The 72,089-nt window shown below is 41.2% G+C and overlaps 2 protein-coding genes across 2 annotated transcripts; one reads left to right on the top strand and one right to left on the bottom strand.

Moving 5' to 3' along the window:
* Positions 1-46,129: 46,129 nt before the first annotated feature.
* On the bottom strand, positions 46,130-71,668 carry dctd (dCMP deaminase). The gene is made up of 6 exons (XM_080760630.1): positions 71,609-71,668; positions 67,128-67,224; positions 58,615-58,750; positions 51,954-52,070; positions 48,994-49,090; positions 46,130-46,865 (listed from the first exon to the last, which is right to left on the bottom strand). Exons 1-6 carry the CDS (start codon positions 71,647-71,649, stop codon positions 46,724-46,726), a joined length of 630 nt encoding a protein of 209 aa, XP_080616756.1. The 5' UTR covers positions 71,650-71,668; the 3' UTR covers positions 46,130-46,723.
* LOC308313364 (thimet oligopeptidase-like) lies at positions 63,125-65,047 on the top strand (the record flags this gene model as incomplete). Its single annotated transcript, XM_080760464.1, has 1 exon — positions 63,125-65,047. The coding sequence occupies one exon, from the start codon at positions 63,125-63,127 to the stop codon at positions 65,045-65,047; it is 1,923 nt and encodes a 640-aa protein (XP_080616590.1).
* Positions 71,669-72,089: the final 421 nt, after the last annotated feature.

Raw genomic sequence — 72,089 nt, 5'->3', positions numbered from 1 at the left:
CTCATCATTTTGGACCATGGGCTATAGCCCATATCGTATGGCATACTATAGCACGCCGTTTTTCATCATTTTGGAGGATTTAAAAAAAATGAAAAAATAAAAAAACGATGGGTTATAGCCCATGTTTTTTGAAATTTTGAAAAAAAAAGTTAGCCTCGTTTCTCATCATTTTGGACCATGGGCTATAGCCCATATCGTACGGCATACTATAGCACGCCGTTTTTCATCATTTTGGAGGATTTGAAAAAAATGAAAAAATAAAAAAACGATGGGTTATAGCCCATGTTTTTTGAAATTTTGAAAAAAAAAGTTAGCCTCGTTTCTCATCATTTTGGACCATGGGCTATAGCCCATATCGTACGGCATACTATAGCACGCCGTTTTTCATCATTTTGGAGGATTTGAAAAAAATGAAAAAATAAAAAAACGATGGGTTATAGCCCATGTTTTTTGAAATTTTGAAAAAAAAAGTTAGCCTCGTTTCTCATTATTTTGGACCATGGGCTATAGCCCATATCGTACGGCATACTATAGCACGCCGTTTTTCATCATTTTGGAGGATTTGAAAAAAATGAAAAAAATAAAAAACGATGGGTTATAGCCCATGTTTTTTGAAAAAAAAAGTTAGCCTCGTTTCTCATCATTTTGGACCATGGGCTATAGCCCATATCGTATGGCATACTATAGCACGCCGTTTTTCATCATTTTGGAGGATTTGAAAAAAATAAAAAAATAAAAAAAACGATGGGTTATAGCCCATGTTTTTTGAAATTTTGAAAAAAAAAGTTAGCCTCGTTTCTCATCATTTTGGACCATGGGCTATAGCCCATATCGTATGGCATACTATAGCACGCCGTTTTTCATCATTTTGGAGGATTTGAAAAAAATGAAAAAATAAAAAAACGATGGGTTATAGCCCATGTTTTTTGAAATTTTGAAAAAAAAAGTTAGCCTCGTTTCTCATCATTTTGGACCATGGGCTATAGCCCATATCGTACGGCATACTATAGCACGCCGTTTTTCATCATTTTGGAGGATTTGAAAAAAATGAAAAAATAAAAAAACGATGGGTTATAGCCCATGTTTTTTGAAATTTTGAAAAAAAAAGTTAGCCTCGTTTCTCATCATTTTGGACCATGGGCTATAGCCCATATCGTACGGCATACTATAGCACGCCGTTTTTCATCATTTTGGAGGATTTGAAAAAAATGAAAAAATAAAAAAACGATGGGTTATAGCCCATGTTTTTTGAAATTTTGAAAAAAAAAGTTAGCCTCGTTTCTCATCATTTTGGACCATGGGCTATAGCCCATATCGTATGGCATACTATAGCACGCCGTTTTTCATCATTTTGGAGGATTTGAAAAAAATAAAAAAATAAAAAAACGATGGGTTATAGCCGATGTTTTTTGAAATTTTGAAAAAAAAAGTTAGCCTCGTTTCTCATCATTTTGGACCATGGGCTATAGCCCATATCGTATGGCATACTATAGCACGCCGTTTTTCATCATTTTGGAGGATTTGAAAAAAATGAAAAAATAAAAAAACGATGGGTTATAGCCCATGTTTTTTGAAATTTTGAAAAAAAAAGTTAGCCTCGTTTCTCATCATTTTGGACCATGGGCTATAGCCCATATCGTACGGCATACTATAGCACGCCGTTTTCATCATTTTGGAGGATTTGAAAAAAATGAAAAAATAAAAAAACGATGGGTTATAGCCCATGTTTTTTGAAATTTTGAAAAAAAAAGTTAGCCTCGTTTCTCATCATTTTGGACCATGGGCTATAGCCCATATCGTACGGCATACTATAGCACGCCGTTTATCATCATTTTGGAGGATTTGAAAAAAATGAAAAAATAAAAAAACGATGGGTTATAGCCCATGTTTTTTGAAATTTTGAAAAAAAAAGTTAGCCTCGTTTCTCATCATTTTGGACCATGGGCTATAGCCCATATCGTACGGCATACTATAGCACGCCGTTTTTCATCATTTTGGAGGATTTGAAAAAAATGAAAAAATAAAAAAACGATGGGTTATAGCCCATGTTTTTTGAAATTTTGAAAAAAAAAGTTAGCCTCGTTTCTCAACATTTTGGACCATGGGCTATAGCCCATATCGTACGGCATACTATAGCACGCCGTTTTTCATCATTTTGGAGGATTTGAAAAAAATGAAAAAAATAAAAAACGATGGGTTTTAGCCCATGTTTTTTGAAAATTTGAAAAAAAAAGTTAGCCTCGTTTCTCATCATTTTGGACCATGGGCTATAGCCCATATCGTATGGCATACTATAGCACGCCGTTTTTCATCATTTTGGAGGATTTGAAAAAAATAAAAAAATAAAAAAACGATGGGTTATAGCCCATGTTTTTTGAAATTTTGAAAAAAAAAAGTTAGCCTCGTTTCTCATCATTTTGGACCATGGGCTATAGCCCATATCGTACGGCATACTATAGCACGCCGTTTTTCATCATTTTGGAGGATTTGAAAAAAATGAAAAAATAAAAAAACGATGGGTTATAGCCCATGTTTTTTGAAATTTTGAAAAAAAAAGTTAGCCTCGTTTCTCATCATTTTGGACCATGGGCTATAGCCCATATCGTACGGCATAATATAGCACGCCGTTTTTCATCATTTTGGAGGATTTGAAAAAAATGAAAAAATAAAAAAACGATGGGTTATAGCCCATGTTTTTTGAAATTTTGAAAAAAAATGTTAGCCTCGTTTCTCATCATTTTGGACCATGGGCTATAGCCCATATCGTATGGCATACTATAGCACGCCGTTTTTCATCATTTTGGAGGATTTAAAAAAAATGAAAAAATAAAAAAACGATGGGTTATAGCCCATGTTTTTTGAAATTTTGAAAAAAAAAGTTAGCCTCGTTTCTCATCATTTTGGACCATGGGCTATAGCCCATATCGTACGGCATACTATAGCACGCCGTTTTTCATAATTTTGGAGGATTTGAAAAAAATGAAAAAATAAAAAAACGATGGGTTATAGCCCATGTTTTTTGAAATTTTGAAAAAAAAAGTTAGCCTCGTTTCTCATCATTTTGGACCATGGCCTATAGCCCATATCGTACGGCATAATATAGCACGCCGTTTTTCATCATTTTGGAGGATTTGAAAAAAATGAAAAAATAAAAAAACGATGGGTTATAGCCCATGTTTTTTGAAATTTTGAAAAAAAAAGTTAGCCTCGTTTCTCATCATTTTGGACCATGGGCTATAGCCCATATCGTACGGCATACTATAGCACGCCGTTTTTCATAATTTTGGAGGATTTGAAAAAAATGAAAAAATAAAAAAACGATGGGTTATAGCCCATGTTTTTTGAAATTTTGGAAAAAAAAGTTAGCCTCGTTTCTCATCATTTTGGACCATGGGCTATAGCCCATATCGTACGGCATACTATAGCACGCCGTTTTTCATCATTTTGGAGGATTTGAAAAAAATGAAAAAATAAAAAAACGATGGGTTATAGCCCATGTTTTTTGAAATTTTGAAAAAAAAAGTTAGCCTCGTTTCTCATCATTTTGGACCATGGGCTATAGCCCATATCGTACGGCATACTATAGCACGCCGTTTTTCATCATTTTGGAGGATTTGAAAAAAATGAAAAAATAAAAAAACGATGGGTTATAGCCCATGTTTTTTGAAATTTTGAAAAAAAAAGTTAGCCTCGTTTCTCATCATTTTGGACCATGGGCTATAGCCCATATCGTATGGCATACTATAGCACGCCGTTTTTCATCATTTTGGAGGATTTGAAAAAAATGAAAAAAATATAAAAACGATGGGTTATAGCCCATGTTTTTTGAAATTTTGAAAAAAAAAGTTAGCCTCGTTTCTCATCATTATGGACCATGGGCTATAGCCCATATCGTACGGCATACTATAGCACGCCATTTTTCATAATTTTGGAGGATTTGAAAAAAATAAAAAAATAAAAAAACGATGGGTTATAGCCCATGTTTTTTGAAATTTTGAAAAAAAAAGTTAGCCTCGTTTCTCATCATTTTGGACCATGGGCTATAGCCCATATCGTATGGCAAACTATAGCACGCCGTTTTTCATCATTTTGGAGGATTTGAAAAAAATGAAAAAAATATAAAAACGATGGGTTATAGCCCATGTTTTTTGAAATTTTGAAAAAAAAAGTTAGCCTCGTTTCTCATCATTTTGGACCATGGGCTATAGCCCATATCGTATGGCATACTATAGCACGCCGTTTTTCATCATTTTGGAGGATTTGAAAAAAATGGAAAAAATAAAAAACGATGGGTTATAGCCCATGTTTTTTGAAATTTTGAAAAAAAAAGTTAGCCTCGTTTCTCATCATTTTGGACCATGGGCTATAGCCCATATCGTACGGCATACTATAGCACGCCGTTTTTCATCATTTTGGAGGATTTGAAAAAAATGAAAAAATAAAAAAACGATGGGTTATAGCCCATGTTTTTTGAAATTTTGAAAAAAAAAGTTAGCCTCGTTTCTCATCATTTTGGACCATGGGCTATAGCCCATATCGTACGGCATACTATAGCACGCCGTTTTTCATAATTTTGGAGGATTTGAAAAAAATGAAAAAATAAAAAAACGATGGGTTATAGCCCATGTTTTTTGAAATTTTGAAAAAAAAAGTTAGCCTCGTTTCTCATCATTTTGGACCATGGGCTATAGCCCATATCGTACGGCATACTATAGCACGCCGTTTTTCATCATTTTGGAGGATTTGAAAAAAATGAAAAAATAAAAAAACGATGGGTTATAGCCCATGTTTTTTGAAATTTTGAAAAAAAAAGTTAGCCTCGTTTCTCATAATTTTGGACCATGGGCTATAGCCCATATCGTACGGCATACTATAGCACGCCGTTTTTCATCATTTTGGAGGATTTGAAAAAAATGAAAAAATAAAAAAACGATGGGTTATAGCCCATGTTTTTTGAAATTTTGAAAAAAAAAGTTAGCCTCGTTTCTCATCATTTTGGACCATGGGCTATAGCCCATATCGTATGGCATACTATAGCACGCCGTTTTTCATCATTTTGGAGGATTTGAAAAAAATGAAAAAAATATAAAAACGATGGGTTATAGCCCATGTTTTTTGAAATTTTGAAAAAAAAAGTTAGCCTCGTTTCTCATCATTATGGACCATGGGCTATAGCCCATATCGTATGGCATACTATAGCACGCCGTTTTTCATCATTTTGGAGGATTTGAAAAAAATGGAAAAAATAAAAAACGATGGGTTATAGCCCATGTTTTTTGAAATTTTGAAAAAAAGAAGTTAGCCTCGTTTCTCATCATTTTGGACCATGGGCTATAGCCCATATCGTACGGCATACTATAGCACGCCGTTTTTCATCATTTTGGAGGATTTGAAAAAAATGAAAAAATAAAAAAACGATGGGTTATAGCCCATGTTTTTTGAAATTTTGGAAAAAAAAGTTAGCCTCGTTTCTCATCATTTTGGACCATGGGCTATAGCCCATATCGTACGGCATACTATAGCACGCCATTTTTCATAATTTTGGAGGATTTGAAAAAAATAAAAAAATAAAAAAACGATGGGTTATAGCCCATGTTTTTTGAAATTTTGAAAAAAAAAGTTAGCCTCGTTTCTCATCATTTTGGACCATGGGCTATAGCCCATATCGTATGGCATACTATAGCACGCCGTTTTTCATCATTTTGGAGGATTTGAAAAAAATGAAAAAAATATAAAAACGATGGGTTATAGCCCATGTTTTTTGAAATTTTGAAAAAAAAAGTTAGCCTCGTTTCTCATCATTTTGGACCATGGGCTATAGCCCATATCGTATGGCATACTATAGCACGCCGTTTTTCATCATTTTGGAGGATTTGAAAAAAATGGAAAAAATAAAAAACGATGGGTTATAGCCCATGTTTTTTGAAATTTTGGAAAAAAAAGTTAGCCTCGTTTCTCATCATTTTGGACCATGGGCTATAGCCCATATCGTACGGCATACTATAGCACGCCGTTTTTCATCATTTTGGAGGATTTGAAAAAAATGAAAAAATAAAAAAACGATGGGTTATAGCCCATGTTTTTTGAAATTTTGAAAAAAAAAGTTAGCCTCGTTTCTCATCATTTTGGACCATGGGCTATAGCCCATATCGTACGGCATACTATAGCACGCCGTTTTTCATAATTTTGGAGGATTTGAAAAAAATGAAAAAATAAAAAAACGATGGGTTATAGCCCATGTTTTTTGAAATTTTGAAAAAAAAAGTTAGCCTCGTTTCTCATCATTTTGGACCATGGGCTATAGCCCATATCGTACGGCATACTATAGCACGCCGTTTTTCATCATTTTGGAGGATTTGAAAAAAATGAAAAAATAAAAAAACGATGGGTTATAGCCCATGTTTTTTGAAATTTTGAAAAAAAAAGTTAGCCTCGTTTCTCATCATTTTGGACCATGGGCTATAGCCCATATCGTATGGCATACTATAGCACGCCGTTTTTCATCATTTTGGAGGATTTGAAAAAAATGAAAAAATAAAAAAACGATGGGTTATAGCCCATGTTTTTTGAAATTTTGAAAAAAAAAGTTAGCCTCGTTTCTCATCATTTTGGACCATGGGCTATAGCCCATATCGTACGGCATACTATAGCACGCCGTTTTTCATCATTTTGGAGGATTTGAAAAAAATGAAAAAAATAAAAAACGATGGGTTATAGCCCATTTTTTTGAAATTTTGAAAAAAAAAGTTAGCCTCGTTTCTCATCATTTTGGACCATGGGCTATAGCCCATATCGTACGGCATACTATAGCACGCCGTTTTTCATCATTTTGGAGGATTTGAAAAAAATGAAAAAAATTAAAAACGATGGGTTATAGCCCATGTTTTTTGAAATTTTGAAAAAAAAAGTTAGCCTCGTTTCTCATCATTTTGGACCATGGGCTATAGCCCATATCGTACGGCATACTATAGCACGCCGTTTTTCATCATTTTGGAGGATTTGAAAAAAATGAAAAAATAAAAAAACGATGGGTTATAGCCCATGTTTTTTGAAATTTTGAAAAAAAAAGTTAGCCTCGTTTCTCATCATTTTGGACCATGGGCTATAGCCCATATCGTACGGCATACTATAGCACGCCGTTTTTCATAATTTTGGAGGATTTGAAAAAAATGAAAAAATAAAAAAACGATGGGTTATAGCCCATGTTTTTTGAAATTTTGAAAAAAAAAGTTAGCCTCGTTTCTCATCATTTTGGACCATGGGCTATAGCCCATATCGTACGGCATACTATAGCACGCCGTTTTTCATCATTTTGGAGGATTTGAAAAAAATGAAAAAATAAAAAAACGATGGGTTATAGCCCATGTTTTTTGAAATTTTGAAAAAAAAAGTTAGCCTCGTTTCTCATCATTTTGGACCATGGGCTATAGCCCATATCGTATGGCATACTATAGCACGCCGTTTTTCATCATTTTGGAGGATTTGAAAAAAATGAAAAAATAAAAAAACGATGGGTTATAGCCCATGTTTTTTGAAATTTTGAAAAAAAAAGTTAGCCTCGTTTCTCATCATTTTGGACCATGGGCTATAGCCCATATCGTACGGCATACTATAGCACGCCGTTTTTCATCATTTTGGAGGATTTGAAAAAAATGAAAAAAATAAAAAACGATGGGTTATAGCCCATTTTTTTGAAATTTTGAAAAAAAAAGTTAGCCTCGTTTCTCATCATTTTGGACCATGGGCTATAGCCCATATCGTACGGCATACTATAGCACGCCGTTTTTCATCATTTTGGAGGATTTGAAAAAAATGAAAAAAATTAAAAACGATGGGTTATAGCCCATGTTTTTTGAAATTTTGAAAAAAAAAGTTAGCCTCGTTTCTCATCATTTTGGACCATGGGCTATAGCCCATATCGTACGGCATACTATAGCACGCCGTTTTTCATCATTTTGGAGGATTTGAAAAAAATGAAAAAATAAAAAAACGATGGGTTATAGCCCATGTTTTTTGAAATTTTGAAAAAAAAAGTTAGCCTCGTTTCTCATCATTTTGGACCATGGGCTATAGCCCATATCGTACGGCATACTATAGCACGCCGTTTTTCATAATTTTGGAGGATTTGAAAAAAATGAAAAAATTAAAAAACGATGGGTTATAGCCCATGTTTTTTGAAATTTTGAAAAAAAAAGTTAGCCTCGTTTCTCATCATTTTGGACCATGGGCTATAGCCCATATCGTACGGCATACTATAGCACGCCGTTTTTCATCATTTTGGAGGATTTGAAAAAAATGAAAAAATAAAAAAACGATGGGTTATAGCCCATGTTTTTTGAAATTTTGAAAAAAAAAGTTAGCCTCGTTTCTCATCATTTTGGACCATGGGCTATAGCCCATATCGTATGGCATACTATAGCACGCCGTTTTTCATCATTTTGGAGGATTTGAAAAAAATGAAAAAATAAAAAAACGATGGGTTATAGCCCATGTTTTTTGAAATTTTGAAAAAAAAAGTTAGCCTCGTTTCTCATCATTTTGGACCATGGGCTATAGCCCATATCGTACGGCATACTATAGCACGCCGTTTTTCATCATTTTGGAGGATTTGAAAAAAATGAAAAAAATAAAAAACGATGGGTTATAGCCCATTTTTTTGAAATTTTGAAAAAAAAAGTTAGCCTCGTTTCTCATCATTTTGGACCATGGGCTATAGCCCATATCGTACGGCATACTATAGCACGCCGTTTTTCATCATTTTGGAGGATTTGAAAAAAATGAAAAAAATGAAAAACGATGGGTTATAGCCCATGTTTTTTGAAATTTTGAAAAAAAAAGTTAGCCTCGTTTCTCATCATTTTGGACCATGGGCTATAGCCCATATCGTACGGCATACTATAGCACGCCGTTTTTCATCATTTTGGAGGATTTGAAAAAAATGAAAAAAATAAAAAACGATGGGTTATAGCCCATGTTTTTTGAAATTTTGAAAAAAAAAGTTAGCCTCGTTTCTCATCATTTTGGACCATGGGCTATAGCCCATATCGTACGGCATACTATAGCACGCCGTTTTTCATCATTTTGGAGGATTTGAAAAAAATGAAAAAATAAAAAAAACGATGGGTTATAGCCCATGTTTTTTGAAATTTTGAAAAAAAAAGTTAGCCTCGTTTCTCATCATTTTGGACCATGGGCTATAGCCCATATCGTACGGCATACTATAGCACGCCGTTTTTCATCATTTTTGGAGGATTTGAAAAAAATGAAAAAATAAAAAAACGATGGGTTATAGCCCATGTTTTTTGAAATTTTGAAAAAAAAAGTTAGCCTCGTTTCTCATCATTTTGGACCATGGGCTATAGCGCATATCGTACGGCATACTATAGCACGCCGTTTTTCATCATTTTGGAGGATTTGAAAAAAATGAAAAAATAAAAAAACGATGGGTTATAGCCCATGTTTTTTTAAATTAAAAAAAAAAAGTTAGCCTCGTTTCTCATCATTTTGGACCATGGGCTATAGCCCATATCGTACGGCATACTATAGCACGCCGTTTTTCATCATTTTGGAGGATTTGAAAAAAATGAAAAAAATAAAAAACGATGGGTTATAGCCCATGTTTTTTGAAATTTTGAAAAAAAAAGTTAGCCTCGTTTCTCATCATTTTGGACCATGGGCTATAGCCCATATCGTACGGCATACTATAGCACGCCGTTTTTCATCATTTTGGAGGATTTGAAAAAAATGAAAAAATAAAAAAACGATGGGTTATAGCCATAGAGTTATTATACAATAGAGAAGACACCCAGAGGAAATCCTGAAGCGCAATGGACATAGTGGCCGAAGAAGGTATTGCAGTTTGGTAAGGTTTGGTCCTCAAACACATGAACGCGCACTAGGCTCCGTCCACTCTGCCGGTCGCTCGCGCGTTCATGTGTTTGAGGACAATCCATCCAGAATGCACACTGCTCCTAAACCGGAAGGAGGAGTGGATTCGCCTCATGCGCTTCTGAGCAACTCAATGCAAGTGGACGGGAGGAGAACTTGGGTGTCTTCTCTATTGTATATATACTCTAAGGTTATAGCCCATGTTTTTTGAAATTTTGAAAAAAAAAGTTAGCCTCGTTTCTCATCATTTTGGACCATGGGCTATAGCCCATATCGTACGGCATACTATAGCACGCCGTTTTTCATAATTTTGGAGGATTTGAAAAAAATGAAAAAATAAAAAAACGATGGGTTATAGCCCATGTTTTTTGAAATTTTGAAAAAAAAAGTTAGCCTCGTTTCTCATCATTTTGGACCATGGGCTATAGCCCATATCGTACGGCATACTATAGCACGCCGTTTTTCATCATTTTGGAGGATTTGAAAAAAATGAAAAAAATAAAAAACGATGGGTTATAGCCCATGTTTTTTGAAATTTTGAAAAAAAAAGTTAGCCTCGTTTCTCATCATTTTGGACCATGGGCTATAGCCCATATCGTACGGCATACTATAGCACGCCGTTTTTCATCATTTTGGAGGATTTGAAAAAAATGAAAAAAATAAAAAACGATGGGTTATAGCCCATGTTTTTTGAAATTTTGGAAAAAAAAGTTAGCCTCGTTTCTCATCATTTTGGACCATGGGCTATAGCCCATATCGTACGGCATACTATAGCACGCCGTTTTTCATCATTTTGGAGGATTTGAAAAAAATGAAAAAATAAAAAAACGATGAGTTATAGCCCATGTTTTTTGAAATTTTGAAAAAAAAAGTTAGCCTCGTTTCTCATCATTTTGGACCATGGGCTATAGCCCATATCGTACGGCATACTATAGCACGCCGTTTTTCATCATTTTGGAGGATTTGAAAAAAATGAAAAAATAAAAAAACGATGGGTTATAGCCCATGTTTTTTGAAATTTTGAAAAAAAAAGTTAGCCTCGTTTCTCATCATTTTGGACCATGGGCTATAGCCCATATCGTACGGCATACTATAGCACGCCGTTTTTCATCATTTTGGAGGATTTGAAAAAAATGAAAAAATAAAAAAACGATGGGTTATAGCCCATGTTTTTTGAAATTTTGAAAAAAAAAGTTAGCCTCGTTTCTCATCATTTTGGACCATGGGCTATAGCCCATATCGTACGGCATACTATAGCACGCCGTTTTTCATCATTTTGGAGGATTTGAAAAAAATGAAAAAATAAAAAAACGATGGGTTATAGCCCATGTTTTTTGAAATTTTGAAAAAAAAAGTTAGCCTCGTTTCTCATCATTTTGGACCATGGGCTATAGCCCATATCGTATGGCATACTATAGCACGCCGTTTTTCATCATTTTGGAGGATTTGAAAAAAATGAAAAAATAAAAAAACGATGGGTTATAGCCCATGTTTTTTGAAATTTTGAAAAAAAAAGTTAGCCTCGTTTCTCATCATTTTGGACCATGGGCTATAGCCCATATCGTACGGCATACTATAGCACGCCGTTTTTCATAATTTTGGAGGATTTGAAAAAAATGAAAAAATAAAAAACGATGGGTTATACCCCATGTTTTTTGAAATTTTGAAAAAAAAAGTTAGCCTCGTTTCTCATCATTTTGGACCATGGGCTATAGCCCATATCGTACGGCATACTATAGCACGCCGTTTTTCATCATTTTGGAGGATTTGAAAAAAATGAAAAAATAAAAAAACGATGGGTTATAGCCCATGTTTTTTGAAAATTTGAAAAAAAAAGTTAGCCTTGTTTCTCATCATTTTGGACCATGGGCTATAGCCCATATCGTACGGCATACTATAGCACGCCGTTTTTCATAATTTTGGAGGATTTGAAAAAAATGACGAAATGACAAAAACGATGGGTTATAGCCCATGTTTTTTGAAATTTTGAAAAAAAAAAGTTAGCCTCGTTTCCGCAATTTTCAATTTCCGCAATTTCCAATTTCTGCAATTTCCGCAATTTCCACAATTTCCACCCAGGTCTTTACATATGGTCCCAAAAAAACCCATATCCCCATAGAGGTCCATGTATTTGGGCCCAACTTCACCTAGACTGTATTAGACCTTAATAAACATGGTCATGGATACTTTCTGCTTCCAGTCACTAGTTTAAAGTCTCATTTCTCATGTCATAATATTCTTTTTGGAAAATTATGGTCCCATTTATTTAAAAAATGACCATAAAGTTGCGTATGTTCTGAGGGGCGTGGCTACCGTTACAGTCTATGAACGGGAGCCACCCCCGTTCGAATCAAAATAAAAACCAACTAAGAAGAAGGGGGGAAGTCCCGCCTCGTTGTCTGGGCCAGCCAATGGCCAGCTGGGCCAAAACGGATCTAGAAAGATGGCAATTTACAATACAAGGACTGACTGGCTTCATTTTACGTCCATATCAGACCCGGCGAACGCTTTGTCCATATTTCTTTTTACAGTCTATGGTGCCACTGCAATGCGTGAAAAATGCAAAAGAACAGATCACTTCCACCCGACCCGGACGTGATAGCCCTCCATATTTGAGCCAAATCCTAATTTTAGGCTATGTATGCGCGATGGAATAACTTTCTTAGCGTGATCAAGCTTTCAGGCTTTATAATGTACCAAAGATTGCAGTTTGTCTCATTTTGAGGAGAAAAAGGTCTATTAAGCGTGCGTGCGGCCGAGTGCACTTTGGATTGGGATTATAGGTGTTTCTACCATGTGAGTAAAAAAGAAAAGAAATGCTGGGTTAATGCTTATTAATCAAATCTCGTAATATTGTTAATGGCACAGTTGAATACAATAGCTATTCACAAGATTATCTCGTTCTGGCAAAGATTCGGTTAATTATGAAATATCTAGTTTGACCACTTCAAATTCTGTAATCTTAAAATAATAACCGGAAATATCTCCACACGAGCTGGTAGATCGGCTGTATTCGCTATGCAGCATGCTTTCATAGAAGACATGTTGGTTCTATGAAATGCAAATGACTGAAATCAGTCACGGCGACTGAGAACTGCATGCATGAATTTACTTCAGGTTTCCTGAAGTAAATTAAATAAACAATAAACACGTAGGAGTAGATAGGAGGTTTCTGCGCCGGCAGCAACAATATCTTTATCTCTGTGCAATTAAAATGTTGATTGTGGTGTAAACTCCAGCAGGTCGTGACATTCTCATCCCCTATGAATTTCATCAGCTACATTAATTCACATGAACGCTCAAAGCCTGGCATCAGTCAAAGCTGCTGCATGTGTTTGTTATTGTTCTCCACCATATACTGTAGCATGTTTACAGGATCCCTCATATTCCATGTATACTGTAGGCAGATAAATACATATAACACCGGTGACCTCACGAGATGAGGCTGGTGGAAGGTTCTTTGATTTATGTGCGTTTGTTGCTCATCGAGAACAAAAACAAACTAAATTTAGATCACCATGGAAGATGAGACATTAATCACTTTACTTAAAGCGGGACTGACACGCCCCTCGGGAAGCTATTAAGGCTATTAACGCTAGCATCTAGATTGTGACGTACTTACGGGACAGCTCAATTTGACCAATAAAATTGATCTTGTATCTGGGCTAAATGGCAGAGCGGCTCTGGGCTCTGCGAGTTAGCGTTCCTGGTGGCTATCAACTCATGCTAGTGGTTTTGAGGTCACTTTTAGCTTCACAGCTGGGTAAAAGTTTGGTGTAAAAATTATTATTTTGCTCGAAAATCTTCGTTAGAATGATATTGACTTGACGTGTAAGTTTTAGCGTAAACTGTTGCATAATCGCAATTTCGCGTGACGGGTTCCATCGTACCTATCTTGTCTATCTGTCTCCCCCGCTCCCCATGCGCTCAACCACGGCTAAGTGCTGAGCCCGGAGCCCTGGAGCTTCACAGCCAGTTTACCACTGGTCTGCCTGTCTAGCGGCACTGTGACTGCGCCAGGCTAACCTGAGCCCTCTCTCTCTCTCTCTCTCTCACACACACACACACACACACACACACACACACACACACACACACACACACACACACACACACACACACACACACACACACACACACACACACACACACACACACACACACACACACACACACACTCTCTCTCTCTCTCTCTCTCTCTCTCTCTCTCTCTCTCTCTCTCTCTCTCTCTCTCTCTCTCTCTCACACACCGATATGGGGGGCGGTCTCTCTCTCTCTCTCTCTCTCTCTCTCTCACACACACACACAGGTTCAGGGAGGATCGCATGGGTGACAATTTGACAAAGCTTTGTAAATAATAAACACAACTCTTCGCGTTCACAACAGCTATACACAGGCTAAAACATATCGATATAATCCATTTGGTATTAAAATGAACGTCACCCCACTTGATCTAGTAAGAGTATAATATCTGTTCCAACGTGGGCTTTGTGAAATACTGTACAAAGAAAATGTGTGCTGTAAGCCCTTACTTTTCTATGGAGATAAAGACTAATCATTGTGTATATTCCTGCACTATACCTGCATCGAGTGATCTTGGTACATAGAAGTTGATCTATTGAAGATTCTGACCTTCAAAGTACATAATTTTTAGGGATGCTCCGATCACGTTTTTGGGGGCCGATCCCGATCACCGATCTTTTTAAAAAAGATCGGCCGATTCCGATCCCGATCCCGATCTTTTTTAATATTTTTTTTAATTTAATTTTAATTTTTTAATTTTTTTAATTTTTTTTACTTATAAAAAAACCTGGCAACCCGCGCCCGCGGTCATTTTCCGCTAGCCTGAGCGGAGCTCCCTAGCCTGCTGGAGGGGCTCCCATCATCCCATGCACCCTCGAGAGAAAAAAAAAGGAAAATAAATGCAGCCGTGAGCCTACCAAATATGTTGTGGTCTTGTGGAGCTGCTTGATCACCTCCTCCCCCTCTTTTCCCCAAAAAGCCAATTCCAATAAATCCAAAAGTAGTGTGATTCTGTGTGCCTCAGCCTAATTACTAACGGATAAACTATCAGTCTTATCCGAAATCTGTCAATCTTTGTCAACTCAACACGTGTTGACAACGCATTGTAAACAGAAACAGAAGCTGTGTGTCACACCAAAAGTGGTGACTTATAGAATTATGTAGCCTACATTAGAATCATCACGCGATCCTCACCCCTACACAGCTGCAGTGAGGGGGCCTTCGATTGAACAAAGGGGGCTTCTGACTGTGTCGCTTACTCGCCTCCCCTCTGTCAGAGGAGGAAGCGACGCGCAGCCGTCGGGAACCCCCCCAAACCGACTGCCCCCCCGCCCTCCCGAAAACCGTGAAATGCAGTAACCCTTACTGGCTGGCTGCAACATGCACATTTCTAAGAAAGTTGTGTCAGGCCAGGGCACACTACTTGTCTAACAATTTGGATTATAGTTAGCACTTAGCTCCCTTTGCTAACTACTGGACTGGAGATGATGAGCTCCCTCCCTCGCTGGGGTGAAGACGTGCGTGCTCTTTCTCGCTCTCTCTCTCTCTTTTCTCTCTCTCTCCCCCCTCCCTCCCTGGGGTGTGTGTGTGGGGGGGGGTATTCGTTGCGCTGCCAGTGCTATACTTCTCCATTAAGCGGTGCAGAACCGAGAAAGTGACACATTATTTTTGGATGTAAACGGCGCTGATTTTTGCTTTGGAGATCGGTTTCGCGGATCGGTGGATTTTGCACGGCCGATCCGATCCGATCGATCGGTGATCGGCCACCGATCGATCGGCAACCGATTGATCGGCGCATCCCTAATAATTTTTGTTTTGATTGTATTGCTGTATTGTTCTTTCTGCTTTGGCAATGTAAACGTATGTTTTCTCATGCCAATAAAGCCCTTTGAATTGAATTGAAAGGCACAGATTCTGTGCGCGGGTAAAGTGCGCGGGGCATCTGAGCAATCATACCAAGTTGATTATATCGATATGTTTTAGCCTGTGTATAGCTGTTGTGAACGCGAAGAGTTGTTTATTTACCAAGAGCATCGCCTCTATCCGTCATCCATTGCAAGTTGCAACTGCAAGACGGCGAGACGCGGTGTGTGTGTGTGTGAGAGAGAGAGAGAGTTTATTTTTTCATGTCATTGATATTATGTTGTTATTTGTAATATCTGTGATTGTGCTTTGGCAACACTTGTAAAACGTCATGCCAATAAAGCCTGTTGAATTGAATTGAATTGAGAGAGAGAGAGAGAGAGAGGGCCCTCATAATACCCAATTACCCATACAATGTTTTTCACTCATGAATTCTGTAGACAGTCTTAGCCATAGCCGACGTCAATTCCAAGGAAGGGGCAGAGAGGGATCGGCTTGACTTGGAATAAATAAATGCATGTTGTCCGTCTTGTGTTCTTATCTTCTCGGGGCTATTGTTAATGCATGTTCAAAATCAATCAGCAATTTGACCTAAATATTCCCATTTCATATTTATATTATGGCGACGAGTATAGTCACTCATGACGGACAATCGGACATATAGGCAATGAAACGGTCAGTAAAGTGGAATGAATCACAGCATTATATCGCCCCTTGCTGCAGAATGGAAAATAATGCAGAATATTTTAAACCCGGGACACGCGATTCTCATGAATTCATTATGCATAAACAAACATTTCACATGAAGAAACAATGTTGTGTGTGTGTGTGTGTGTGTGTGTGTGTATGTACACACATGCCCAGTTCAATGCGGGGCAGAGAGGCACTGCGCAGCCTGCATGAACAGAATAGGCTCTGTGCCCCGGCGGTGAGAGGGGACAAACGGCCGTGAGAGGGGCTGCATCCCAGCTCTCTGTGCCCCGGCGGTGAGAGGGGACAAACGGCCGTGAGAGGGGCTGCATCCCAGCTCTCTGGAAGTCAGAGTGCGAAATTGCGATTATGCAACAGTTTACGCTAAAACTTCCACGTCAACTCAATGTCATTCTAATGAAGATTTTCGAGCTTTTTATTTTTATTTTTATGATACTTCCACCTAGTATGACGCAAAAAGTGACCTCAAAACTATTAGCCTTTAGTGCGCTAGCCACTCAGCTCGCCTAGATGCTAGGTCACGTCAGAGCCTGATATATATTCATGTGTCGTTTGAAACCGTTTTCATTCAGACCACGTGATGTACCTTATCAGCAATGTTAATCTCGGGCCGGGACACTCCCCCTTTAATGTGTTATTTTGTTTTGTTTTGTAAAGCGAATTTGAGTACTTAGAAAAGCGTGCGTGCATCTTCTTTAGTTTAAATCAACATAATGCCACCAAACAGCCTAGATAGCACCCTGTCAACAGCAGTGGACTTTCACCCCTCACCTCATGCCCCCACCCTGGCACCCAGCCAGCCAATCAGCTTGCAGAGACCCTACGACCCCAGTGTGAGTCGTCCATTTGGGACGCTCGCTCTGGTGTCCCACGGAATGGTGAGTTCCAGTCGCACTTTTCACCAGGGGTACAGAGGGAGGGAGGGAGAGGGAGAGAAGGGGGGAGGGGGGGGCGGGATTTCAAGTTCAGTCACTGATTCTCTATTGGATCATGTGTCCAGATGAGACATGACGTTTGACGTTTGACACAATCTAAATGTCTCAATAGAAGAGCAGGGAGCCCAACAAATGCAACCGCCCCAATTGTATAAGTTATATTGTAGTAACATAGTCTACCATACAGATTGGATAAGATTGGATAAGTTATATTGTAGTAACATACTGTACTCTACCATACAGATTGTATAAGTTATATTGTAGTAACATAGTGTACTCAACAAAATTACATTATATTCATTAAAACAAAGTTTTAATGAGTGTCCCATTTGGGACGCTCGCTCTGGTGTCCCACGGAATGGTGAGTTCCTGTCACACTGTTCACCAGGGGTACAGAGGGAGGGAGGGGGGCGATTTCAAGTTCAGTCAGTGATTCTCTATTGGATCATGTGTCCATATGAGACATGACTCAGAGACAAACAATGTCACTACAAAGGAGAGAAAGGATGGAGTGAAGAGAAAGACAAGAGGGAAAGAGAGACACAAATCACTCATTTGATATGACTTTGAGTTTCCATATTTGCATGTATTTAATGACTGTACTTCTCTCATTTTTGCTCCCTCCTTCCCTCCCTCCTTCCCTCTCTCTCTCTCTCTCTCACTTTTGCGCACACGCCACACACAGAGTGGGAAGAGAAAGGGTAGAGAGAGAGAGAGAGAGAGAGAGAGAGAGAGAGAGAAGAGAAGAGAAGAGAATTACAGTGATCCCTGAAGGAGAAGAGAGCACAGAGCCAGTCATCGGTGTGACATCCTGCACCATGGGACCACACAGTGACACTCTATAGCTCAAACACTATCTATCGCCATCCTGTGTTAAAAGTGGCTTAAGGGAGGCCAGTGGGCCTGCCGGCTAGCCCGCCAACTCATCTAAATATGGAGTGTGTTATCTAACCTCAACAAATACAATCACACCTGTGTGAAGTGAGGGGCACTCTTATCCTCGTAAAATGGACACCATGTCTATCTGCCCAGACACTATACGTAAAATTGTCCATTCATTCTCAATGGGAATTTGTGTAGGACAAAAATTTGTGTAGGACAAAAATAGACACTAAGCTGATTTGCTTGTCTATATGACGTAAAACCTCCATTTACTGTCAATGGGAATTAATGTTTGTGTAGGACAAAAATAGCCGATTTGCTTGTCCACATATGAAAAGGGGTAACATCTACAAATCCATAATGGGCACTAAGGGACAGGGGTTGAGAGAGAGAGAGAGAGAGAGAGAGAGGGGGGGGGGGAGAGAGGTGGTTAAGGACTGACAGATACTAAGATATCCATATGTGCATATCAGCAATCCCATATATAAACCATATAAACCATAAACAAACTACGGCGGTGTCACTATGACAACATAACCATAAACAAACTACATGCCACGTCACTATAAAAACATGCCTCCTTTGATGTGACGCTCACCATATATCACCATCAGACTCAGATCTCCAAGGACCGCCAGGTCCCACTTTGGGAACCATTGTAAAGAACACCTACAACATGCTAGAGATCTGATTTGATCCCAATAGTGCAAGAAGAACAAAACAAACAAACAAAAACAATACATATATAACAGTATGAAGAGGGTTTCCCCCTCGTCCTACAAAATCTCCTTTTCTGAAGCATCTCCACAACTGAGATGCAAGCGAAATAAAATTGAATGAGCCTTAGAGCAAAGCATGAGGAAATTGTGACATTGTGACAATTCATAAAACACATGTTCTAAATCAAGCATATAAAACGATGGTCTCCAATGTAGTGTGGGGAAACAAGTAGGCCTATCAGTTGGGGGTGAGTTCAGAGTCGTTGCAGCCTAACTCATGCAGGTGCAGCCTCCGTTTTTGGCTAAAGTAAAATGCATTATGAACGGAATAACTTAGGTCACTTCTGACGTCTCAACTAAACCTATATTTCTACATTGGAAGTTATATATAAATGGTGGTCACTAATGTGATAAAATTACAAAAGCTATATCAAAAGAGATGTAGCGACCGGGACCCGAACCTGGATCCCACCCACTAGCCAAAAGGTGAATACCTACTTGGGGAGATATTAGGCTTTTAAATCATTAGGCGGAGCTCTGAAACATTATGGCTACACTCGACCCCCTCAGTGAATCGCCAGACAGTGGTAGAAAACCCCTGGCCTAGGAGGACAATGGAACAGATGTTTGTGTCTCTTTATACTGCTATTTTAATATAAATGAATTCATAAAAATAAAAATAAAATACTTTAAGGTTTTGCTGATGTGCAATCTTTGTTCAGTTTCTTCACGACTGTGCATTCCAGTTTCTGACACGCTGCAGGTCCTTCTCGTGGAGGTTCATCCTCTTGGAAGGTTCCTGTATAACTTCTTGGCCTCTGGGCTCTTCCTGGACGTTGCCCCAGTTGGTACAAGCTCTCCACGTCATCGTCCTCGCTGATGAGCGCCTCATTCTGAGGACTATCCCCGGTCATCTTCTTGTGCTCCTCCCGATACATTTGTTCCCTAGGGTAACAATGGCCTTCCAACCACTCGAGTTCATCTTGCGAGTAGTCGTTCCTGATGCTCCCCTTGTAGTCCTGCATTTGAATGAGACTTTCTTTGAGTGCCGTGATCTCTTCCTCCTTGTCCTCCAGCAGCTTTTGGACGTCGAGGAGGGTCTCGTCCGCTGCCTGAAATGTGACGTCTTTTTTTCTCAGCTCCTCCTGGATGAGGTCCAGTTGCTTCTGGAGTTGTTCATTGTTCTTAGCCAAAGCCTCCTTTTCTTTAGCCAGTCGCTGTCTTTCTTCCTCCCATTTAGCATCGGAACCCGAGTTAGTCTCTTTGGTTCCCAGCTCTTCCTGGACGAGGTGCAGTTGGTTCCGGAATTGTTCTTTCTTAGCCAAAGCCTCCTTTTCTCCGTCCAGAGCCAGTCTCTCCTCCTCCCATTTCTCGTCTATGCACCAAAAGGTCTCGTTGGTGCTCAGATCGTCCTCCTGGATTTCATCCAGATTGTACTCGTCGCCGATCATCTTGTTCTCCCGGTACATTTGTTCGTAGAACTGGTTCATTTCCTCTTGGCAAGCTTTGTCTTTCTCGGACAGATTCCTTTTGTAGTCTTCCATTTGAGTGCAGAGATTCTCCTTAAGGTCAGTGATCTCTTTCTCCTTCTCGTCCAGCAGTTTTTTGACTTGTAGGAGGGTCTGGTCCTTTATCTGGAACTTACATTCGTTGTCTCTCAGATCTTCTTGTATGATGTAAAGTTGGCTCTGGAGTTGCTCGATCCTCTTAGCCTCTGCAATACTTTCTCTCACTAGTTCCCGTCTTTCCTCGTCCGATTTCTTGCAAAGAGACTCTTTGGCTCCCAGTACTTCCTGCATTTGGTCCAGTTGGTTCTGGAGTTGCACATTCTTCTCAGCGACCGCCTCCTTTTCCGAAACCAGTCCCTCTCTCTCTGTCCCCCATTTAGTCATCTCGTCCAACAGCTTGTCGACCTCTTCCTCGTTTTCCTCAAACAGCTTTTGGACTCGTAAGAGGGTCTCATCCGTTATTGGGAACTCATTCATGGTTACGGGTTCTCTCTGGACGACATTCTTTTGGCTATTGTATTCATACACCATTTTTGCTCTTTACAGTTAGAACTCTGTCACACTCTAAATATAAATCAACCTGCCCAAAAAGACTGGATGACGTTATATATGCGCTGGGCGTGGCTTAACAGAGACGTAGCACAAACTGCTGCCCAAATTTGGACTTCCATGCAGCCTACAGTGTCAAGGTCTTCCTTGCCTTTATGTTAAAGGTGCAATAGAGTCTAAAATAGAGAATGCATTCCCCACCGTTATGTGAAACCTATTATACCCGTTGTCAGAGTACCCGTACAGTGTATACACAGTTGTTACTTATAGATTAACTTTGTCTTCAAATAAAATGCTTTGTAATATTAAAAAAAAATCAAACCTGTGTGAAGTGGGGCACTTCATCATCTTACAACACAAACATTGACAAAACAAACATTAAACTATGTTCATTGTTAATGGCACTTAATGTTTGGAAAAACAAACATTAAACCTGTGTATCAAAAAGATACATCATTATCGGTAATCATGATAGGATTACTAATGCACTACATGTACATGCGCAAGTTCCATGTTCCACATAATTAGGGGTCAAGCCCAAAGGGTGATGTCTGGTGGAAACCTTGTATAATAAAATCAAACTGTGACGTGAGGGGCACTCTTATCATCAATTCATACATAATCAGCCAATCATCAGCCAATCAAATCATCACACAAAGCTGTGCATAGGAGGGGCTAGCGCCCCTCAAAGTGGGAGAAAAACTTGCGGAGAACTTGCGAAAAACTTGCGAAAAACTTGCGAAAGACTTGCGAAAGACTTGCGAAAAACTTGCAAGAAAAACTTGCAAGAAAAACTTGCGAAAAACTTGCGAAAAACTTGCGAAAAACTTGCGAAGAACTTGCAAGAAAAACTTGCGAAAAACTTTCGCGAGAAAAACTCGCGCGAGAAAAACTTGCACGAGAAAAACTTGCGCTCTCGAGAAAGCGCGAGAAAAACTTGCGCGAGAAAAACTTGCGCGAGAAAAACTTGCGCAAGAAAAACTCGCACTCTCCAGAAAGCGCGAGAGAAACTCGCGCGAGAATAACTTGCGCGAGAATAACTTGCGCGAGAAAAACCCTAGAACACTAAAAACGGGTGATTTTCACCCAGGCGATTATATTTTTGCAATTTTCATAATGTTGCTGATGTCTGAGGTCTTTCAGTACCTTCGTGATGCTCAGTGACATCATAGAAGGTAGGTTTGTTTCCCTGCCCACGTCCCTGATTTTGTTCTACAGGCAGGTTCGGGTGAATTTAGTGATAGTGTGATAGAGAAAAATTCCCATACACCCACAATGGACTTTTCATTGTTTCTTCACTGGACCATTCTCACATATATTTAATAGGAATGAGAAATTCCTAATAGCCTATATGTATAATATTAGGAATTAGAAATAATATGCAGATACTGTAGTCAACACCACTCAAGCTCTGAAGAAAACATGTCATGCTTATTGTTATGTCTTGTGTAGGGACGTGTGTAGTGCCTACACAATATGTAACTATAAAGAGGGGGGGGGGGTACAAGTTCATGGGTGTGGAGTTTGAGCATAAGCTGGACTGGTCAGTCAACACAAACTGTCTGTATAAGATGGGTCAGAGTAGGATGTATTTCCTGAGGACACTGGCCTGGCCTCTTTCAACATCAGCAGGAAGCTCCTGCAGATGTTTTATCAGTCGGTGGTCTCTAGCGTTCTTTTCTATGCTGTGTTGGGGAGGGAACACCAGACAGAGGGACACAGCCAGACTAGACAGACTGATTAAGCGAGCAGGCAAGGTGACAGGGACCAAGCCTGACTCTGTGGCGGTGATGGCAGAGAAGAGGAATCTGGCCAAGAGTCACCCACTGCACACGTCACTTTATGATGAAAAGCTCAGAAAAGCTAATTCAGTAACAGGTTTTTATCCCAGACATGTAGCACAGATAGACTTAAGAACTCCTTTATCCCAAGGGCCATTAGAATATAATGGGGGCTGTGGGGGGGAGACGAGGAGGGAGGGGGTTGGTCAGTTAAATTTGTAAAGCTCCGTTCAGACCGAAGAAGCTGCTTTAAAAAGCAGAAGCAGAAATCTAAAAGACGCAGCTTTTTTTTGAGAAAGTGGGCGTGTACAAGGTACCTGTCACTCAAGCTGCCTGGACTGGCTGTCTGGCTTTGAGACGAGAGACGGGCAGTTTGAGCAGATGCGCATTTGAAAGTCTAAAATGTAAAATAGCGACTGTAGAGGAGAAATAATGATATATTTAGTTACATCATAACCTATGTATGGATGAATAAATAATATAATCTTGGTAAACTTGTTTGTAAATAACCGAACGGACGGGATCTCAATCCTCCCCGTCTTCAGTGCCCATGTCTCCCCCCCACACTCCGCTCTCCTCTCCCCCAGCTAGGCCACGAGCGAAACCCTCCGGGCATTTTTTTAAATGGCGGCTCTGTATGTAATGTTAATGTTGATTTAGAAAGAGCATACCGTAGAAATACAATTGTATATATCCAGCACGTCGTAAAAGCAGTTAAAACAGCTTATGTTTACGTGCGGTTTCCGGACATTCAGTTCCAAGTCTCCCGTGGAAGGGATCCCCTATCTCGGCGCTGTCTGAAATGATTCCCTCAAATAAATATATGCGATTGGTTTATCGATTCAGAACGCAGCAAACCAATCACAAAACATGGGCAACATATTGCATAAATAGAGGGGGTACATACAACTGATATAAAGGCTATTAATTCTTTTTTAAAGGTATGATTCACGGTGCCCACGTTTCAACAATCAACATACAATGCAGCGACACACACACACACACACACGAAAGTGGACCGACTTCTGGACCCTGTGGCCCGGCCCGCGGAGGACCCCCTAAGTTGAGACTGGGTGTCGAGGAGCGTACACCAGTGGTCAACACCCTGTGCTCAGGGCGAGGTCCCGCGACAAGGGCAATTAATTTTAGTGCGATGAAACGTCCCGCAAATCGTCTCCGAGCACAGCTCTCCTCGGCGTTCCAGTACTGGGGACTACTGTACTGTGTGTGTGTGTGTGTGTGTGTGTGTGTGTGTGTGGGGGGGGGTAAATAGAGGGGGTACATACAACTGATATAAAGGCTATTCATTATTTATTTTAAAGGTATGATTGACGGTGCAAAAGCTTCAACATACTACCGAGAGACACACGAGGAAACGGCACAGAAACGCGCTGAGAGCGGGCTGCTTCGCCCCTCTTCTCGGGGAAGGTTTTGGCGAAAACTCCGACACAACTATTACTATATTGTTTAGTTGTTTGTCTATCTATCTATATCTGCTAATTTATCAACCGTGTGTGTGTGCACTGTTTAGTCCATCAGCGTCAGCGACGGATAGCGTTCTGGAGAGTTCAGTTCAGTAGTCCATCCATAGCTTCGATGAGAACCGGAGGGGGGGGTGAATGCACGATGACTTGTCCCCAGAAACGTGACACTCGCGACGGCACACGGAACACAACCTGTTTTCACCGCTTCGACAACTTGTTTCTCATATAAACTTTAATTTCTATCACAAAATATGCTATGGTCTTGCCAAATATCCATTCATATTTCATATACAGCCCATATTTAAAAAGTTTATTTTTTAATGCGGACAATTGGCTCGGACAGCTTTTCCAAGGCTTTTTGGTTTCGTAAAATGAGCTCAACTCCGCCTCCTCAAACCACGCTGTGCTCTGATTGGCTACACGCAGATTTTTAAAGCTCCAGCTTTTAAAAGCTGCTTTAAAGTTAAGGTTCGGTGAGAAAAAAAAAAGCAAAAACAAAAAAAAGCTAATCTTCCAGCTTTTAAACGCAGAAGCTGTTCTGCATAGAGATAACATGGGACGAAGAAGCAGAAGCTAGCTTCTGCTTCTTCGGTCTGAATGGGGCTTTAGAGTTGCACTTTTAACTCATGCCTTATTATTGCATTTTTCTACTGCATTCTATTTACTATATACCAATGTATTTTGTATATGTTCATCATGCTCTTTTATTCTGTATGTATTGCACTGGAGCTGTTGGACAAAACAAATTTCCTTCGGGAAGCCACGTATTACAAAAATATGTTCAATTCAGGCTGAGTGCCAGGCTAGAGCTCCCCCAGAGTTACACAAACGCACACACACACACACACACACACACACACACACACACACACACACACACACACAGTGCAGAACCTGAGAGAGAATGGGGTGTGAATGGTCCTTTTATTCCCGTTATGGTGGACAGGATTGGCTACTATTGCAGTTTGTCTTCATTTCCATAATTCAATTTCACACAACATTCACACTGTGACAAATGCTGTCTGTTGAAGACACATGCAAACACGGTGTGTACACACACACACACACACACACACACACACACACACACCACACAGACGTTTGTGTTACTACTAGAACACACGGCCATATACATACCGTCTTATGTTCCGCATAGACGCACACACACAACACTGGCACCACAGTCAATTTCTTCAATTACACGCAAACACGCAAGCTTTCCCTCGTGAACAAGCGCACACACACTCGTGGCATGCGCACACACATCACACAGACGTTTGTGTTACTTCTAGAACGCACATGATCGTCTGTAGCCAATCAGAACATGCATTGCACTGCATGACACGTAGCCAATGGCGTTTGGAGATAGAATTGGTAGCAGTTTGAGCCTATAGTGCAATGCTACAGAAGAGTGGGATGTGGAATTAACGCAAATGTATTGATGATACTTCATCAACATTTTACCATGGCAATTCTTTGCCGTTATTGGCAAAGTGCATAAAAGTATAAATTTGTTTTAGATAGATAGATAGATTTTGGGTTCATGATCCGGTCGGGAGCGGATGGTAACTTCCGTCATGTTCTAGTCAATGATTTGTAGTCATCTGTCAGGAAACCACAAGGCAGAATCAGTACTATGAATGGGTACTTCTTATTCCGCCTTGTGGTTTCCTGCCTGATGACTACAAATCAGTGACTACAACATGAGGTAAATTACCATCCGCTCCAGACTGGTTTACACGACAATTTTGGAACACAGACCAGGCTTTCCATCTCGGATGAAAGCCTGGACGCAAGGTTAACTGACTGCCAGTGTGCCAAAGGCAAATAAAAGTTAAAGTTATATTGTCTTATCTGCTATGTTTGCTGTACACAGGCTACACTACAGTAAGTATAAATGAATGCAACTTCTTTTGACTATAAAAAACACGAATGTATCCTGTGAAAACGAGGGAGATTGCCCTTAAAATGTCTATTTCTCAAATCCTACTATGCCAACTGTTGGCAGGTTGATTTCTAAAGTGCCACCTGAGGTGGCATTTTAGAAATGAAGTGAACTAAAATTATTTGGTTTAACGCACAACAAATATTGGATCTTTTTTTTTCTGTCCAAAAATGTTGTTATTGCTCTAGGGATTTGTAAGGCTTTGTATACAAATGGCTTGGTCAGGCTCAGCAGGGCAGCGACAGTAACCTAGATAGGCTGGTAGTATTATTCGAAGATGCCGTTTCTTTTAACATCTTATCTTATCTATAGCAGTGTTGAAGATGACATGAACTAATACAGGGTTGCTAATCCGTCTCGCTTTCTTTCTTCCTTTCCACACTGTCTTGCATACCTATAACTCCCCCTGCCTCTGAAAGGAGATGAGTGGACATGAAATGCTTTGTCATCCACATTTATCCAGTCCATTTCTCTTTGTGTGGCAGTTCCAGATCTGCCAATGGCTTGTCTAAAGACCATATGTAATCTGTTCATCCGCACAGCCATGGTATTGAACGTGATATGGTCTCGCCCTGCTAGTCTAGAAGACGAGAAGGCAAATCATAAACAAATGTGTGTGAACCGTGTTGAATGGCACACCCCCATGCCCATGTGTTCCACTACAGTGTTCTGGCAGTACCAACGATTATGACGGGACACAAGACACTTTTATATCTCTCATATACGGTACATGACACAAATGCACAGACACGCACGGACACACACGGTTGTTGAGACTGCATGGCAAACAAGAAATATTAGTTGAAATCAAACATGGTATTATTGCGACCATAGGTAGCAGATTATATGCAAACCTGCAAAACCTGTCAGTCAGTCACTCAGTCCATCCGTGACGCCACCATATGGCCGTAAGTCCGTCACACCTCGTGACACATCACGCCACTATGGCCATCAGTCTGTCACGCCTCGTGACACGTTCCATATATGGCCGTCTCCATATGAAGATCACAACACTGATCTCATCAAACCCTGCATAGCCATACATGGAGAAGACTGGATCATCACCTAGATCATATGGAGCCGGCCAGCAACTCTACATCTGACCTCAAACCCTTAGGTGTCCATATGGAGCTGACCTGTTCTGACATTCCATATGCTGATCCTTCGCCATCCATCCTTCCTCTTCGATGTCTCCCTTTTGACTGATACCTGTCCATTCAAACTCTAGACGGCCTAAAGTTATTAGTGCAGCCTCGCCCGGCAGCCGGCGAAACAGGAAAATTATGGCCCGGACATACCTGGCCACTACCTGGTGGTATGGTGTGCGTGCCACTTAGACAGCTCGGAATTGAACATGAGGGCAAGGGGACATAGAAAGGCAAGCAGGATCAAGATGGCAGACAAACTGAGTAACACATTGAAATAGAATCAGTATTAAAGGCAGTAGAGGTCAGTGCTTCAGGAGAGGAGAGGAGACAGTCAATGACTAATGTTTCCTGTAGGGAATCACTATCATTCACTCTCTCTCCCTCTGTCTCACCTCACAAGTCTCTTTATCTGTATGCTCGCTCACACACACACACACACACACACACACACACACACACACACACACACACACACGATCAGTATATCCATGGGAGTCTTCTAAATCAATATTGGTTTCTGGCGCGAGCGCAGTGAGGGATGTGATTCAGAGATAGACACGTGGCACATCACCTGTGCTGGCACAGTGTGTGTGTGTGTGTGCGTGCGAGCTGTGCGGCCGGATATGAGAGGAACGACTCAATTACATCTGTCTGGTGGGGGCTGAACAAATTGGTCCTTTGACAGATTTGTCAGCACATTGACATGTGTGTGCATGCGAGTGTGTGTGCATGCGTGTGTGTGTGTGTGTCTCATCACCATTCATCCCTTGCACCATGTCTGTATTCATAATGAGTGTCTCATTATGCGTGTGTGTAGAGTGTATGCACATAACGGCATACATATCATCATCCACCCCTATCCTCTAAGCATGCAACTGCTATTGCACACTTGCATGCACGCATGCGCACACACACGCATGCGCGCGCGCACACACACACACACACACACACACACACACACACACACACACACACACACACACACACACACACACACACACACACACACACACACACACACACACACACACACACACACACACACACACACACACACACACACACACACACACACACACACACACACACACACACACACACACACACACACACACACACCCCATTCTTTATTAGGCCTACTTGTTACTTGTTTATTTTTTGGGGGTTATTTAGTCTTGTTGCTGCAATGTCGAGGAGGTGAAACCTAGGGGTCGGATACAGCGCACTCAGTGCACTGTGCAATACAAACTGAGTGCGCTCCCCGTGCGCATCTCGGAACGCACCCTTTGTCTTGTATGGCTGGATAAAGGGATGCAACAAAAACAGTCTTGAGTGTCTATCTCAGACTCTACTGATATACGAACATTATGCACAGTGCTTGTAGTTAACATCTGTGGGAATGTGTAGTTTCACTTCTGCTTCTTGCTACAGTATAATATCATAATGGGCATAATGGGCTTTGTACAGTGGTTCTTAAATCTTTTAAAGGTCAAGAACCACCCAAATTGACATGCATGCCAGATAGAATAAATAATAATAATAATAATAATAACAATAGAAAAGTGTGGTTGCCGCAATCGCTTACATAGACCCCTCCCACTATTTTTGCTAGCCAATTACAATGTCCCGTCGGACAGTAATTTTTGGGGAGATTTATTCCCCCCAAAAATCATTTTTCTGCAACAAACGGTAATTTATTTTGCATTTGCGGCACCCCCTATGGATGGGCTGTTATAACGCCACCATGAGGCTGACCGATATAATTATAATTTAATTAATTTTAGTAATTATTATGAACCTCCCCTCCAAGTTTTGTAACTTTAGCCCTTACGGTCTCCGAGATAAAAATACTTGAATGTGAGTTTTCGCATTTTCCCATTAATGTCAATGGGGAAATTTAATGCACGAATAAATTTATATAAATTAAACTATACAACATTTCTCTTAGGTCAATTTCACTGAAGTGAGTACCGTCAAAACTGTGGGAGGAGTAGCGTGCCAAAGTTTAGGGTTACTCTAGAAAGAAGAAAAATAAAGTGTTACAATTAGTGTGGCAACCAAACTAATAATAGCGACTGAAGGTCGTCAGTGTGTCGGCACCAGTGTCTGTTGGTCGGGAACCATACTGTATGGTGCCCAGGCCCATGACATCATGTGAGGGATGGAGATTTGGAAACCCTGATGTCATAGTAAAAAGAAGTTATGCCTATATATGGAGATCCCTGATGTCATCAATATTGGCCAGCAACTCTACATCTGACCTCAAACGTCAAACCCTTAGATCTCCATACATGGATATATGTCAGAACCTGTTCTGACATGATTCCATATGTTTATCCTTCCCCATCCATCCTTCCTCTTCGATGTCTCCCAGACTGATACCTGTCCATTCAAACTCTAGACGGGCCTGGCCCAAAGTTATTAGTGCAGCCGCGCCCGGCAGCCGGCGAAAACTAGAGTTCTCAGCAGGCCCGGAAATTAAGGCCCGGCCCTACCTGGGCCCTCATCAAACCCTGTACACTCAAGAGAATGTCCCCGCTACCACCCTTAGATCCATATACTGTATGGAGCTGACCTGTTCTGACATTCCATTATGTTGATCTGACCTCATCAAACAACAAACAAAATGGAGATAAGAGGTTTCTGCCAGACAGCAATTATATACATACATTAGGCGCTCTCGCTACTCGCTACATCCATGTACTGCCAAAACTGAAACCACTAATAATCCAAACCTCCTCCACACCAAAACAACACAATGCCTTGGAAATCTATCATATTGACAGTTCTGCCGTCAGGACGTCAGCTTGATACTGTCATGGAGAGATGGATGATTTAAAGCTGTTAGCCGATAAGCAGCTCTGTCAACTCTGAGATGAACACCAGATCAAACCTAACTGCCGTCTATCTGCTTCTGTCAGGCAATTTTTCAGATATACTCGCACTGACTGGCTCTGTTTAAGAAAAGGATTGAACTAACTCAACCAGACGGAACAAACAAGGCTTTTTTTTAATGAAAAGACACGATCAAACATGGAAAACAAGACACGAGACGGCAGGACTGCATGTCCAAACTCATGCCATGCAACGTATCCGTCCTGCCAGCACCTGCCGTGTTCTCAGGCAACTCCATCCCTGCACTGTTAGGGAAATCCCAGTAGGGCTACCTTTCAATCACCGGGGCAGTTTTCCACATCAGTACATCAGAATCTTTGGACATTGTTCAACATCTTCTCCAGCCACCACACAGCACATTTAGACGGAACGTCAACTAGTGCAGGCGTGTGCCACTGACAGTAATGTTAATATCAAATCAAAGTTCATCAATGTTTGGTGGAAATCTATGTCCTAAACTGATCCTGTGGCAAAATTCTCTACCAAAATTCTCTACCTTTACTTTATAAGTTCAGTTGACAAATTAAAAAACCAAAAAACTTGGAAATTATGTTTTGACAGTTGTGAAAGAAGTGTGTGTGTGTGTGTGTGTGTGTGTGTGTGTGTGTGTGTGTGTGTAAGAGATATTAGAGATGGGAATTATAGAAACACTGCAGAGAGCTGAAAAATCTGAGAAAATTAGAGGTTTACGAAGGTGATATTTGATTGATGCACATTATTTCACAGTTGACGTTGGAGATTCAGATCTTCTCAAAAGTAATCAATTCAACGTAAGTAAGTACAGCTTGTAATATATTTACAATATATTTCTGTCAACTCTTTGTGGCACACACATAATGTACAAAACAAAACTCCAGTAGGCCAGCTGTAGCTTGAACATTGCAATTCAAACCCCTGAATCAATATACTATTATATACCTGAGTGTGACCGGAGGCTTGACAGATGACAGCCAAGGTTTCGAGATAACAAAAAAACAAAGCACTGTTAGTCCAGGCTTTAGCATTTCCAGACAGACTAATTAAAATAGATTTTTTTTTCACCATAGATCATCTCTATGAGGTGTCTAGAACAACATACTAAAAGTCCTAAGAAATCCTAGATGCGTAAATATGTTTAATTATCAATTCAAGATGTGTGCTAATACCTCGAGAAAACTAAACACCCTAATGGGCTTCTATTTTTTCTTTTGTCCTATCACAATGAAACCTTCCACAATTAATCTTAACATGAAAACTAAACTTTTTTGTATTACAAGTTTCTCTGAAACTTAATTTGAATATGCAAATTAGCTTAATATATATATCACAAAAATTACTTTTCCCCAAAATGTATAATATTTACATTGTTGTTTGTTAATGATATCAAACACACTGATCAGACTTTCATGAACCATTTCATCGAAATATTGTGACTTCATAGAATAACATCAAAAACACCATTCATATGTATGACAAAGACTGCAGTACGAAGAGATGCACTTGCAAAAAACATGGACTCCCTTGCACTGCTATACGCGGAGAATGTCGTGGTACTAGCTGTACAAATTTCCAGTTGCCTGATTTTTCTGATGACTAGAATCATACAAAAGGAGTTGAGGATCACGTTTGAACAATAAAATAAACAAAAAACAAAAACACACAAAAAGAACCTCCCCTGTTGTTGCTACCTTGTCGTAGTGGGGAGGCTTGTGTGCCTCTGTGACCCTGAGGACTATACCGGTGGGGGTTATGCCCCCGGTAGGTACAACCAAGCCCGGCAGGTTTCAGGTTAGAGGCCAGTCCAAAAGCAGCATTGCCATCAACCATTAGCAGTAGGATGGTTGGAGGAGGATTTGACGGATTTATGCATTTGTCATACATATGAATGGTGTTTTTGATGTTATTCTATGAAGTCACAATATTTCGATAAAATGGTTCATAGAAATGATATCTGTTGAAAAAAAATCTATTTTAATTAGTCTGATTTTTGGGTCTAAAATGGGCTAGATTGCCTGGACTATGTGGCCATTCTAATTTAGAAGTACCCAGACATCCTGGCAGAATGCCATCTCAGGCACAGCAGCACTGAGAAGCATTTCCCAGAACATTCTCCATAGGTCCAGTGGCGAGTGCCGAATGGCCTTCGCGCTTGAGTAAGGACGCACTGTGATTGGCCAGTGCACTTGTGCACGGATGCGCTGTGATTGGCCAGTAGACACTTTGAGTGTCAGTCGGCCACTTTCAGTAGCAGTCAGGGCAAACGCTCTCGCCAGAACATGATTTACTATTCTGTCCATATCGGCTCGCAATGCGAACAGGGCTATGTCGGCTAAGCGAACTTCGCAACGTTCGACACGTCAACTCGCGCAGTGTCTCTCGTGGCTCAAGTTCACTTGAGACGGCGCCCATCTGTCGCGGTCTAAAACTGGGGGGAGTGACACTCACGGTCCAGTGAGCTGAACCAGCTTGATGCAGACCAACAGGTATGATTTTTTACTGTGTCTGACATCTATGTAGAACCGGTTTCCAATTGTAATTTTGGAGGATTAATTTATCCCTGCTGTTGTCATCTCCTCTACATAAGGCTCTGCAGAAAGATTGGGGGATCATTTCCGATGTCATCTCATACTGAACCAACTACGTTGTTGGGATACTCTTTCAGCGGGTGGTGGTGGCGGCTGGAGTCTCACCCACAGATAAGCAGGTCTACTCTGATTGGCCCGGTCCTGGAGGTTGGGCAATTGGTTGCACAGTCAAAGCAAGTTGTGTGTGTCTCCTGTGGTTGTGATATGACCTTTGGGGCTGCATTTTGTGTGTCTTAAGTACCAGGTCTTATTCCCTAACTTGAGTAAACTTAAGACCTGGAGGCGTGGTCAATGCTTTTTGGCCACTCAGAATAGCCAAATGGCATTGATCACGCCTCCAGGTCTTTAGTTTACTCAAGTTAGGGAATAAGACCTGGTACTTAAGACACGCAAAATACAGCCCTTGGTGTCTTGTCCTACAATGCTGTACATGAACACCTGATCTGCTCCCCTTCATCACCTCCATCATCAACACTTTGGTATAATCTCAGCCGGGGTGTCTCTGCTTTACTATTGTAACTCTCTCCTTACTGGCCTACCGCAATGCATTTTTTAGCCTCTCTAATTGATGCAAAAAAAATGCTGTGGCCAAAATTATCACGTCACACAGCAGTGAGTGACTGTTGGCATACAACTATCTCTCTCTTGGCCTCTTACCAGAGACACGGTTCCAAGACACTGCAGGGCAGTGGTGACTTTCTTGATCGATGACATCCCTTCTTCTGTCAACAATTTAATGAATGATGGAAACGAAGCACGCTGGCAAATTCTCTCTAGAAACCCTATTTTTTAAAGGTGACTGTGAAGCACACAAACACCAAAGTAACTCATTCAAACTTGAGCAGGAAAGGGAGGGCCCCCTGCAGGTACCCCCTATCCAACACGCTTTCTCCCCCAAATTAACACATACATGAAACAAATGATGAAATGAACATAAACCAACATCATCAATCACGAACGACACATGAATCCCCGCCAAGCACATTCCCATTGCAAATATTAACACGATAACATGTGTGTGCACGCCGAGGCATGCTGGGAAGTTCCTTTCTCGTCCAATACACACCCCGGGATGCTAGACTATTTTCTTGGGTTTTTCGAGTAAATAGTTGGTTTGTCTGTATTTCCATCTGTTATCTGGCAGCCACAAAGCTCCCATGCGGTGGCTTTCTTATTTAGGTCCCGGTATGAATTTTGACATTCATTCAAATAACTGCAGGAAATCATTGATGGCCAAATTATCTTCTCTTTCACAATGAGATTGACCTGATTCACAATAAAACAATAAAACTAAAGTGAAATCCCATTGGTTGATCAGTATAGCCTCCACCGACTGGTTGGACCAGGCACGGAGACATCTGTTGAAGTTTAACCGATGTCAACTCTTCCGAAACTCACAGCTGGCCTGCATTGTTTGCGTGTCTTGCAATCAGTGTGACAGTACCCTGCCCCACCCTCTAATGGAAACAAAATGGTATACTCATGACATCCCTGTCCGAATGTTTATTCAGGTCCTCTCTAGCATCCATCCATCTCATCCATCGATCCTTCTCGCACTCTGGCTCACTTTCCTCTCATTTTGGCAGGAATATATGATACAAGGCTGTTTGTACGACAATCCCGCAGGGACAAGCAAGAGCAGCGGAAAAGGCACCAGGAGGGCTGGCTAATCATCCAACAGTCCTGCAGGGATGAGCAGCAGTGGTTGAAGCAGCAGCACATCCAGATGGAAGAGGGAGACAGAGGAGACAGGAGCAGTGGTAGGTCCAGATTTTACGAGCGCCAAATCCTCCTCCAAATGAGCCTTGGTGTGATGTATTGGCTAATTAATTTAGCATCCAAACAGAACATCTAAAGTTTGAAGAAAGGTGTTCAGGACAGTCATAGATGAGTGCATAAGATCATTTACTACAGTCTCTGCATAGTGTTTTGATGTAGCCTGGTCCCAGAAACTTGGTGACCACCTTACAGTTGTATGAAGAATTAAACTTGTCTGGATAGTCCAAACACCATCAGCTGTTTTCTTGAGTGTTCACTCATCACTCATGTACACTGCATGCTACCTTTCAAAGTACATCCAAAACCACCGTCTGATAATGCAGTTGGACTGGAATTTCACAAATCTGTAAAGCGATTTAGCCAGCAAATGTAGCATAGTATAAAATGCAGAATTTAACCGCACAATAGCTGCTAGCATACTGCTAGCATAGCATGCTATACTTTTCTTTACTGCAACTAATGTTTTTCGGTCTGCTGGTAGTCCATAATCCAGGCCACCGAGGCATAGTCATGGCCATCACAGACAGCTCATTGACTACGTGATGTGGTTGGATGGTGTTGAATATGCTGGAGAAGTCAAAAAAGATTATAAATATGATGTTGCTCTTTGGGATTTGGTGGGTATAGTCTCGATTTAGCAGGTAGAGACTTCTGCCTCAATGTTTGCCTGGTAAGTAAACTGCATAAGAGCGAGGTAGTTCTTTATGACTTGCAGGGACAGAGCCTCTGCCCTGTAGATATTGTCATTCGAGGGACATCTTAGGTGGGACAACTTCTGTACTGAGACAATGCAGATGGTTTTCCAGAGTTGAGGCATCAGCCAACCTTAGGAGAGGTTGATTACGGTTCCCACAACTGCCGCCGCAAAAGTACACCAATCACAGCAAACTGATCAGCTCACCTGATGCTGCTACACCAATCACAGTCACATAAGCAGGCCAATCAGTAACACAGCTCAGATGAACCTGCTTCCCCAATCAAAGCTTTGACTAGCACTCAGCTGATGCTGTTGCAGCAATTAAAGCTCAGCCAGATTTAGTAGACAACAAACTGGTTATGAGCAATGTTTTCAATTGACATTTTAAGATGTAGGCTAAAAGCCTACAATAGCATGCATGCAGCTCCCCTGACGACCCCTGACTTTGCTGCTTACATTAGCACAATATGCTTTGTTCTGCACGGTGCATGCAACATTTACAAACCTAGCAAAATATTTCACAGAAAAGACATGCCGTTCTTAGATTCTGTCTTGATTTTATTGAATCTGGATTCTACTGTAATCCATATCTCTTTGCACGGTACCATGCCCTGCCACCAGTGTTTTGACCAAGAGCATGCACCTGCACGTAGACCGGGCCCACGTGCCCGGTTCTCAAACTACTTGTTACACTGCTACAAGTATGTGGTGTAGTAACCTAGCTTGCAGATTTGGTATGCAACTTTGGGGTGCATATGTTGGTTAGACATATTAACAGTCCGACAGGCATTAGTCCGACAACACCGTCGCTCCCGGCATGCATGACCGGTTACAACTCACCTGTGGCTCCACAGGAGGCCTTTGCTATGTTTCACCAGTTTCAATTGAAATGGGCCTCCACCCTCAGGGGGGCCTCCGAGCTCTGACTGACTGCCAGGCGTCAGTCAACCCCCCACCACCCTTGGCCCTCTCTCTCTCGCTCGTATAAAAATAAAGGAGAACTTAAGAAAAGTTTCACTGTGGGAGATGTCTTTTGTTGGCCGAGGCGATCATGTACAGTATGTACACAGCGCTCCTCGACGCAAAATAACAAGCTACTGGAAGCCATTTTCCGGTGGTACATTTATGTTGAATCAAACAACAAGTTTACCACAGTGTTTGGGGACATCTTCGACATGTTCTGCATCTGCCGTCTCGGTCGATCCGTGCGAGCATCATCATCCAGTTGTAAGATGTGCGCTGCGTGCTTCAGAGAAAGTGCACGGCTGAGAGAGATTACGTTGATTTAGGGTCAGATTTGGGCTTATTGGGGGGATTTACGCTACATATTAAGACCTGTAAGGCTCTATTGAAATCTGGCACATTCTTGAACGAAGTAAACTGTGAGAGTGTGACGTTCACCTGCACCAGAAATGAACGCGTTCACAATAACGTTCATCAAGCAGAAATACATTACGTTCAGTTCACGTTCACCCAAAATATGAACGGGTCGTGAACAATCGTTCATTGAACGCGTTCAGGGACAACATTGCACATGTTTCTAAAAGCTATTCATTTCAACACATGATTTATAGATTGAGATGAATGAATGGTCACATGAATGGTCACCCGGCAATGCCACGTTCAAATAGCTTTAAAGCTTTTTCGCGCAAACACCACCACACTATTCCAGTGGCTGATGACATGGATAAAAACATATTGTAAACATAGGGCAACGTTAACTCTTCATAATATATATGCCAATAATTATAGTGACAGTTTACCTGTCATTGTTGTGCTAAAACCCAAATCAAAAGTAACCGCAGGAGAGCACAGCGCATACATACAGTAATTGAAGGTCAGTGTTGTTGTGACAACTTGATTGATGTCCGTGGGAATTCTGGCTGATGCTGTGTTCACTACTCTGCTGTTTGACAGGCATGCAGAGAGGCAGCCACACCGTACACACACACACACACACACGGTATTAATGCTCCTATGGATCTATATATACGCCCACGCACACAGGCCCACACAAGTTGCTAAATCATTTCCACGCCAGTCTGTATGCTCCCCATTGCTTGTAACATATCTTTTTCTTTCTTTTTCCCCTCATTTAGGCTACTAGTATTTTCATGTTTTTATACAATTGAATTGTTATTGTATTGTTAGCACGGTCCTGTGGAGCATTCAGCACTAATGTTTAGCTGTTCATATTTGTACAAGTGACAAATAATCCACTCTTGAATCTCGAAAGGGCTGCTTTAATTTGCTACTGGGAAACAAGCCTTTTACATAAACACACACACTCAGCAGCTGATGCTAAAAACTAACCTTTCGTGCTGTCCAGGTTGCTAGGCAGCGCCTACATTAGCCCCGCAAGCAGAACCCAAATGTAGTAAAGTTTCTGACACTTTGATTACTTTACCTATTGGGTCCTGTTTCACGCTGGGCTGCCGCCAGTTACGCACACACAAATACAATGTAAACATGCCATGAGAAAAGCTTCTGCGCGCTTTTACGATGTTCTTTCATGTGTTGACTTACGAATGTGCGAACTATAAGTACCTTACATACCATACCGACATCTCCTGTGTCGCGGAAGCCGTTAAGTATTTTTAATCCATGATTGATTAAAAATGTCGCTTCTTCCTACCTTGTTTATTGACACCTCATTGTACCGCCTATCTGGCTAGCTAGTGGTGCTACAGCTATGACGGAGCAGATCAGAGGCAGGGACGTAGCCCGCAAAGCCAACCGCACATCGGGAGGCGGTACAATAAACGGTAAATAAACAAGAAGAAATCAAAGCGACATTTTTAATCAAACATGGATTAAAAATACTTAAGGGCTTCCGCGACACAGGAGATTTTATCAGAGGTATGTAAGGTACTTATAGTTCGCACATCCGTAAGCAAACACAATAAAAAACGTGGTAATAGCGCGCCGATCGACGAAACGATGAGTTTGTATATATCCGCGTTCCAACAATCGCATTAGAAAATCTTAGCATGGCCAGGAACCCTATATAAAGCGACAATCAAATTTCATAAAAGCATTATGTAGGGTTCCGAGAGGGGCTACGCCTACATTATTCCCAGCATGAGGATTAATGTGCACACCTCCCATAAGGATCCACTCATTGTTGTTTCTTTGCCGTGTGTTTTCTCAGAAAAATACTCCAACGTTGTTGTTTTTGTCCAATCCGTCCGCCGTTCATATGTAAATAGTGATTTTTTTAACACGTCGCGCCCGACATATTACCGCTTCTGGCGAAAGCTAAGACATGTCGGCTGCTGCTCGTAGGCTACAACTCTTTGCTCCTCTCCCCACTGTGTGACACGGAAGTAGTTGGTGCAAACTGCAAATACACAGATATTGGCTGGCTGCCTGCGGTAACATCACATGAACACTAGATGGCAATGAAAGTGTTAGACTTACAAACAGCCGTAGATACCGTCGATCAGATGAATAAAATAACAAAACGTTTCATTCTTCCACAGTACTCTCTCAGAGAGTACTGTGGAAGAATGAAACGTTTAAACGAGGTAAAAAGGGAAAATAAACATAGCCTACAGTGAGGTGGCAATGTGGGGGGCGCTACATTGCCGCCATCTAGTGGATTGTATCACGCAGAGACTCTCTGTACTCTCTCTCTCCCCCTTTGTCATAATCGGTTCAGGAATATAAAATATTTTCCGAGTGGGTGTTTTTGCTTGTCTACTTGGCTCCATTGACTCCAACGTATTCCACCGCAGTGTCTGCTTCAGTTTGCTTCTCTGCCACCCAATGTGACAAATCTGCTGGCTGGAATTGCAGACAGTCTTCATGTTCAGAAATTGACTTTGTGCTCTTTGGATAGCTCTATAAAATTACACAGTGTACACATCGAAAAGCAACACAGCAACAATGTGTTATATGTCTGTTATTTTCCAGAAGTGATTATTTTAAAATGGCCTCAATCGTTCAGAAATAGAGTTTGTTTATGTGCTTGTCCACTCGGCTCCATTCACTCCAATGTTTCCCCCGCAGTTTCGGCAGCAGATTGCCACTCACTGTGACGAATCTGCCGGCTTAAATTGCATGGTAGAGAAAATTACATTGGTGTCTTTTCCTCGTAATCTTCCTTGGACTTTATTGTTTCAGTAAGACAGGCCTCCCCCTATCCACAAGGTGGGGTGAGTGCAGCAAAGCATTATGGTAGCCTAATTGTAGTAATCCAGCGGTGAGACCAGTGTCAATGACATCACAGACACTTTGAAATACTAAAATATCTAAAAACACATATTACCCACATAAAAACCCCCGGGAAAGTGTTTCTCGTCTCCCAAACATAATTAAAATAAGATCCGTTTGCAAAAGTGGCCCTTTAAGTATACTGCACGCAGCATCCTGGTGTAGCACCCATCTATAGGATTGGCTTCAGGGTCCGACATTCACTGCCGAATAGGAGAACAGACTATCTTTACATAGAAGAAGCAGAGTTTGGTTTGACGGGGAGGTTGGAGTTCCGCTCTGTTCAGGAGCTCCTGAGCTTGTTCCACGTGGTCGGAGAGCAGGCTGATGTTGTCCGCGTAGTCCAGGTCTGTCAGGACTACTGTGGGGTGTCGTCTTCACCTCCTTGGTGTTAAGGGTGAGGCCAAGATCCTGCTCTCGTCCATTGATGGACTTCCTTAACTCATAGTCCAGGACTATGACAAAGAGGAAGGGGACTAGGGTGCACCCTTGTTGCAAGACACGGTAGATCTTCATCATCGTGCCTCAGTGGATCAAGTCAAATGCCAAACAGTATGTTCTGCATGCCTCATTTTTGTCTAATTATAGTAAACTGAAATTCTGCTGCAGGTTATTCTTCCTCCTCATCCTCATTTCTATTCAGTTCCATTTCCCTCCTAGGTTGTTTTTCTCCTCTTTCTTTGCTCCTTTCTCCTCCTCCTGCTCCCAAACGGGCTCTAGCTGTTCAAAAGGGTTTGAATTCAACAGGGGAGGAGAAGCCACACTGACAGCAATTTACACCTTTTCCCTTTTTCTTTCTGTTGGGGGAGCAGGGAGAAGAAAGAAAAAACACAAAAAAGGAAGGAAAAGGAAACGGCTGAATGTCAAGGTGCGATAATAGAGATCAGCCTGCCCTGATTTAAACTTGGTGATGTTGCATGCCAAAAATAACTGATGTATAGAAGCTCACAGCACGTCGAGAAACCGGAGAGCTTGTAGATCTGCTATTTTCGGCACGTGACACCACCGCATAAATTAGGAAATAGGTGCCATGTGTGGCAGTTGACCTGTTTATCCAAGAATCAGGCGGAGAGTTGTGTGTGAGAAAGTGAGAGAGGGAGAGATAAGCGATAACCACCTACACCGCATCCATCTGTGTCAATAGGGGTCATTTATCAGTATTTGGACATTTGTGTGCGTGTGCGTGTGAGAGAGAGAGAGAGAGCTCGCACTTCAGTTATCTATTGTTGTGCACAGTATCCACACAGCAGTGCAGTGGTTTCCACACTGGTGGTGTAACTTCCCCTTCTACCATTGAGCTAAGGGCCTGCCTACTTGTTCAGGGGATAAAAGGTCAAAATGTCGGTCAGATCCTGTGTCTAGGTGAGACATGACCTTTGCCATGATCCAAATGTCTCAATAGAAGAGCAGGGAGACCAAATAACAATAAAAAACGCACTACCTTCGACGTCAGACCCATGACAACACGCATCAGCCTTCAAATCCAGAGCCATGCAGAAAGTCACTGAACATGTTTCGTTGCCACCGTGCCATTGGGCATCAAAACGAAACAACAACAATCAGCTTGAATCACATTAGTATACACACACAGCATACAACAAAAGCAGCAGCAAAGAGGAAGACATGTTCCCCACCACTCTAGGAGACCGCGAAGTGCCGCACCGTTAAACAACATTCGGCCAAAATGTCCTCTCAGTACAGGGTTGTGTAGCATGGAATGGCCTTCCTCTGCGTATAAGGGATTGTGCTACATTTCCCTCTTTTAAATACAATCTGAAACAATGGTTGTTTGAAAACCAAAGCGGCAACCCCTTATGATTATTTTAGGTGTATTACTTTTTTTTATGCTGTGTTCCCTATGTAATGTTATGTAGTCTGTTTTTCCATTGTGTTTACTGTGAGGACTGCGGATGAAAATTAGCAACTGTGCTATATCCGGTGTATTTACGTCCATGTGACGTCCATTAATATGCATTGTCCTGTCCAAATAAACAAATAAAGTAAAAACTATACCTTGAGCCATCTTCTACTCGACTTCATCAGTTGGGGACTTGGGGCAGCAGTGGCTCAGGAAGTAGAGCAGTCTCTTTTTGTCCTCGTCTTATTACTTACCATTTAAATCCTGCAATTGACATGCACGTACACACACACACACACACACAGTGAGGGGCGCTCTTATCATTGTACATCATCTCATTCCGGCAAATCAGAATTTGCGCCCTCAACTTCACTGTGTTACGCAATGTTTGTGTTTACACAAACACTCAAAATTGTCCATTCATTGTCAATGACATTTAATGTTTGTGTTAGGACAAAATGTGGGTTACCCACACCAAATGCTGGACATGGGAGGGGCCCCTCAAAAACAATCTAAAGCCTGAGAAGAAGCCGAGCTTGATATAGTGGGGGGGATTGGACTTCCACACACTGGTCATGTGTGTCCCCTGCAACATCCCTGCATGTCAGAATGTCAAACGCCGCACTGTTGATGTCTGGGTTCATCACCTTGGCTCTGGTACAATGTGTGCACGGTCATCCTATGGTCAGGAGTAGGTTGGCAGGGACACCATAGGCCTGGAGTGTAAGAAAGAAAGAGAAAATCCCATGCCCCAATATCACTTTCATCAGTGAGACATATTAAACACCGATGGTTTTACTGTCTTAACACTGAACATTCCTCTTAATCACATGGACCTTATTATCTCTACATTCTGGGGTGAACATTGACATTCAGTGAAAACATTGTTTCACTGCGCTGATAAGATCCTCTTCATCACTTTGCCTGTAGAGAGCTGATGCTCTTATTATCCAGAGGAACAGGATACGTTAATAAGTATCATGTTTCATACAAGGATATTAACCCATTCTGACCTGAGATCAGATTCATACGAGGTTTCCACTGGACACACACTGGTCTGATTAACCCATTCTGACCTGAGATCAGATTCTAAAAATGTCAGTCGTTCTTCGATTCTTCAAAAATAGCAGACCTACAAGCTCGTAGCGCGCCACTCGGTGGCGCGCTATGAGCTTGTAGATCTGCTATTTTTCAATAGCTAAAGCATAACATGATGCGAACACCAAAATGGGTGCCCGGTCAGAATGGGTTAAGTGCTGTGACACAAGTACAATGTAACGTAGGCCTTTAGCATACGCTCTATCCAGAGCGATTTACAGTACAAGCAAGGACAAGAGGTATACATCAAATGCATAGAGATGGTAATCAATAGGGTCATAGGTAAACCAAGAAACTATCATCAGTCTCAACAGTATATCCAAAAATGTATAATCTGTACATTTACCAAACTATAAACATGCTATCTAAATTACATTTTAACCATTGCATAAGGTTAACAGGCTGAGGTGGAGTCTGAAGAGGTGAGTTCAGGTTCAGATTACAGCGGAAGATTGGGAGTGCAGTCTGCAGTTCTAACTGATAAGAGGTTTCTGTGGGCCTTGTAGGTGGTAGCATTTTAGAAAAGTAGAGAAAAGAAAAGGGGTGATTTTGTTGCTGTATGACAGCTGAATTTGGCTTCGGGGATCGATGAAGGTTTATGTGGTCTTATATTTTCGAGGGGCCCTCCTACAGGTTTAATGTTTATTAGTTCAATGTTTGTTTTAAAAACTCCATTGACAATGAAGGGAAAATTGTCATATTGTCTCTTTATTGTTAATGGCATTTAATGTTTGTGTTGGAACCGTTTGTTTTGTTTTACATCACCTAATCAACATGACTCCAGCAAGCCAGCAAAGACCCAAAAAACATTATCCTAAACATAATAGTCTCCCATACTCACAATTTAGTCTATTTGTATGTTTGGTCTGGGAAATAAATCTAAACTAAATGTCATCTCTGCCTCCGCCTTTACAGAATGAATGTTACCGACTTCACATAATGTTTATAGGCTTCATACATTATGCATAATAGCATTTTTCTCAGCACAGTTGCTATACAGCAAAATAAAGTTCACCAAAAACAAATTACTTGTGTTCTATATCAATTACAGACCGATGACCCAGTCATTAAATTATTATCCTCAGAAACACAGACGATTTTATTTCCAGGAAGAAATTATTGGCTCAGGAATGAATGAGTCATTATTTATCTATATCCATCCATCTCATGGTACAACTAAAAGGGCAGAAAGGGAGACTTGAATTAGGCTGGGAAATAGAGTCCGAAAAAGGTTGGTTTTGAGGGAGCAAGGATTGGGCCTTGGTGAGAGTGAATTCCAAAGGGAGGGGGCTGCAACTGAGAAAGCCCTGTCAGTCACCCCAAGTGCATTTCTTTGCTTTGCGGATGCCTAGGAGGTTGGCATCACTATGTTCTATTTTAACAGTTACATAAAGTTTAACACAAGGTTTCACTTTTGCACCGAATTACTGCTACTGCAAGCATAACAAGCCGTGTACAAAGAATCACCCAGACTACACAAGAGCCCACGGGAGTTATGCAGGCTTTATTGATTCCATATTGGACCCAAAACGTTAAGTACACTACAGTCAAACATTAACTACTGGCAATGCTTGAAGTAATTAGTCCATTAGCACACCCTGTGGACCTGTACCGTACACATTATATACGTATACACAACAGACAGATGGAAAAAATAAAACACATGCGCAACCACCACACCTCTTTACATGCAAATAAAATATTAAATAAAACATGGTTTTCAGTGTAATACAACTGTGATTCTCAATATTTTCTGGACCAGGGCCCACCTAAAAAAATATTTAACTAAAGCACTCGGCTGCCGTGTTAACGGGTGGGTTACAAGCATTTCAGATTGTGTAATTTATGATTACAATATGCAAAAAAAGATGCAAAAAAAAGAAAAATACATGAAATGGTCAACTTATAATCATGACAGCCCTATTTGGGGGCCTCACAGCCGCGGCCGACAGGTCGAGAAGCACTGTGCTACAGAACATAATTGGAGCACCTATAAAACTTAATTTGGACTAAAACCGAAAAGATTTCCCCCCAGCCAAAAAATAAATAAAATTACTTTAAAACAACTTGTCTTCTAAATGAGAACAAATGCTTCCCCTGGCTAAATGACCCTCAGAAAGGAACCATTACATCAAGTGGAATGACCACAAGAAAACACTTTGCAGAGATAAATTACCCTAATAAAGCTGTGAATAAAATGGGTTTTTTCACTCTCTTGGCTGAGAACTGGTGGACACACACTTACAATCAATCCTGAGTGTAGAAATGGTCCTTAAACAGGGTTGAACAAATTGGAGCCCAACCCGATTATTGACCATCATTTGACTTGTTTTGACTACATTTTCCAGCATTTTCAAAATTAAATACCGTCCATGAATGAAAGCTAAATAAAATCTTACGACCTTAATGCATCTTAATGCACCGTTTCCTAAACAATGAACACAATATGTAAACCTAATGCAATGCATGTGTCTCCAGACGTAAAAACAGATGTAGTAATACTGTTCCAACTGTTCTACTGTACATACAGCCGACTAGGTGAAGAAATCACAAACTGAGGCTTTAACTGTTGCTGTTTACGCCGATCTGCAAGCTCTAAATGACTGAAATCAGTCCTGGCGAGCATCTAGGTATGAGCTTGCAGATATCTTTGAACAAAATAATTTCGGCTACAAAATACGAGTCAAAACATTCTGCAATTGGTGGTCTAAACGCTCCAAAAATTGGGCTCTGTATCAGACATAAAAGCATGGCATTGGTCGGACTCTGGAACCAACGGCCAGTATTTCGCAGGGTGTAAGAACACAAAAGTGTCAACTTTCTAGTTAGTGGAGCAGAACTGTACAGTCAATCTTTGCACAGCGGACTGGCTTTGAGAAGGTCCACACTCTGAACCTGTGGTTTATGACATGGTTCAGAATATTCTCACAGGTTCAAAGAACTCGACCAGAGGAATACTGTGTACTTTAACCAATTGCTTCTTGACTTCACAGTCAACGTAAACTTGAGCCAGCTGAGGAGTGCTGGTCTACAGAGTGTATAATAAGTTGTATATGTCTGATGTTTACTTAGTCATATGGCGGTGTCGCATGACAAAAATAGCATCTAGATTAGAAGCTAGGGCTGGGCAATATCCAAATATGTGTAATCCCTCAAAACAATCTGCACCACTGCCCTAAAGACATAGTGTTGCTGTTGGTAGGAATAAACAAAGAAGCAACCACGAGGAAGTGGACTAAGAGCAGGGAGGAGCCAAACCGAGATCCTGGTCCTACACAGGAGGTGGTGCCGCCAGAGGCAAAGTTTCCCCCTTTTTCTTTTACCGAATGGGTTTCCATATTGGAATACGAGTGACCCAATAGCCAATACCTCTATATAAATATGGTGGAAATGGAAGTATAAAATAGGAATATAAAATCTAATATAGGACATAAAAAACTAATCATCTAGAGTCATATGATCATCAATATAGACAAATCCATGGAGCAATGCCCTGTAAGCCAGGTGTAGTAAATCAGTGCTGCGGTGTAAAGCTGCGCTTAATGGTATACCGAGAGAGACTTTAGCGTGACCAGCGTGAGGTAAGAATGGAAGATTATGCCTCCCGGTTTTTGGGGGGGAACGGAAGGGGGGGGACCTTTCAGAGTAAAATCAAAGTAATTTTTTGAAATATGCTGGCGCATCCGTTGTGTTAACTGATCCCTGCACTGCTCCAGGGATTAGTGCCCTGTAGGCCAGGTGTAGCTAATCAGTTAATGGTACACCTCAGTAATGGCCATGGCCAGGGAACCCCCCTGGGGATTCCTCCCTGCCCAGGGCACCCCTCTGTGGATTCGTCTATATACAGATATATTAAACAGCCTGTCTATGAGCTCAGAACAAGTCATATCTCGGCACATTTTTTTAACGCCTGCCAGTGTCACACAACAAAATATAAATTGAGCTATAGTTGACTGTACTACGCCGGTTTGTAGTTCTGTAACTTGACCCACAGATGTAACCTAGTATCCGACCCAGCTTCTTTTTGACAAACATGCATCACATTTTTTGGGACACAACTAACTGTACGGAAAGTGGGCCCGAGTTAGAAAGTCAAGATATCCTTGAGTGTCTGCCTTCGGACAAAGCAAACAAGAAGGGAAAGAAAAATATAAGAGGCATCATCATGGCCAACTCTTCTTTCACACAGTCTTTGTTCCTCCCTCGCTCCCTGACGCGAGTGTTGCTGTGCCATTGTGGCTGGCTGGTGGTGCATTCAAAACTCCAGCCTGGTTGATGGAGTCAAAATCAATGACAATCTGCGTCCTCCTGGGCTTGAACTGCCTGCAACACAGAGAGAGAGAGGTTAACACAATTTGTGCCCAAGACGTCTCCAGAAGTAACCAAGCGGAGGCTATATACATAGATGTATGCTCCCCCTATTCTCTCGCTCTCTCCATGTGGTCAGTGTGTATACGTTGCTGTCCAGTTACAAGTGTGGTCAAAAATCACACCCCGTGAAGTGAGGGGTGCTCTTATCATACATCATCATGACGTCACGTAACATGTCGATTTGCTCGTCCACATAGGACTTACAGTCTCCATTCAAACTGGGTGATGACTCGAAAATCAAAATGGCCTCATCTGACCTCATCAAACCCTGTACACTCAAGACACTGCCCCCGCTGCGACCCTTAGATCTACATATATGGAGCTGACCTGTTCTGACATTCCATATGTTGATCTGACCTCATCAAGCCCTGTACTCTCAAGAGACACTCCATATATGGCAAGACACTCATCAAACCCGGTACACTCAAGAGAAGCTCCATATATGGCCAGTACAGAATTCACTCCATATGTTGATCTGAACCCCATGCCAAAGAGCCAGCGCTCGCCGTCACCCAGGCGGATGCGTGCACACGGCCTCGCTCTTTGCTCCTTGCCCTCAGGGTGTCTTACTGGTTGTATTTATTCAATTTAAAGCATGGCTGGGTAGTCTATGAATAGCTTTACTACAATATGTACAAATATTTATATTTTTTATTGGGTCACAACACACTAAGGCTGTACCCTAGCCCTGTTTTTAGGACTAGAAACTTCGGCAGGAACTTTCGAGCGAACATCCGACCCATTTGTTTGTAATTCATTTAAAAAAATAGCCTGGGTGCACACTGAGTTTACGGACATTACTACTCTGTCCCCATTGTTATATGCTTCACACACACGGGCAGATGTAAAAGATAAAGATCACAGACTGTATTTGTAGCAGTGTAGTCGTTATGCAGCTCAACCCCACCAAGCAGCTCAACCACTGAAACCAAAACAAACGTCCAACATAGATAAAAGTAATTACTCACCTACTGCTGCAGGTTCCATAAATAATGGCAGTGTTGTTCAAGATGCATGTTTTTTATATTGTAAATAATAGCGACTACCACTATGAAAGGAGCACGTAACTTTGGGACTTTTGGGAGTGTCATAGTAGCTCATTTACAACTTAAACGGACTTCCTGTGCACTAACTTCCTCTTCAAAATAAGAGCCAGATGTAACGATTAGTCAACACTAGTTTTTAAGTGGTGCAACCACTTCTACAACCAGCTCGCAAGTCTGTGTACCTGTTTGTTTGTGATGTAGGTACGTCAAATGAGCACGAGTGGTGTGCGCATGCGTGAAATTGGAACGACAGAAGTATGTGCGCACGCACCCGCGTGTGTGTAGTGCCGTGCATGTGCGCGTGCACCCGCACCCGTGTGTGGATGTTGTTGCTAGATAAATAGCGTCAATGCTAGCGAGCTAAAATATAGCCATCGTTGCTCTAGAAAGCACCAATGTTTCCATCTAGACCACCGGATTATCAGCAAAAACCTCCGAAAATCGCGCTAATGGACCAAACCATGGAGAGCTCCGTAGATTAGGAGTTATTCAGCTTTTAGAGAGGGGAGTTGCGCCACTTGGTTCACACAGGTGTGATTTTTATTTCTAAGTCTACTTACAGGAGGTTAACATCTCATTTGAGTTCCTTTTGAATGCCTGTCAGATTTCTCTACATAACCATCTCAGCTGTTGGTGCGCAAATGAGCCTTGCATCTACCACGCAGAAAACATTTTGATGATGTATGCGCCACCGGTTGCGTACCCCCCTGATTAATAACATCTAAACATGAACATGTAAACACAACATGAACCTAGTACTTATTATGCATATCGCATTCTCGATGGTTTAAGCCCATCAATTAAGATTTGAGTGCCAACCCCAACGAGCAAACATTCGAACCCTGAATGTTTGGGGACAGCCTTCCCTTATTGATAGATTACATTAATACATAATTTCAATTAACGATGATTTCACTTCAACACAATAAAATCTTTACTAATTATTTGAGTGATAATGAATCGTCAAGTACAATGTAATAATGTGACAGCCCTACTTAAGAGGCAACATGTGTGTGTGCGTGTGTGTTACAAACCTGTATTCCACACGAGCCATGCCGAGCATTCTCCTGGAGGCAATCATCTCTGGGCTGTCATGGTACTTGTCAGACAGGTAGATAACCTCCTTAATACCTACGCACGCACGCACACACACACGCACACATGCACACACGCAGTGTGTGAGGAGAGGGAAGGGCGTTAGAGGGAAGAAGAACACACAGTCAGTGAAGATTGCGGTCGGGCGGTAGCTACAGTGGTAATCCGTTAAATCCTGGTTATTTCAAAATGACGACGGCATCAATTTAAATACCGTCATGAAATGTCAGTGAAGTGATGCAATGCAAACGGAGCGACACTGAACCCACATTCTTCATCAGGAGAAAAGAATCTCAGCTTCAGTTCTTCTCTTTTTTCTATGTTTTTCTTTGTAGCTTTTGCCTTTATTTTATATATTTTATGGAGGGACAGACAGTAGGCTGACAGGACATTGGGAGAGAGAGATGGGGGGGAAGACATGCAGTAAGGGCCGTCGGGATCGGGAGTCTGGCACACTGCCAGACTGGATTACCAGCCAAGGTGCCTGGACCACTGAGCCATGGCCCAGGCCTCAGCTTCAATTCTATAGTGTTTTCAGTTACAATTTTGTCTGTCCATTTGGTTTTTCATCGCTTAAAACAAATGAAAGAAAACTATATATAAAGCTATATCAAGTACAATGGAAGGAATTGGATTGTTCCCTTTTATCACTGCACATTGATCGGAGCGTCTGCTCTCTATAAAACTTGTAATTAATATCCTGGGCTTTTATTTAAACCATTACATTATCCAACCTTATTAAAATGAGGATATAAAGTAAGATATAATGTAGGAAGCAAGCAATCATTCATTTGATCTTGCATAAGAGTGAGTTTCTCAGCACCAACCATGGTGCAGAGAGAGAGATTTAAGTTTTACAGCAATAGAATGTTTTATATAAAAATAGATCATGACCACAAAACATTCTGTAAAACATTCTGTAAAAAGGATCTCACACACACACACACACACACACACACACACACACACACACACACACACACACACACACACACACACACACACACACACACACACACACACACACACACACACACACACACACACACACACACACACACACACACACACACACACACAAAATATTTTTGGGAAATGGGAAAAACAAATGGGTTTTCTATATGTGGCACCACACAATCGCCACCATTGCTATGGCCCATTTAAATGACGTTCCACAGTGACAGCATACACGATTTTGAATAAAGAAATGTTTAAAACGGATCCGTCCTATAAATGTATTGTGTTTTAACATGAACCTGGGCAAATTATTTCTCAGTAAAATGTGCAAGGAAGGATTCCTAACTGCTTGTTCCATGTGTTACCTCATTCTATGTGAATAGTTTGTAGAGACCAATTTTCCACACACCTGGTTAGCTTCGGCTACACTGCCATTTGGACAAAAATAATAGCAATGCAGAGTGCATGCATTTGATAAAAAGAGCTGAATGTTTTTTGTTTTGTTCAGAAGCACACATGAGTGCTTACATTTGGCCACTCTGCAGACAGGCTAGTGATACCGATATTGTATTGTAGCTCAAATACAATTTGGTTTGTATGCGACTTTGTTATGGTTCAAAGATACAGAATGACAAACAGAGATGCAGTCGGCCCCAAGGTATTTTCATATAATATCCCTTTGAAAAGAAAAGTGTGGACACCCCTGGCCCGTTCATGTTTACCAAATCCATGCGGTTTTAGCACGAATAAAGTCAGTATGGCCCTCTGGGAAAGAATTCTGCCCACTCCTGTCCCCTGAGCCTGACTCCATCCATTGGCTATAAGATCTAAGAGGTGAGCTAGAAGGACACGGACGACATTGCAAAGCTTCCGTTTAATGTCTGATAAAAGTGAATCTGGAAAAATTATGACAAAAGAATGAGGTAAAAAAAGAAATAATCCAGCTAAGTGCTCAGTCTCAACAGTAAAACCACAGCACCCCCTATTGACACAGACAGGAATGTCTACTCCAGTGGTTCTCATTAAGGAACCCCATATAACCCCATATAAGATAGAGAACTGTAGGGTTTAATTTGGAACCCCCTCAAGGAACTAGTCCCATCAGTTTGACCTAATCATTTTTGCATAATTGTTAGAATGGAGTCCACATTGAACCAAATGGGCCCTCTCAGAGTTATGGGTTATGGGTTCTTGAGATGAAAAGTTTTACAAACCACAACCAATGATTTTAGAGTGAGAAGGTTTAAGAACCACTGACCTAGAGCAAATGGTAAAAACATGAGTATGTTGCTTGCTTGCTGTAGAGGCATATGTACTGTAGGTGAGGTGCTGTGGGTGAGTTGGAGACAGTGATTAAAGTGGTTACAAAGCATCTGTGTAACCACTTTAATCATGATTTTATACTTTGGCTATTCAAAGATCTTCAAGCTCATAGCGTGGCACAAAGTGACACTATGAGCTTATAAAAATGTGGACGTCCTCAGAAGTATAGCAATACAAACGTGTGCGTGTACATGCCTGCAAGGTCTGTCACAATTACGACATTATCGCCTAATCGCAATAATTTGAGATCGTCGCAAAATGTTTTTGCATAATCACCATATCGTCATAAATGTTCATATTTTCAAAAACTGGAAATAGTAGATATACAAGCTTGTACCGTAGACTGAGCTTGTAAATAGTCTATTTTCACCATTAAAGTATAAAGTTATTAAATATGAATGTCATCATTTGTCATATCAATCCCAGTGCAACTTTTTTATTCAGCCTAAAAGCCAAACAGAATGTAATTTTTATTCTTAAAGTTCCAATGCTTTACAATAGAAACAATTAAATTGTTAGTCGCAATTATTTTGACAATTGACAACCTACAAGTGACAATTAATCAAAAGTAAAATGTCATAATCGCCCCTAAGTGCGTGCCACAAGCGGCGCCACTTACCAGCCTGAATGACGAGCTTGGCACACTCGTTGCATGGGAACAGGGCCACGTACATGGTACAACCCTTCACATCGGCACTGTTCTTGTTCATGATGGCATTCAGCTCAGCGTGACACACTAGTGAAAGACACACACAGAGGGAGAGAGAGCTGGGAGTCAATGCAACGCCTCCACAAAATAGCTGTATAGCCAGACTAAAACTCAGGAGAGAATGCTGTGACCACTTTCAGTCTGGTATCCCTACTGTGGACAAGTTAATTTGTTATTAAAGTGGTTATGTTCGTTTTTTTTATTTTATTTTATGTTTTAGTATTAATTTGCTTTTTTTTAATAATAGTATTTGTCAGTGGTGAGGTTTGAAAAAGCACTGTGTAATAAAGAAAGAAACAAATACAAGTTAATATAGATTTCATATGCATCTCTCCATTTTAAAAAGCCTTTTGTGGTGATTGAAGGCGTTTTCTGGGGAAGCTTCTTCCCAATAACAAGAATAACTTCTAAGAATAACTTCTACTCAATAACAAGATGGTAAAAAAAGAAAAAAGAAAACATGTGGGAAGTGAATGTGATATTGTATATTTATGTTTTTGGTGTCTTATAATTCTGTAACACTAAGTCTAACCTCTTTACGACAAGAAAGAAATAATAATTAATTCATTCATACATTCATCTTAAAATTGCTATCGTTTGAACTAGTATGTGTTATTTGTCATATTGGCACTGTCAGGTGGAAACCTCATGTCCAAAACTGTTACTTTTCAGGATTCAAATAGCAAAATAACAAAAGTAGCAGATCTGAAAGCTCAAAAACGCATCGATCCGCGTGGCGTTTCGACCTATACTTTTTTTTTTTGCGAAAAGAGTAAGACACAAAAAGCCAGGATGTGAAGATAAGAGATATCTGCCCGACCGCGACAATATACGCTTTTAAGCAAGAGCGTTCTGTAGGCCTGCCGCCAAATAAACTAGTGTAAGCGAATAAATAAACGCCCAATAAACGAATGCACAATCTGCATCTGTAGTTACAGTAGAATCACAGTTACTGTACCACACGTGTAATCAGTGTTGCTATATTGGTATCATTATTGATAGACTCATTAGACCATGCAATTAATCGGCTATTATCAGATAAGGGCCAGGATGTCTACATCGTGCATCCCTAAGGGGTGTGTGTGGGGTATGGTTCTTTGCAGCACTAATTATGAGGTTATGAATAGTCCCTGTCAGCAGTAGATTAGCATATCCCTGCAGGCCATATACAGCTCTAGCAGATGCATTGGATACCAGTAGTATCCAATGCATCCCCCCCCCCCCCCCCCACACACACACACACACACACTTTTATGCCCAAAGCACACCAATGGGCTAGCCAGAATTTCAAGGAACACACCTGTATTCATGGCATAACTTGAAGTACACCATGTACAGTATAAGCTAACTTATTACTTATTAGTATAAATAAAGTAGGGCTTAAATAGATTATTTTAAATAAAAAAAGAAACGTACAAATATCCATTTTAAAACATCCTTTGTGCCATTTTGAATTGTCGAAAAAGTTCAGATAATAAAATTAGTTAAATCTTTGTTGTCCATTGTCCTTACTACTGGTACATACCAGTGGAGGTTGTCCTTACCACTGGTACATACCAGTGGAGGTTGTCCTTACCACTGGTACATACCAGTGGAGGTTGTCCTTACCACTGGACATACCAGTGGAGGTTGTCCTTACCACTGACGGTACATACCAGTGGAGGTTGTCCTTACTACTGACTGGTACATACCAGTGGAGGTTGTCCTTACCACTGGTACATACCAGTGGAGGTTGTCCTTACTACTGACTGGTACATACCAGTGGAGGTTGTCCTTACTACTGACTGGTACATACCAGTGGAGGTTGTCCTTACTACTGGTACATACCAGTGGAGGTTGAACTAAATACATTATCATATTTGGCCCGGGAGGCATAAACAAACACCTTAACAATGACGTGTTGAGTGTCATAATGTTGACACAACAAGATAAGACAGATGGAGCTCCAGCTGTGCGTCATAAGTGACAGCCCCTTGCATCTCCAATATTTAAACTTTTAATGTTTTTTATTTTTCCATAAATGAATGGCCCTACTTCATCATGCTACTACCGCTTTGTAAAAAAAAACTTAAATGCAAATGATGAAACTTAACATGTAAATGTAAAGCACCGAAATAAACTATTCATTCATTCATTCATGCCAGAGTGTCACATAATCAAAGGGAAAATAGCAGATCTACAAGCTCACACGACACGTTTGTAGATTTGTTTACTTGTTTTTTATATGTATTCATGAATCATAATAATGATGAAAAGGTAAAGGTTTTGGACATGCAAGGTTTCCACCACTCAGCAACGCTACCTTTGTTGCCGGGGCACATGCAGTGAATAATCACGGAGTGTTTTAAGAGGTTGTTCTGACAGTTAAATGTCAACATAAAGCCCTCTGCATGCGACTGAAAAAATAAAGAAATAAAGATTATAGGCTTGAACTCTGAGCCGTTTCATCTCTCATCTGAGAATGTCACAATACAGAGTGTCTGGGAGTCTGAGATGATTAGAAAAGCTGCACAAAATGCCACCACCATGGGAAGGTTGGTGGAAAAAGAGTGATAGTGGTTATGATATCGATTACTTTTAGTTTTTATTTTATTTTTTACAATTAATGAAACTAGAACTGGTGGTGGAAAGTAACTAAGTACATTCACATACTGTAATTAATTTTATAATATCTGTACTTTACTTTGGATTATTTCCATTTTCCAAAACTTTTACTCTACTACACTGTGCATCTCAGAGTAAAAATATATACTTTAACTCCACTACAATTATTTTAAAACTTTAGTTACTATTCCTTTGTAGATTGATTCTGATTAGTAATAGTAGTATTACAAAACACACTAACCTTTTCAGCACTAGGCTATATATATTTTGGCAATTTGATAAAGATGTTTTATACATTTTGTGAAATGGGACATTCTGCACAATGAGTACTTTTACTTTTGGTACTTTAATTTAAGTATATGTTGATGCATTTTGAACTCCGGACTTTTACCTGTAACAGAGTATTTCTGCATGGCCGCATTGAATGATTTTACTTAAGTAAAACAATAGAGTCTGTAATCCACCACTGTGCAACAACCAGTATCAGCCTCTCTGCCTGGCTTCCCCTGAAAACGGCCCCAGATGGGCCAACTGTGTTCGCGTTAGAGTAGACAGACAAAACAGACCAGATGGATTCGAACCAACAACCTCCGTGGTTGCGCACAACACAACATATTACTCAATAGTTGCAGTACAGTTGGTCTTTACAATTATACACACATTATTTGAGATCCGTTGTACCTCTAATACAGTGGTTTTCAACCATTTCCATATCAATGCCCATTATGTATTCGGCATTTGAGCCACAGACCACCATGTGATGAGATTTAGCCTCTCAGACCCAAAACTTTTTTTCTACAATTCCATGCTGTATTGAATAATGTTGGTACTATAGGAGAGATAACAAGCAAATGTTGATCTTGTAAATTGAATAATGCAGATGTTTAACAATAATTGACCTCCAAAGAGCATGGAATTAAATTAAATGGACCTGTGCGGATCCATTTGGTCCAGAATGTATAACCCCTCAAGGACTACTGGTTGAAAACCACTGCCCTGATATAATAAACACAATGATATGGCGCACTCACATACACACACAGCCCCAATTGAGCCCAATCTGTGTGTATTGTAATTTGTGACCAGTCCATTTATTTAAAACGGGGTGAGACATTGTGATCAATAACACACACAGCTAGCAACAGCTGCTCCCCAGCTGCTTCAAGTTATGCCCAACGATCTTTTAAATTAATGACACAAACTGACACATAATACAGACAGACACAAATAAAAATTTACAATTTAGGCATTGAGCATACCTGAGGCAGATTACTACAAATTGCTTTCTAAATCAGTAGTTCGCACATTTTTTTCAAAACTATTAAAAATGCATGCAGCATGGCACAAAGTGACACGTTGTGAGCTTGTAGATCTGCTATTTTTGAAGAATAGCCAACGCAAAAATCTGAAATGACACAGATGCAGTAAGCAAGGTAAACATGAGGTACGGAGGTAATACATCAAATGCACACAGCTAGGCAGGCACACACACACACACACACACGCACACACAAACACAATTGAAAACAATGTTTACATGCAGTAACTGCTATGGTAAAAAAAAATGCCATGATATGGTAATGGCAGCCAATCCTAATTAATCCATGAACATGAAAGAGAGAGGGGGGAGGGAGAGCTACACAAGGCTTGTGGACTTGTCATTATTGTGGGCATTATTTATCCAATAGCTCCCCCTACAGGCCACAAAGCCTTACAACTGTCACATTTGGGTCTGGGGGAGAAAAATATAAAACCAAGTCACCATGTCTCTCGAGTTCTAATGCATTTTCAGGCTGGGATACCATTTTCATCCAGTGAGAAAGAAGGAAATGAGTAGACAAAATTGGAACTGGAACTGATAAATGGGTACTCTCTCCTGATTGGCTGACATTTTGCAACCTACCTGAAAAACAAAAGGAGGTCGAAGGCACTCTGCAGTCAAGTATAAAAGACCTTTATTTAAATGGCATCAGCTCGGCAAAGAGCATAAAAAAACGACCAACGCGTTTCGGCTGTCAAGCCTTTGTTAGGGTCCACTCGCCGACTAGGCATTACACACTGCAAGAGTTCACCAAGATGCGATCCAGACCCGTTATAGGCTACATCATTTGTTTTTCTATTCCAATTCATTTTGACATCTCACGCACGTGCAGGATGCCGTGATACAAGCGCGAGACAGACACAGGACGCCTCTCTCTGTCTTCTCGCAGAGCCTTTCACAATCAGCGAGCAAAACATTGGCGATCAAAGCCCGATCTTGCGTCAGATCAGGAGTTTTGTCGGCGAGCGCCAAAAATGGTCCCTGACAGCATACGTAATCAGAGCAAATATCGTGCAGTGTGTATGAGCCATAACAAAGCGAACGAGCCTAAGCCTCAGCTAGTGCTGGCCAACTGATAATGGGTAACTGCTAATGGTGAACAGATAAAATAAAAATCACACCTGTGTGAAGTGAGGGGCGCTAATATATTAAAGTCTAGCTCATGTTGATTAGGTGATGTAATACAAACGGTGCAAACACAAACATTAAACGCCATTAACAATAAAGAGACAATATGACAAACTGGCACATTATGACGTACATTTTCCCTTCATTGTCAATGGCGTTTACAAAACAAACAAACTAAAGACAAAAATTAAACCTGTGTAGGAGGGGCTAGTGCACCTCAAAAATAAAAGCCCCCGGGGAACCCTGGCCTCTTCTAATTTCCTCCACACTCAAGAGCTGTATGGGGGGGTGGGGGTAGCAGCTTTCGTCAAACTTTGGTCAAATTAACTGTCATTGCATCTCTGTATGTATTATTATTTTATTTTACTGAGAGCACGGGATGGTGGCCATTGCGCCATCTGCGTCACTGTATGTACGCACATGAACTGGCTACTGGAGTGCCAGTTGGAGTGGAGCCTTAATTCAGCCGTCTTATTGACACAGAGTATGCCCGACAGACACACTGCAGACAACCTGGCTGGTAGGTAAACTGAACGATGCGGTGGTGGAGGCTTGGTACGGTAGCCTGTCTTTGCCAGACACAACGTGGATTCACGCCTCCTCCCTGCTATGATATGCAGGGAGGAAGTGAGAGTTATTCCACATTATCAGTATGGCCAAAGCCAGGCTAGAGGCTTGGGTACTGAATACCTGAAGATATGCATTTGTTTCCACTGTCGCTTAAATCGCTTCACTTTGGTTGTGCAGGTCAGCGTTGGTTAAAAAAAAGAAGAAGTCCCATCGCTCCAGCTCACTCTATTTTATGGACGATCTGTAGCTGTCTTCCCCCTCCCCCGAGTGGTGGATTGTATGATTGATATAACAGCTATAAAAAGTACACAGTAATTTAACAATTGGAGTGTAACCAAATGGCCCCGGTCGTTCTATTTTATGGTATTGAAACACCTTTAGGCTACTGGGAAAGTGTGTGCATCTCACAGTGCATGTGTTCACGATGAAGCACATTAATGTTGTGGCTGTTAATTCCCCCGTCCGGGTGGACTGGGACTCGAAAAATCCTGTTGTATTTTTTTAAAGGATTAAAAAACGGTTCATTAGCTGGCAAGGCGTGACGGTAAGCGGTTAATAAAATATCTCCATTTGGTCAGCCCTAGACCCAGCGCACATGCTCTGAGCTGCAGTCTGACGAGGGTTTGTTTTTCACCTCCACCACTGGTTGTTGGATAATAATACGATACGATTATATGGTAACCAAGAAAAGTGCTGGTCCGGAATTGTCCTTTAACCAAACCCTAGTGTTCCTATTCTGAGGGCAAACATCAGCACAACAGCATTATCTACAAGATCTTTTAAATTGGCTTGAGTGTGTGTGTGTGTGTGTGTGTGTGTGTGTGTGTGTGTGTGTGTGTGTGTGTGTGTGTGTGTGTGTGTGTGTGTGTGTGTGTGTGTGTGTGTGTGCGCGCGCGTGCGCGTGTGTGTGTGTGTGTGTGCGCGTGTGTGCGCCATCAGTCCTCTCACCATAAGGGTACTTGGTATCCAGGCGGTTGTCAGCCGAGCGGGACCAGGGCATGAGGTCATCATCACAGCCGTTGGGCATGCCGTTGTAGCCGATGCCTACGATCTTATTCTCCTGGTTCACAATGCACGCCCCCACCTAGGAACACACAGCCACAAGCAATTGATAGGACCGCAATGGAAATTGGAAACCATTGTTGCAACCGAAGGTCACAATTACTATGAAATCCTGCATCTCGCGTCTGTCCGTCACACGTCCATATTGATTGTTTATTTATTTTCGTGTCCTGCACATGTGATTGTGCCCAACCCTCATGGGTTTATAAGACACCATTTCACAATTGCATTTACATTGTTTACATTACATAATTCATTATATTACAACTCAGATTTATACAGAGTACTCGGTCTTCTTTCCCAAGCTTGACAAATAAAATCTGCCACAACAAAAGTCCCTTTGGCAAAACATATCTCCATTTTTACATAGTCATTTAAATCTTGGAAATCCCCAGATATAAGACATCTTATTAACCAAAATATCCTTTATGTCGTCATATTTAGAGCAGTAAAACAAAAAGTGAACTTCCTTTTCAATTTCATCATAACCATATATTGTTGCGTCCATCCGTCACACCTCCATATATGGTTGCCAATCCATCATGCCTCGTGACATCATGGAGAACCCTTAGATCTCGATATATGGATCTGCCCTGTGACATCATGTGTCACCATGGCTACCCTTCCATATATGGTCACTCCTCGTGACACGTCACGCCACCATACTGTATATGGCCATCTCCATATATGAAGATCATGACACAGACGTCATCTAACCCTGGATAACCATACATGAAGACTGGATCATCTCCTAGATCTGCATAGCCGGCCAGCAACTCTTGTTGATCTGACCTCATCAAACCCTGTACAGTACACTCAAGACACGCTCCATACTGTATGGCCAGTACAGAATTCATTCCATATGTTGATCTGACCCCCCATATTTGTCATTACATATTGCACAGACTCACTTCTAATCAGTGGTGGAAACATTACTCAAATGTTTGAATTAAGTAAAAGTATCAATCCTGCTACTAAGTAAAGTAATACTAAGTAAAAGAAGGGTTCTCTCTCTCACACACACACACACACACACAGCTCTGCCTCCTTCTCTTTGACAACACAGTAGAGTGAGACTCTCTCGTTCGCCCGTAGCTGACTTGAGGCTTGCGGATAGTTTCTGAACGCTTGCGCTTAAAATAATGTACTTTCTGACACACTGAAATCCCAAGGCACTCTGGAATGTTATGTTAGCGACGCCCCGTACCGTTGTGTCAAAAGAGTAGTTAACTACACACGGTGTACACACATGCTACAGTTAAATTAGCCTCGAGAGCTAGCTAGTGCAGAGGAGAGGGACTTGGTAGAGAGATCGAGAGAGATGCGGAGCGCTCTGACCACGATCAAGACAGATATATCTCATGTTGTGTTTATAGCGAACTAAGACGGTTGTATCCACACTCAAAATGCACATCTGCCCGACCATTTTTTCACTTGCCCCGGGCAGTCGGGCAGGCGTTAGTGTCAAGCCCTGCATCGTCTTGCTCTCTGAGGTCAAGTAACTACCGGTGGCCTATGGCCAACTGTGTTCAAAATTACTTACAAACTAAGAACTGAACATTCACCTTCCCTTGTGCCCTTCACCATCTCTCTCCCTCTCTCTCTCTCTCACACACACACACACACACCCACCCCTCTCTCGGTACCCCCCGCAACGTTTCCCCAGGCTAGCGCTCTTTGATCAAGTGGTAGAGGAGTGCTAGGGAAGCTTTCAGTGCTTCAAACACAGACTCCCTGCCAGGCTCTCCCCTCCACCTCTCTCTCTCTCGCTCTTCTCACACCCCCCTCATCTGTCCGTTATGTCCATCAAACCTCCGAACCCTTCCTTTGACCTCATTCTTCTGACCCTCCTACAATCTATCAATATAGACAGCTGCAGCAGAGATGGGAATACTGTGAGAGAAAGATACAGCAAAGCAAGAGAGAGAGAGATTAAGATTAGAGAGTACTGCAAGAGTAAAAGACACGGCAAAGAAAATGAGATGAAAATAATGCAAGAATAAAAGACACAGCAGGCAGAGAGAGAGAGAGAGAGAGAGAGAGAGAAAAGATAGAGGAACAGAGAGACAATGAGGAGGGAGGGAAATCAAAAAGAAAGGCTGAAGGAGCTCATTTCCTCCCTACCATTTAAGATGAAGTCAGCCTTATAATCCCTTTAACTATAGTGAAAGAAGAAATTCACTTTTGCACTAATTCGCACTCTAACACAGTAACGAGTTCAGACTTTGTTTCTGTGCATCTTTGCAAGTGAATTGTAGTCCATCAAGGACACCACCTGGCAGAATACTGTATATACACACACACACACACACACACACACACACACACACACACACACAGTGTGTGCGTGTGTGTGGACAATGGACATGGCATCAGCTCAAAAACCTCAAAGAACTGCTATGACCTACGGAGGTGTCCGTGCGGATGCCTGGCTAGAAAGGGGCAGGGGTCCTTGACAGGACGCTTAATAATTCAGGGGTTTACCAACAGACACCTCAAACAGAGACACATGAGGGTTTACTGTGCATGCTTGCGTGTGTGCGGTTAGGGAGAGAGAGTGAGTGACGGGGGAGTGAGGGTGATGGGGTTACACAGAATAAATAAACAAAAAAGGGGGTGAAAAAGAAAATCTCATGACTCCCAATGTGTGACTAGGAATGGGCACCATTAGGATTTAATTGTATCGATTCCAATTATGTTTATCGATTTGTGTGACTAGGAATGGGCACTATTAGGATTATAGATTCCAATTATGTTTATTGATTTGTGTGACTAGGAATGGGCACCGTTAGGATTTAATTGTATCGATTCCAATTCTGTTTATCGATTTGTGCGACTAGGAATGGGTACTGTTAGAATTTAATTATATCGATTCAAATTCTGATTATCGATTCCCCTTTTCAGTTCCAAAAAAATTATAATAAAGGGAAAAAAGGGGGGTCGGGGGCAAATACTTGGATAACAAAAATATCTTAAGCATTAACTGAATTAGACAGCATTTACTGCTACAACAAATCGGAACATCCATGACAACACAGTGGAAAGACAATTTGAGATAACACTTGCAGCTGCTTGTTGTTCATTACCGGACAATTATGTTAGCGTTTAGTAGTGACACTTCAACTTGCAACGCTGTGGATGGTGGTCAGAATAATGAGTGTACACGGTGTCGATGTGAAACACTATACCGTTTGAAGTGTTGTGGCCTCTCTGAGAACAGGAAAACTAGAGAGAGAAAACTGAAGAGCCACGGAGCAATAACACCTTTGTGGTCTCAGGATTAAACTAACTTACTAGTATTAGTAGCACTGTTAATGTTACCCATGCAGGCCATGCGTTGCTACACATGCGCAGGAATACAAGAACACTCATTCCAAAACACGGTCGTTCCGGATCAAATCCGGAGACCTCAACAGTATTCAGTAAAACTATGCCTAAACCTAACTTATTCAGTAAACTATGCCTGAACTATTCCTATTAGGGATGCACGATAGATATATATATATATATATACATACATATATACACACACACACACACACACACACACTCGGTAGCATAATCGGAATTGGCCATAAAAATGCCGTATCGGATCGGTCTCAAAATAATACAGATTATTTCATTGGTTTTCACCAGCAAAAAATAAATAAATATGTAAACTCATCAATGAGTTCAAATTATATAAGTGTCTAGTAACGCTTGTCTAAAAGCCAAATCAAATATGGTGTAAAATCTTAAATAAATTTACTTTACATTTGTCTACATTTAATTTGTGTACTCCTCATTCAGTAGTCATTCACTTGTGAACACACCTGGAAAGGAGGGCATGCACACGCAGATTAGACCACCAATGGACCGACATGCGCTGCTCCATGCTTGCGCTTAGGGTTACGTTAGGGTTTGAGGTAGGTTGTCGGTCAAATGACAGTCGGACCAATATTATATCTAAACTAAAGCCTGTACCCGGAAAAAAGTATAGGCTATTTATTGATTGAATACTTTATTAACAGGCTTTGGGCCAAGCCCCTAAGGCCTAGGCTTGTTTGGTATCGGCAGATATGATCCTGCAAATAATCAGAGATATCGGTCATAATTTCATAATTGTGCACCACTAATTCCTGAGTGTAATTTGGGGCAAGCATTCCGGTTACCATCTGCAGCACCATATATAGACGTCTACGTCATGGAAACATTACAACATCAACCTCATATAATAGGAACAGGAAAACATCGAGTTGGGGCTCTCACTAAAACATGAACCTCAGGATTCTCCCTGACATCACAGGCACAGCACCAGGCTTAAGCTGAATACTGAGTTCAGTCCTTTGCTTCACAGACCCACCTGAGCAACAAGACTTTCATGGAGCTCAAAACAACGTGATTTGATTTCAGTCAGATGGGAGCTGCAGGAGAGGTGGTTTTTAGCAGTCCTACTCGGGTCTGCACGGAGAACCGCCTGTGCTGGGATCTGAGCCCTAAGCAGATCCAGCAGGTGTCCGACGAGCTCATCAGCAAGACCAAGGAGGTGTACGATGCCGTGGGCTCCCTGGACCTGGACAACGTTACCTTCAGCAACACTGTGAAGGCCCTGGCCGAGGCGGAGGTGGAGTACCTCGTCCAGTGGAACATGTTTTACTTCAACCGACACGTGTCTCCCAGTAAAAAGGTGAGGACCACCAGCACACGGGCGGACAAAAAGCTGTCCGAGTTTAACGTGGACATGAGCATGAGAAAGGACGTCTACCAGAGGATTGAGGCTCTGAGCACGATGGTGGATATGGACAGTCTTACGTCAGAGGACAAGAGATACATGGATAGACACCTTAAACTGGGCAGAAATTACGGACTGCATCTGCCCGAAGATAAACAAGACGAAATAAAGGACATTAACAAACAGTTAATACAACTATGTATCGGCTGTAAAAAGCAGAACTCAACCACGTTGAAGAAGCTAGTGAAGCTACATGCTCGGATGAGCGCTTTGCTGGGTTTCAAGACGCACGCCGACTTTGTCCTGGGGATGAACATGGCAAATTCCGCAGAGAAGGTCTCCATCTTTCTGGAGGAGCTGGCCCATAAGCTGAAGCCGCTGGGAGACGAGGAGAGAGCGATCCTTCTCAAACTAAAAAAGGAGCAGTGTCAGAATAGTGGTCTGCCATTTAACGGCAAGCTGTATGAATGGGACCTGCCATACTACATGTCCCAGGTGATTAAGAAGGAGTATGGAGTGGATCACGACCAGTTGAAGGAGTATTTTCCTTTGGAGGTTGTGACCCAGGGTCTGCTTGACATCTACCAAGACCTGCTGGGACTGTCGTTCAGCCTGGTGGACGGCGCCCCTGTGTGGCATCCCGACGTCACCCTGTACTGCGTCACCGACCACTCTTCTCGACAGACTGTTGGACAGTTCTACCTCGACCTGTTCACCAGAAAGGGAAAGTACAGAGGAGAAGCTTACTTCGGCCTGCAGCCCAGCTGTCTGCTGTCTGATGGGAGCAGACAGATGTCTGTCGCCGCCATAGTGACCAACTTCAGTAAACCGAAGATCACCCCCTGCCTCCTGCATCACGAGGAGGTGGAGATATACTTCCATGAGTTTGGGCATGTCATGCACTACCTCTGTGCTCAGGTTGACTACGCAGTGTTCAGTTCATCCCAGGTGGAGAGGGACTTTGTGGAGGCACCCTCACAGATGTGGGAGAACTGGGTTTGGGAGAAGGAACCTCTACAGAGAGTTTCTAAACACTACAAGACTGGAGCTCCGATTCCAGATGACCTGTTGGACAAACTCATCAAGTCTCGCCTCGCCAACACGGGTATGGACTACCTTCAGGATATAGTCCAGGCTAAGTTGGACCAGGCCCTTCACACTCAGACTGGACTGGACCCGGGTAAGGAATACGCCAGGCTCAGAAAGGAGATTCTGGGAGTCCCTGCTTCTCAAATGACCATGACCAACATATCAGCTACGTTTGGGGACCCAGTAGACGGAAACCAAGCCAAGGACTATCGCTACCTGTGGAGCGAGGTGTTGGCCATGGACATGTTCTACAGTCGTTTCAAACGGGAAGGCATCATGAACCCTAAGGTGGGTTTGGACTACAGGAACTGCATCCTGAAGCCTGGTGGTTCAAAGGATGCCACAGAGATGCTGAAGAACTTTTTGGGTCGTGAACCTAATCAGGAAGCATTCCTCCTGAGCAAAGGACTAACTGCTTTCAATCAGGAAGCATTCATCCTGAGCAAAGGACTAACCGCTTTGAAAACCAGGAAAAGAAAACTAAAGGAGAGTCACATGAAGAAAAGAAAAAGAAAGTAAAAGTCAGCATTTTAAGTATTTAGTTTAATTTGATTTAAGTGTTCCTGTATTGAGCAGTACTAGCGTTTCAACACTAGTCTATCTATTTGTTCCACTGCATACCACAATGTATGTCCTAGTTGTGTTGCTGTAGCTGCCTCAGCAGTTCTGTTCTTGTTCCGAGGGTTAAGTTATGCTCTGAACACTGCTTTATGTTATGGTTTCACTATACACTAAACTCATTTCAGTTGTAACGTGAAACACAATCCAGAATGATTTGATTATGTTGGTGTCAATATGATTGCAAGTAATAATTGTGTAAATGTATTTTGTTTCACCACATTGGAACATGCATTGCTTTTCTTTGGAATGTGAAGTTAAATTGTTTTTAATTTTGCACAGAGTTGGAGATATGCAGTAGCAATCCAAAGACTAATTGTGTACCATTAGTCTTCTAGCAAGTAGTTATTCATTTTCATTGTTCTGGCTGTCAATCAGGTGCTGCACGTGGATAATTTAATATAATTAATTTTATATTCAGATGATTAGTAAGATTAGATTAGTATCACATTGGTTGCTTTTGTCAGTAGTTTACTACGTTTGTATAGTGCTCAGTTCTATTGTTCTGCTGATGAGGGTTTGAAGATAAACAGTGACAAATACAAATTGAGTACCATTTGTCTTCTACAGATTCAACTTCTAAACTCCTCTAAGCACACACTTTAGTTTTTAGTCTCTGGACACTGACGGCAAAATTACATCATTGACATGAAAATGTGCCGGAAATGGAACGCTGTTGTTCTAAAATGTATTTTTGTAGTTTTGTTTCAAACTGAATTCTGGGAAACACAGTTCTACCACCATAGACAGACCACAGGCAGTGTTTATCCTACCTTGAAGGTCAAATCGATTTTATTTGTCTAAAAGGTGTTTCCTATAGGGCAGGTTTAACCCAGTGGTTCTCAACCTTTCTGCACTCGATAAAGGTTATTCAATTTACTTTGATATTTTACATAACAGTGTAATGACATGCCCTGCTCATTATTTTTCTTCTTCCTTATATTATTTTCGTATTTTTTATTATAATTATGTTCTTATTTGTATTATTGAGCGGTACAAGCCGCTCCAACATTTGACCCATCTGTGTGTCCATCTCTCTATACTCTATCTATATCAGCACATTTTGTTTGTCCATTATCAGTATGGTAACAGCAGCTGCAGCCACCGAGCGGTGGTGTTGAGCAGACTTGATCACACACACACAAATTAATCAAGATCCAGACCTGATACTAATATAAGCTACATTTGCCTTTTATTTAAATTCATTTTGACGTCTCACCTAGGTGCAGAATCCCATGACACATGCTTGAGACTGACAGGACCTCTCCATTTTTACCACACACACACACACACACACACAGTCCTGACGCAGTTTCAATATTGACATTACTCAATTGAGATGTGTTGGTTTTATAGATTTAACAGCCATATTAGACTAATATAGCTACCAGTGTGTATGACACCTGTATTTACCCAAGGAATAAGTAACCTGAATTTACCCACAGAATAAAGGTTTATATTATCATCGAAGCAGACAGACAGACTTTCTGTCTGTGAGCACATCTGTCCTGTGCTCTCGTTGGCTGCAATATAGACCTTCTTGGGGTGTCAAATATCAAATCTGCTAGATATTCAGAAACGCTCGGGAAGGCATCGGCGAGCACTTTTATCGGCACTGAATCTTCTCTCAGAGAAAAAACCTCCCCAACAGCATAATCAGCACAAATATCGTAGAGTGAGTAGGGGTCATAAGTCATTTTATGTTTGGTTGCGCTCAGGTGTTGACTGAAAATTGTAGATCTACAAGCTTGCAAATTCAGCAAGTGTAAAATCAGCCATTACGACACCATCATGGCCCCCCAAAATGCATTTGTGTCAACTAAATCAACCGTTTTATTCAACAGACTATGACTAAACAATTTGCTGTTAAAATGAACACTGATTCACACAAACAAAGGGCCAAAAAGTGTGACAATTACTATAGTCTGGTTGCCCTGTTAGGGCAATCACATTAATTAGTAATTACAATGCAACAGAGTACCTGGGAGCTTGGATCCTTGCTTCTCTGTGCTGACAGGAAGGCCACAGCCATAAAATACTCGGGCCATTCTAGGTAGTCGTCTCTCTTCTTGGTGACACTGGTTAGAGACAGAAGACGCCATCAAAGAGGAGATTAGACATACTGTACCTAAAGATGTTACATTTAATCCTGGGTTCACATTATATTAGGGCTGTCAAGGTTATCCAACTTTACTTGACGATTTTGTCAAACAAATAACTGATTAACAATTAAATTGTCTGTGTGGAAGATATGACAAATAACTTAAACAAACAAATAGATGCAATTAGATTTAACACAATGTGTGGAAATGGAGGATATACAAGCTCAATGTGCCTCATGTCAACTCATTGAGCTTGTAGATCAGCTATTTACACCATTTCTGAAAATGTATGAACCTTTTCTCAGCATGGAAACAATTATGAAGAATCATTATGCAAAAGAAATATTTTGATTAACTCAAATAATTGTGATTAGGCAATTATGTCATAATTGTGACCAACAGACTACAAGCCGATATTCAATTGAAGTCAGCGACTTGAAGAGTGCAAACGACACGAAGGCAACCTTGTAGACCAGAGGTTACAAGTTATTACAGGGCCGCCACATCTTCCCATCTAACCATTTGAACCCTAACATCCATATTCTGTGAGAAACATTCGCTGAAAGTAGCTGATCTGCAAGCTCACAATGAGTCGCATTGTGAACTTGTAGATCGGCTATTGGTAACAAAGAGATTTGGTAATTTGGAAAAAAAACAGAACACAAAGTACAGAGCCAAAGAAAGCTTATGGTTGAAGAATGCATTAACATTAATCCGTTCCCAACATTAGGGCTGCACGATTAATCAGATTTAAATCGAAAACGGATATTTTGGAATGAAAATCGGAAAATCGACTTTCACTTTAACCCATTCTGACCTGAGATCAGATTCATACGAGGTTTCCACTGAACACACACACTGGTCTGATCAACCCATTCTGACCTGAGATAAGATTCTAAAAATGTCAGTCGTTCGATTTTTCAAAAATAGCAGACCTACAAGCTCGTAGCGCGCCACTCGGTGGCGCGCTATGAGCTTGTAGATCTGCTATTTTTCAATAGCTAAAGCATAACATGATGCTGACACCAAAAAACGGGTTCCCGGTCAGAATGGGTTAATTAGGGTAATTAAGTTACGGATCTCGCTCATTAAAAGCACTGCACGGGCCAATGTTGGTGGATTAATCATAAAGTGCCAAAGAAAAAAGCTCATAGCTTATCAATACTGTGTCCCGAGTCGACCTACTGTCCCTTACATTAACTGTTTATTTTGCATCGAGGAGCGATGTGTGTATGTCGCCTCGTCTAAAAACAGCCTGACTTATGCTTCGTCGTACGACGTGTTGCATGCTGAAAATAGCTGATCTGCAAGCTCACAACACGACTCACCTCCGCAACACGTTGTGAGCTTGTAGATCGTCTATTTTCAGCACACGAAAATATGCAGGATGTGAGACGTTCCGAAACTTTTGCCTTCACAATAAACGCATCAGCTTCTCAAGTTGAAGAGAGCTACTGTATATGGGGCTACATTTTCACATGGCCCATTTGACAAGACAAGCAAAGTGGAAAAGGATTACTGATTTGGTCAGTGGCATTTCACATTGCAAAAGGGTGCAGGAAGAGTGGGCACCTAAAAAATTGTGGGCACCTCAGTGTTAAATTGACATTTTTTTTTTAAATGTAAAAAATAAATTTAAAAAGGAATTAATTTGGATAATGTTAATGGACATATTGTAAAAGTTTTCAGTTGTTGATTGGTGCAGCCACTCCATTGCCCAATGTGTGTCCCTGGCTGAGTCCGTCCGAGCACCGAAATATCGTTCCCCCCCCCCCCCCACAACTCTGATGATAGTGCTGTCAAACAAGTCTATGAAGCCATCTATGAGAACTATGAAGAAGTTTAATCTGCAACATAATTTTATACAATATGTAGTGGGGGTCTCTGTTCATCTCTCTTTCCCTCAGCTAAGGGCTCCTTGGCCTGAAAAACGACCCTTGTTCTACACTTTACACCCCTACTTGAACTCTGACAGTGTGTGAGACAGAGGAGGTACACTACACTTAACATGACATACGAGTGGATGTGTAGGCGACGTGCTGTGGACTCAATGTGCAGAGGAGGCATGGGTAGTTACCCCTAGAAAGTAACTGGTTTTATCATTTGTATACTTGTAAGGAGTTTGAATGCAATATACTTTTCACTTTACTCAGGTAAAGTACTGAATGTGAAAAAACAAATACATTTGGGACAAATCTAAAGAAGTAAAAGTAAAAAAAAATCAAATACCGGTAATTTGGCTACATCTTCTTGATTGTGCACATTCTACAGTATGCGTTTAATTATCTCCAAGAGACCGTTTAATTTAGTTTATTTCTATTGGACAAGCATGTATGTTACACAATCATTATAATTACATGCTGATAAAATAAACAATAAATCAGATGGTATACTATTAAGTACTGTAACTCAGTACTTGAATCTTTTCTTTTTTTAAGCGTTGGCAGATACAGGCTATGAGAAATTTCACTAAATACTTTAAGAAATTTGGTTGACTACTAAATCGTACTTCTACTCAGGTCATTATTTTAAAGTAACACTACTTTTACTTGAGTGAAGCTTTTTTGCTACTCTACCGACCTGAAGTATGCGTGTGAATTTACTCTCATATGGATTGGAGGGCAGAGGTGGTGTAGGAGAGGGGCAGTAAATTGCAACGTGATCCCTGAACAGCACTCTCTTGGTGGGATGAGGAGAAAATGAGAGGGCCTTGAGGTCAGGTGTGGTGGAGGTGTTTGCATCAAGTGCTCTCTAGTATCAAATCGCATCAAACACACCCACGTCCCACACCCTTATATCTGCATGCTCGTATAGCCGACAGGGTAAAAGCAGTAGTAACACCATTCATTTCATATTCATATTATACAATTTAGGCATTTTGCAGATGCTCGTAATGCAGAGCGACTTACAGTAAGCAAGGAAAACACGAAGCAATACATCTAATGCATACAGTATAAATGGTAATCTAGGATCATAGGTAAAGGACCTACCTAGAATAAGAAACTACACACACTGTGACTACACTATAGAATACATTAGGTAGGGGTATAGGCCGGGGGCCACAACTGTAGATTGAGTGTGTGTGGGGGGCCCGCACAGCGTGTGCGCACGCCGCACACGGACATTTTGTGGGTTCTCAAAATGCATGTTGTGCTCAAACACGAAGATGTATGCATATATAATACATGTCTGCACAGTAATGAGCAGGATAATGTGTATATACATGTTATGTGCCTTGACTGCCATGTGACATGTCAAACTAGGGGGTTTTCATGATGCTGAATCCATTCCAAGCATTAGTTTTGCACAAAAACACTCCTTGGGCTAAAACGGCCATGATGAAAAGCATGAACATATGCAAGTTAGCATCTGGAAGTTTCTACCTGCTGGGGAACCATACTCAACATTTCTAACATAAAACCTTGGTGTACTCAACATGTCTGGGTTCACAATGGGGCTCTATGGGCTGAAGTAGATTAATATGCAAATCCGATCAAAAAAGCTAAAAGCTGTGCCGTTTATACTTGCAGAAAATGTCGATCAGTGATGTAAATTTTCAGGGTTGGTCTTTTAGAGATGGTTCCCAACTTCCCATGGCCATTTTATGAGTCCATTCATGAGTTCAACGAAGTTAGGACTCAGGAGTCATATTTTGACATTTTTACAAATTCATGTATAAAATATATCTGAAATAAATAAACACAATTCTAAATATTCAAAAGAGTTATGCAAACAACAGTGAAAAGTATTTTCAAACAAAGTAAATGAACTAGCACCAAATTACAGTACAGTGCGGAGTACAGTAGTGGAGTAGTGTGTCCCAGAAAGGTCCACAGATCGGTCCATTATCAATAATCTGTGTTTTGGGATGTAAAATGCACCCTATAGCTCGTCTGGTGTTATGGGTGTGGACTAGTGCATGCATAGTCGTAGAAACCGTGTACTAGGGTAGGGCTCCTGTTACTCCGTTAGGGTCTTCAAGGTGTTTTTGTTAACCAGTGAGGAGATCCTGCAGGAATCTACAACACTAGCCCAAACATTTAGACTCTCGTCTAAATGTTTGGCTACTACAACACTTAAACACTAGCTCTGTTCCATAGCAACACCATCTATTCTACACCATCAAACGGTAACGTACACCACCAGCACCAACACAACACACTGTGTGTGTGTGTGTGTGTGTGTGTGTGTGTGTGTGTGTGTGTGCGCAAAGCAGACAGCCAACGTTAACAGACGCACGCACACAAAGTGACAAGTCAACACACACAAACAGCAAATTCATAAAACTGAACACAAACCATCTGCAGAAAAGTGAAACTGAAACAACGTGTGTGAATGAATGACATAAACATGACATTACCCGTTCATTGTCGCAGCGTGTTGTTGTGTGTGTGCCTCCATGCTGCAGCAGGAACCAACGCCCTGAAGTATTATTTATGTATTTACACACCGCTTCCTTGTTGCACACCAGGATGATGGAAATCTCCCGCGCAGGAAGCTGTCATCATCTGTGTTGCCAGATTTAGCGAAAAAAGTAACCAGGTCTATGAAAACAAGCCCACTTTATATCGCAGAGGCTTAGTGATTGATTGATTGATTGATTGATTGATTGATTGATTGATTGATTGATTGATTGATTGATTGATTGATTGATTGATTGATTGATTGATTGATTTATTGATTGATTGATTGATTGACATTTGTATTAAGTTTGTAGAATGGGTACATTTCAAACGAAAGCACAAAAACGAAAACAAGGCATACGAGGATAAAAGCTGAATTTTATAACCTGCTCATCCACGTTTAAATTAATTTCATTACTAAAATCTGAAAAACTAAAG

Source organism: Protomyctophum bolini (assembly GCF_963924005.1).
Source record: "Protomyctophum bolini genome assembly, chromosome: 3".
Lineage (NCBI taxonomy): Eukaryota > Metazoa > Chordata > Actinopteri > Myctophiformes > Myctophidae > Protomyctophum > Protomyctophum bolini.
Note: the sequence above shows the minus strand (reverse complement) of the source record. Positions and strands in the feature narration are given on the sequence as shown.

What these genes read in the sequence shown, in the direction of transcription:
- dctd (XM_080760630.1), bottom strand. Translation starts at nt 71,649, where the DNA reads ATGGAGGCACACACACAACAACACGCTGCGACAATGAACGG. An exon ending in CACGCTGCGACAATGAACGG is followed by an intron (nt 67,225 to 71,608) that starts GTAATGTCATGT and finishes GTCTCTAACCAG; the next exon opens with TGTCACCAAGAAGAGAGACG. An exon ending in ATGGCTCGTGTGGAATACAG is followed by an intron (nt 46,866 to 48,993) that starts GTTTGTAACACA and finishes TCTGTGTTGCAG; the next exon opens with GCAGTTCAAGCCCAGGAGGA.